Raw genomic sequence first — 72,089 nt, 5'->3', positions numbered from 1 at the left:
AAAAAAAAAAAATCACTATTTCTGCCCTGGGCTTTCTGTTTATTCTCAGATTTTCAAACATTTGTTAAATGACATTTGAGCCATTGATGACTGATTCCTACCAATCAGAAGGCACCCAGCCTATGCCTTTAAAACAAGCTTTTCCTTAGATAATTGAGAGGAGTGTTAGATAAGCACATTAATGTAAACTGGGTACACTGTGAAAAATGATTTTGAATATTAGCAATGTTTCCTGCTTTGCTTAGAAGTGTATTTCACAATTACAAATATGACACAGTCACTAACATATTTGAAAGCCTTTATCTGCAGGAAAAAAAAAATCTGCCATCTCTATGCATACAAAATACATTAGGGAAAAATTTCTAAGTTTGACTTAGAAAAATGTTTCATAAACACATGGAAACAAAGTTAAAAATAGTAAAATAATGTATTGTTTTGGGAAAATATAGAAATCTGTTGTTGGGGAAATCTACAAAGTTGTTATTTTTAAAAAAGAATAATGCAAAATGAATTAAGAAAAAAGATACATAAAATGCTAAAACATAAAATTCATTTTTTGCAAAATAAAGAAAAAGGAAACAACAATAAGAATTGTTTGCCAACGTTGAGTTTTGAAATAAAAATATGCAATACTAAGCTAAAGAATAACTGTTTCATTTCTAATTAGGGAGTAATATAATAGTAAAATAATAAAAAGTGCATATAAAAATTCAAAGTCTTTAAACAAAGAAACTACCAGAACATTAGTGTCATGAATATTAGAAATGTGTTACTATGATATCTTCTAGTTAAAGATATACATTTCTCTGTATATATAACTTCTTTGATGGATATTTAACTAGTGTTTAATCAAGCCAATAGAGTTCTCAGACACCCTGCTGAAATTCAGTGTATTTTGATTATACTGAAGGTTCTTTGAGATCTTTGTATTTATCTTTGCATTTTAAGGGTACATGGGACCGTACTAGAGAGCAGTTCTATATTTGGAAGTGTACCAATTTCTTGGTGATATTCATCTATAAACAACAAAATGAAAGAACAAAACACATATACACATACAGATATCCCACAGAATTAAAGACCAAAAGTCCACATAGTTCGTGTAAATTCCCAGGTAATTGTTTCCAGAAACAGACTCACACACTAACCTGTATTTGAAGGATGAATACACTTGCACCTTGAACTGCATGATGAACTACTTTTGATGATCTTTGAGGACAAGTTCTGAGAATGCTCTAATACAAGGAGATTGAGTTAAGTACAATATTTCACAGCTACTATTAGTGAAATTTTTGCAATTATTTTTTCCTCATAATTTAGGAAACAAATTACTTATGTCAAGTAGAGGACTAAAAATGTCTTTGATCCATAAGTAAGTTATTTTATTTGTTTTTATAATGTGAAACAAAAGCTTACTTATGGAAATTTAATTTAAAATGGATTAATAATTGTTATCTTTAAGCATGAATTTTATAATTCTAAATAAGCAAATGTCTGAAATGAAATATATATATATATATATATATATATATATATATATATATATATATATATATTAGCTGTAGTTTGACATGATACCTTTATTTTATCTATGTATTTTTATATGGTGCTGAGGATCAAACCCAGGGCCATGCACATGCTAGGTAAGCTCTCTCCACTGAGTCATAACCCCAGCCCCAAATATCTGAAATTTTTAATGAATTAATAGTCATTCTTTTTTCTAAATTTAGGTGTCATTTTTTTCTATATGAAGTTAGTCAGTTTCACACTGCCATTATGCTGTAGAGTGTTCCTCTTAAAAGAGAAACCCTGTTAAATAATTTGATAATTCATCCTTTATCATCAAGGGGACAGCAGCCTTCATTCACCATCTTCAGTTTTCTATGAGTTGTCATAACATATTTGTACTCCATAAAAATTAAAATTATATATATTTATTATGCTCATATGTGTCTAACCAACAATCTATTCTATATAAGACATTTAATAAAGTAAGCTTGGAGACCATTTATCTGTTATGGAATATTTGCAAACCAAAAAATATCTTCAAACAAAATTACCTTGACTCATGTAAAGAGTACAGGAGAAATTCACTTTGGGGCCAGGCAATAGTGAATATTTAGTGACAACCGGTTCTCAATATTCATGATCTTTAATGTGTGTGTCCTACTATCATTTTGCCTGGAAGAGATGCAGCTACCTCAATTTTCTTTCTGTAGAAAACTTTTTCAGTCAATTCTGGACACACGCAATCACACATACACTTTCTTGAAAACTTCTTTCCAGCGATTTTGAAAATTTGAGAAATTAAGATGTACACGTAGTTCTTACCACTAACGTAAAGACCTATAAACTATACTATTTTTAATGTTTATGATTTATTCAACCTTAACAGAAGTATGTGTACTCATCTCAGTCTTTCCACCAAAATTTCAAGTATTTCTTCTGAATATGTGTATTTCATGTGTGTGTGTGTGTGTGTTTCAGTACTGGGGAGTAAACATTTTATTTTGAGACAGAGTCCAGATCAATTGATGAGGGTGACCTTGAACCTGTGGTCATCCTGCCTCAATGCGTCCTGAGTCACTGGGACTACAGTCCTATACAACCATGCTCAGCTCTTCTGAATATTTCATTATGCTCTCTGTAGTGCTATTATTCAATGTCCTGTGTGAATGTGTGTGAGTGTGTGTGTGGTGGTGGTGTTTTCTTTGGTTTTTGTTTTTCCCTTTAAAAAAGACTCAGGAATATTTTCTGTAAGATTTTTGTCTATCAAGTAAGATTCATGTTCAATTTCAGATGTGACCTTAAAGACTGTTTCAAGTATTTCTTATATGCATGTTTACTGTGTTAAATCTGAGCTAAGAATTATATACTTTCATGAATTGTGTGTGGATCTTGTGGGTGGGGGGTTAATGTGTGTGTGCTTTTTTCAAATTCTCTTTTAAGTAAGTTTATAAAATTGCTTAGTTTTTGAGTCAAGTTGTTCTCACATGAAAGGTATCAAGGAGAAGCCTCATTGATAGCTCTAAAAATGAGATTTATATTAAATGAAAAAAATTAAATAGTGATTGTTAGATCTATTTATATTTTTTACTGCTGATTTCACTGAGAGGACTCTTAGGTGAGAAGCCTATTTCAATGAAGCCTTAATAATTTAGCTCAAGTTGAAATAAATTATTTTCTCAATCCCTTTGTTTATTGTTCTTCTCCATCACAATGCTAACCTTAGTGTATCATAGAGCTCAGCCATGAGTCCTTCTTCCTACAGACATGATTTTCTAATCCAGGAATCAGCAAAATATTCACTAATGGGGCAGAGAGAAAATATTTTAGAGTTTATGGATTGTAAGTTCTTTCTTGCAAACACTCAACTCAGCTGTTGTAACAAAGCAGATATAGACAATGTTTAAATTAGCAGGCATGGCCAATAGAAATTGGTGGACAAATTTGGGATTTGCCCTGTGCCGCAGTCTGGCTAGGCACAAAATCACGAGCCACTCACACCTTGTAGATTCAAACAGCAACTCTTTATTCCCGAACTCACACCGGCACTCTACACACGTTCTGGGGAAATCCACGTTCTGGGCAAAATCCACGTATTCCACCAGGCTCCGAATTCCAAAATACTCCCTGAATCCCAGGAGAACTCAATGGGAACTCAAGGCGCCTGAGGCAGCAGGGTATGCCCTATTCCCAGCAGGGTACACCTTAAACCTGGAACCGCCCTAAACCTAAGGAGCGGGATACTCCCTAATCCCAGCAGGATACACCCTAAACCTGGATCCGCCCTGGTCCTTGAGCAAGGTCACCTTACATGCAATGTCACTGCAAATGACCTGAGTCTAAGACAAGCCCATTTCTACAATGGAGAGTCCTTCCTCTAAGCAACATGGGGTAGGCTGACAAGAAAATTTCGATGTGTCATTCCTACTTGGCAATGGCTCTCAGCAGTCCTGTTGCTCTTAGTTTGCTCACCACTATCTTGTATAATGTCTTTCAGTACTATGAATTTTTAAATATTTATTTCACTTATTCTACTATTATTAAAAAACATATCTTGTAAATAATTATGAAATAGATGTTAATACTAAGATTTTGAGGGTCTGGATTTTGCCAGCTTCCTCTTAAAGGTGATAAAATTTGTTTAGTAAAAAATCTATTATTCTACTAAACAGATTTATCATTTTAAAAATTTTATTGGCTTTAATGGGTATGTTCAGGGACATGCATCATGAATAGCCACAGGCTAATGTCTTTTATCACTCGGCAATTTTGGAATTATCTTTCATTTTTCAGACTCCAAATACCTTATCTGACATGATTTATAGTCTTTCTGGGTGCCTATATACTATTTTTTAAGTATATATTTTAGTTGTCAATGGACCTTAATAGTATTTTTAATTGAGTGACATTTCAAGAATAAATCTGAATATTTCTGATTCCACATCTTCGTGAAGCTCTGTGCTTGTATTTATATTGCCCACAAAATTTCAATTTACTTAATAGGTCATTCTTCAATCTCTCTTCCTTTTGTTCGCCAAGATAATGCACTGTATTTCATCTCTACTTCCTAGGATTTATTTTGGAGGATGCTCAAAGGCAAAAATTAAATGGAATGTGTACTATACCAAATTTGTTCAGTTCTAAGGGATAAGAATCTATGCTCTCTGTAGTACATCTGAAAATCAGTTATCCACTATACTTTGTCTACTTATGTATTTGTTAAAGTCAGATAGCTGTAAATATTGTAAGTGGAGTTAGAAGTTGGTTGTTGTTTTTTAAGAGAAACAATTTTATAAAAATATATAGAAATTGGGTCTGGAAATACTAATAAAGGAATAAAGCAGTGGAATAATGTATATCACAAGAGGAAAGACAGGTAGATGAAGAATATTTTTTACATTATAAGACATTGCAGAAAATGCCATCTTTCTTTAAAAAGGAAAGAAATCTCAGAGCACAGATACTAAAAATCTGATTAAAATTAAATTGCAATGAAAAAGGTCAAGGCGAATTAGCAGGAGTTTGAGAATAATTGAATATAAAAAATTATTATAAGTGCAAAACACATGTGGGAAGATTAAAAAAAGATTAAACATACCTAGAAGCAAAATATAAGAAACAAAATATAAGAAACAAAATGATGGCAAAATACAAGATGTACTTTATCATGTTTACTTGATGTTCTTCCAAATGAGGTCAAAACCAAAGGAATTCCTGACAGCAGAAAAAAAAAAAAAAGAAAAGGAAATATAATTTAACAAAATATTTTCTAATATAAAATTTGCATGTGGAAATTCCAAAGCAAATACTTAGTAGTAAGAATTAAAAGAAACGATACCAAGGTGTATAATGGATAACATCAATGATAAATCAATTAATTAGCATAAAGGTATCCAGAAAAGAGTAATATTTATGAAGATCTGATGTAAAAGTAAATTAATGTGACACCTTAAGTTAATCTTAATTTTCCTTTATAATGGCATACTTAGTGTGAATTTATATTGAAACCTAAGAACTAAAAGCATAGATGAGTGCATTTCAGGTAAATTTTTACATGACAAAGTTCATCTCACAAATCAAGAACTCCATAGTGCAGAAGTATTCATAAAATCAGAAGTGTTGAGCATAGAACCTATTTTACACAATGAAGGCAAAACATTTGAAATTTTGACTGCACAATAGACTAGATATACTATGCATTGGAAGCAATAAATGTAAAAACTTTTATATGAATATAAAAAGTACAACTTTTATGAAACATTTGAAGTCAATGGGGTTAAAATTAGACCTAGATTAATTAGACTACTCTTCAAGATTTGAATACTATGCAAATTAATATTTATTGATGTTGAACAATGACTATAACATGCTGAAAAAAAAAACAATTTATAATACAGCAAAAATAATTCAATTCCTTGGAAAGCCGGGAATGGAACCACCATTTGACCCAACTATTCCCCTTCTTGGACTATACCCAAAAGACCTAAAAAGAGCATACTACAGGGACACAGCCACATCAATGTTTATAGCAGCACAATTCACAATAGCTAGAATGTGGAACCAACCTAGATGCTCTTCAATAGATGAATGTATTTAAAAAACGTGGCATTTATACACAATGGAATATTATTCAGCACTAAAAAATAATAAGATCATGGCATTTGCAGGCAAATGGATGGCATTAGAGCAGATTATGCTAAGTGCAGTTAGCCAATCCCTAAAAAAAACAAATGCCAAATGTCTTCTCTGATATAAGGGGGGGGGGTGACTGAAAATGGGATAGGGAGGAAAAACATGAGGAGAAGACTACCACTAAATAAGGAAGAGAGGTGGGAGGGAAAAAGAGGGAGAAGAGGAGTTGCATGGAAGATGGAAGGAGAACCTCATTGTTATACAGAATACATATATGATGTTGTGATGAGAAAAAGAAAAAAAAAGAGTGTCACATAAGATTGGATAGAGAGAAAGGATGGAAGAGGAGGGGAGAAGTAGGGAGGATAGGAAGGGCAGCAGAATAGAATAGACAATATGATTGATGTATGCACATTTCCTGTATGTATTATATGTCCAAATACATTCTGCTGTCATGTATGACTAAAAAAAATAAAAATAAATTGTATGGTAAAAAACAATGCTAAAAAAAATAATTCAAGTTCATCTTTTAAAAGCATAATTGTATGTATGCATGATATGAATATACATGTGCTGAACTATGTCCACAAATACATAAAATGAAATATTAACAACATAATCTCTAGCTAATATGATAATACATGCTTTTCTTCCAAATCTTTGTATTGTTTTGTGGTACACATTTTTCAGAAAATTTTGAAATCCTTCCTTGACAATTTTGTGAAGCTGGAAGACAGTACTTCCTTCTGTCAGAGGTATCTGGACTGAGCTGTGGGAGAAGCTCATGCACCTTCAGAAATAGTGGGCAAAACTCATATGGTATTACCACATACTTAACATTTACAAGAGCAACTAGCCGTTAGAATGAAGTAATCTTTTCTCCTCCCATCCCACTTGGGAGACATTAAATGAGACAGTTTTTAAAAATAGTCACTGGGAGCACTGTGAGAAAATGAAGGCTTCATTAATACTAGTGGAAGAAGACAGATTCAAAGAGATACACAAACCAGAGAGAAAATAAAGAAGTTCTTTTTCATCATTTTTTTTTCTTTTTAAATAGAAACTAAGTAATTACATGGAAGATCTATATCAAAAGAGCATAAGGCCATTATAGAAAATACAGGAAACAACAAACTCATGCAAGATTATCAATACCAATTTAGATTTCAATGTTACAAAGCTAATTACATAGGAGGCAAATTTATAAATGATAATGTGCATTCTTTTTTACAAATTTGCATAGCTGCAAAATCACATAGGGATTAAATATATTAACCCTAATATTTTTATGAATAAAAGCTTTCTTAAATATATGGTAACTTACTTTGCTCAACTTAGCTTTGAATCAAGGTAATTTTATCTTTGATTTATGTGCAGCAATAATGAAAAAGCAAATATTCACACTGAATATAATTTTTCCATAGTTTATTCCACAATAAAATTCAATAATGTTTATATCACTGTTATTTTTATTATTTACTAGCTAATGAAAGAATGTTTTAACTAAGATTTGGAATTTTGAAAATGCAAAACAATGATTTTTTATAGCACAAACTATTCTAACTATATAACACAAAGTATCTAAATAGAAATATACTTTTATTTAAATTTACATGCTTTAAAGATGTAAGGTTAACATTGCCCCCTTCTGGCCTCATATTTAAATAAGAACATTTACTAAATGCCAAACAGCAGATTCCATGGCATAAAGCAGCAAGTAGACAACTAAAACACAGTCTATCATATCATATCAAAAAGCAATAGAAGGATGATATATTTCTTCTTTTGGAGGTGCTTTATCAGCATTAGATTGACCTCTATTAGCATTTGGCTCATTCGACACATTATGAAAGCCTACTGATGAATAGGAACACATAATAATAATAATAATAATAATAATAATAATAATAATAATGTTTTTGAACTATTTTTTTTCTTTTTCTCTCTCCCAGACCCTCTCCTTTCCATAAATGTGTTCTTAAGGAATTCAACAAAATAAGTTTAAATGCGTCCACTAGAAAACCCAGCTCTCACAATGCAGGTCAGGAGGCTTTCCAGAAGTAGTCTTCCACTACTGCTTCCCTACACATAGTCACAGTCTCTAGAAAAATCAAGCAAGTATAGTGTAGCAAATTCATGGCATAAATTTATCTCTGGATTACAGAGATTTGATGCTACATCATTACCTTCTATGTGCAATTCAAATAACAATATAAAGAAAAAATGTGCATATACAAATCCTTTTGAGTAAATCTTAACAAAATTCTAACAAACCAAATATTAGTGGTTCAGTGACTGAAAGAGAGGCCCGCCCTAGCCAGTGCAGTGACTGGCCTTGTGCTGGGGTTCCTTATTCACTAAAGCATTGTTCCATAGCCAATGTAAGGGTACATATAGGCTTGAGGCTATCACCATCAAAAAATTGGGACATTGCCATTTCTATCCAGGGATAAAAATAAGACATGTTAAAATATTATCAAGGTCCCTATGGGCCTGTCTACACCAAAGGTATCTCTACTAGGGGTGCTAACAGTTAACCTGTTGCTGAGGTAACAGGGAATCTTGCATAGGGTTGCCTCTCTCTTGTTTCTCCTACTAATAGCTGACTCCTTATGATTACTCTTTCACTAGTCATATAATCTAATACATCTATATTCTCACATCCTACTTCATAAACATCTCAGCCAAACCCCCAAATCCCCCTTCTATCATAAGAAACTGTAAATCATTATGCAAACCTATTGACTATATGATAGAAGGTAACCAAACTCATCATTCATGATTATAGCGACAAAACTGTAAATGTAAAAATAGGAGCTAAGTGATTTATGGCTGCATGTTGGGTAATTGAGTGCTGTAATATTGATCTCCCCTTAAAGTGAGGTATTGGTAACCTACAGGGACACTATAAGAAATAGGGCAGAAGCTGCGATACCTCAGATCTACACTCCTAGAGAGGAAGACACATGGACATCATAAAAAAAAAAAAAAAAAAAAAAAACTAGAGAGGAAACTGCCCCAAATAAACCAAGATACTACAACAATAGAATCCATAGACAGCACAGTAGATTAAATGTAAGAGGAGTTCAGAATATACTAATTAAAATTATCTGGGAATTAAAGAATGACCCAAGTAAGCAGATACAGGCAAAAACAGATCACTCCAACAAAAAAGATAAGAGAACAAATACAGGCAACCATGGGTCATATCAACAAAAAGATAAGAGAATACACACATGTAGAAAGATATTATTTCATGAAAAAGAGATTCTTATATAAAAATTAAAAAAAGAAATTCTTGTAATGAAAGAAACACTAAGCCAAATAAAACACTCCATAGAATGCATCACCAATAGACTAGATCACTTGGAAGACAGGACCTCAGACAATGAAGACACAATATACAATCTTAAAAATAAATTTGACCTCACATTGAAGACCATGAGCAGAACATCTAAGAATTATAGGATAACATCAAAACATCAAATTTAATATTTTAGAGGGATAGAGGAAGTTTCAGAGATACAAAAACTAAAGGAATTCACAATCTCTTCAATGAAATAATATCAGAAAATTTCCCAAGCATGAAGAATGAATTGGAAAATCAAATACAAGAGGCCTATAGGACGTCAAATGTACAAAATTGCAATAGATCAACACCAAGACACATTGTAATAAAAATGCCTGGCATACAGAATAAGGGTAGAATTTTAAAGGCCACAAGAGAGAGAAATCAGATTATATATAAGGGAAGACCAATTTGGATCTAAGCAGATTTTTCAACCCAGGAGATCCTGAAACAACACATACTAAGCTCTGAAAGAAAATGGATGCCAACCAATAATCTTATATCCAGAAAAATTAAGCTTCAAATTTGATGATGAAATAAAAACTTTCCATGATGAACAAAAGCTAAAAGAATTTACAGCAAGAAAGCCTGCACTACAGAACAATCTTGGCAAAATATTTCATGAGGAGGAAATTAAAAACGATAATGAGAATCTGCAAAGGGAAACCACAATAAAGGAAAAGCTAACCAAAGGATAAGTTAAATACCAAAAATAAACAAAAATGACTGGAAATACAAAGCATGTCTCAATGATTCTGAATGTCAATGGCCTAAACTCACCAATGAAAAGACATAGACTGGTAGATTTGATTTTATAAAAAAAAATCCAACATTATGCTGTCTTTAAGGGACTCATCTCATAGGAAAAGACATCCACAGACTGGGGGTGAAAGGTTGGGATAAAATATACCACTCACAGGGATTTCTTTCCTCGTATCAAATAAAGTAGACTTCAAGCTAAAGTTAATCAAAAGGGATAAAGATGGACATTTCATACTGTTTAAGGGAATCATACATCAATAAGACATAACAGTTTTAAATATATATACCCTCAAAAATGGAGCATCTATATTCATCAATCAAACTCTTCTCAAGTTCAAGAGTCAAATAGGCCACAACATCTCTTTTACCACTGGATACATCTTCCAAACGAAAGCTAAACAGAGAAACTATAGAACTCAATAACATAATCAATAACTTAGACTTAACTTAGACTTATTCATTATGAGTGAATACACTTTCTTCTCAGCAGAACATGGATACTTCTCTAAAATACACCATATATTATGCCACAAAGCAAATCTTAGCAAATATATAAAGGTAGAGATACTACCTTGCAATCTATCAGGCCATAATGAAATGAAATTAGAAATCAATGATAAAATAAAAAAAAATAAAAGCTACTCCAACACCTGGAGACTACATAATATGCAATTGAATGAATTACAGGTTGCAAAAGATATCAAGGAGGAGATTAAAAAATTCTTAGAAGTAAATGTGAACACTGATACAACATATCAAAATCTATCAAACACTATGAAGGCAGTTCTAAGAGGAAATTTTATTTCATGGAGTTAATTCCTTCAAAGAAAAAGTCAACAAATAAATGACCTAAAATTACATCTCAAAGCCCTATAAAAAGAAGAACAAATCAACCCCCAAAGCTATAGAAGAAAGGAAATAAGTAAAATCAGAGCTGAAATCAATGAAATTGAAACAAAAGAAATAATTGAAAAAATTGACAAAACAAAAACTTGGTTCTTTGAAAAAAAATAAATAAAATTGTTAAACCATTAAGCCATGCTAACAAAGAGGAGAGAGAAAAATCAAATTACTAACATCGATTATGAAAAAGAAAATATCAAAATGGACACTACAGATATATAGAAGAAAATTAGATATTATTTTGAAAATTTGTACTCTAATAAAATAGAAAATATTGAAGTCTTTGACAAACTTTTAGAGGCATATGATATGCCCAAAGTAAATCAGGATGATATACACAATTTAAATAGATCAATTTCAAGTGATGAAATAGAGGATGCCATCAGAAGCCTACCAACCAAGGAAAGCTCAGAACTGGATGGATATACAGCTGAGTTCTACAAGACTTTTAAAGAAGAACTAATACCAATAATCCTCAAACTATTTCATAAAATAGAAATAGAGGGAGAACTTCCAAACACATTCTATGAAGCCAATATCATCCTGATTCCAAAACCAGACAAACACACTTAAAAAAAAAACTTCATACCAATATCTCTAATAAATTTACATGCAATAATTCTCAATAAAATTCAGACAAATTGAATACAAAAACCTATCAAAAATATAGTGCACCACAATAAAGTAGGGTTCATCCCAGGGATGCAAGGTTATTTCAATATGTGGAAATCAATAAATGTAATTCATCACATCAATTGACTCAAAGACAAAAATTATATGACCATCTCAATAGATGCAGAAAAAGCATTGGACAAAATACAACACCCTTTTATGTTCAAAACATTAGAAAATCTAGGGATAGTAGTAACATATCTCAACATTGTGAAAGCTATCTGTGCTAAGCCCAAGGGAAACCTCATTCTAAATGGAGAAAAATTGAAAGCATTCCCTTTGGATCAAGACAGGGATGCTGTCTTTCAACACTTCTATTTAACATAAATCTTGAAACTCTAGCCAGAGCAATTAGAAAGACAAAAGAAATTAAAGGAATACAGATAGGAAAAGAAGAACTCAAATTCTCATGATTTGGTGATGATATAATTCTATACCTGGAAGACCCAAAACATTCCACCAAAAAAATCTTCTAGAACTAAGAAATGAATTCAGCATAGTAGCAGGATATAAAATCAATACCCACACATCAAAGGCATTACTGTATATCAGTGACAAATCCTCAGAAAGGGAAACTAGGAAAAATACCCCCATTTACAAAAGACTCTCTCTCTCTCTCTCTCTCTCTCTCTCTCTCTCTCTATATATATATATATATATATATATATATATATATATATAATAGTTGGGAATTAAAAAAAAGAGGTGAGAGGCCTCTAAAATGAAAATTACAACTGTTAAAGAAAGAAATTAAAGAAGACCTTAGAAGATGGAAAGATCTGCCTTGTTCTTAGATAGACAGAATTAATATTGTCATAATGACCATAGTACCAAAAGTATTATACAGATTCAATGCATCCCAATCAAAACCTCAATGGTATTCCTTATAGAAATAGAAAAAGCACTCATGAAATTCATCTGAAAAAATAAGAGGCCCAAAATAGCCAAAGAGCAATCCTTAGCAAGAAGAGTGAAGCTGGTGGCATTATTTTCCAGACCTTAAACTATACTACAGAGCAAGAGTAAAAAAAAAAAAGAAAAAAAAACAGCATGGTATTGGCACCAAAATAGACCTGTAGACCAATGGTACAGAGTAGAGGATACAGAGTATAACCCACATAACTACACTTATCTTAAACTGGACAAAGGTGCCATAAACATACATTGGAGTAAAGATGGCCTCTTCAACAAATGGTGCTGGAAAAACTGGAAATCCACATGTAACAAAATGAAATTAAACCTCCATCTCTCACCATGTACAAGATTCAACTCAAGTAGATCAATGTCGTAGGAAATAAAGCAGAGACTTTGTGCCTAATGGAAGAAAAAGTAGGTCCAAATCTCCATCATGTCAGATTAGGCCCCAATTTCCTTAAAAGATTCCTATTGCACAAGAATTAAAAACAACACTTAATAAATGGGATGTATTCAAACTCGAAAGCTTCTTCTCAGCAAAAGAAACAATCAATGAGGTGAATAGAAAACCTACAGAATGGGAGAAAATCTTTACCACAGCACATTAAAGCACTAATCTCCGGGATATATTAAGAACTCAAAAACCTTAACACACACACGCACAAAAAAAAACCCCAAATAACCCAGTCAATAAATGGTTCAAGGAACTGAACAGACACTTCTCAAAAGAGGATATACAATCAATCAACAAATATATGAAAAAATGCTAATCATCTCTAGCAATTAGAGAAATTAAAATCAAAACTACTCTAAGATTTCATCTCATTTCATTCAGAATGGCAGCTATCAAGAATACAAACAAAAAGAAGTGTTGGCAAGGATGTGGGGGGAAAGGTACACTCATGCATTGCTAGTGGCACTGCAAATTGGTGCAGCCAATCTGGAAAGCAGTATGGAGATTCCTTGGAAAACTTGGAATGGAACCACTATTTGACCCAGCTATCCCATGCCTCTGTTTATACCTAAAGGACTTAAAAACAGCATACAGGGAGAAAGCCACATCAATGTTTTTAACAGCACAATTCACAATAGATGAATTGTGGAACCTAGATTCCTTCAGTAGATGAATAGATAGGGACACTTTGGTATATATACACAAGGGAATATTACTTAGCATTAAAACAGAATAAAGTCATGGCATTTGCAAGTAATTGAAGGATTTGGAGAATATAATGCTAAGTAAAGCAAGCCAATACCAAAAATCAAAGGCAGAATGTTTCCTTTGATATAAGGATGTTGATTCATAATGGTGATGGGGGCAGAGCATGGGAGGAATGGAGTAACTTTAGATAGGGCAAAGGGGACATAGGAAAAGGAAGGGGGTATGGAGGTAGGATAGCTGGTGGAATGAGTTAGGCCTCATTACCCTAAGTACATGTGAAAAGACACAAATGGTGTGAAAATACTTTGTGTACAACCAGAGACTTGAAAAATTGAGTACTATATGTGTAATATAAAATGAATTACATTCTGTCATCATATATAACAACTTAGAATAAATGATTTAGTTAGAAAAAAAAGAAGAAAAAACTTCCATCAAACCTTTTGACATACTGATACTGTTTCTTTTTAATTCATTTAAAAGGAGATCAGAATGCTCTTTTCATTATTAAGTTTCCAAATAAAGCAAATAGGAACACTAATTGTGGTTTCATTTTTAAATTCTATTTCTGAAACTAGATCTATCAGGGTTGATGTATGACAACTGATATAAATATGTGTGTACCCTTTGAAATACATAGGATCAATTTGAACACTTTCATATGTGTGTTTTAATTATTGATACTTCAACATCTTGCAACAGCTATGTTTTTCCACTGGAGAATCTCTGTCCACCTTAAGAGAGACAAGTTGACTACAGAATTATGCTCAGGGTTATGCTCGGTAACAACCATGTCATCTTATGAAGATGGCTCCCATCCTAAAATATCATGTGTGAACCTTTCTTTTAGGGTCATGAGAATATCACATCCCGTACAATGTGAGCTTGTTTCCCATGTATAGTTCTCAAAATAATCATCAGTGAGATATTTAGAAATTAGAGAAAGTATTTCTCTCCCTCATTACCACTTTTATGGTGAAGGAAAGAAGGAGGAAGGGAGAGTAGGAGGGAAGAAAAGAAGGAAAGGGAAAGAAAAGGAAAGGAAAAAAATCTTTGGACCCACTACTTATTCCCAGAAAATGAAGACAAATTATTCAATTTCAGTGCATTTTTTGTGGCAATCCAAAATTGATGTGTTAAAACAGAAATTTATACCAAAAAATGAATTAAATTACAGTATGATACAGTATTAGAAGTTGCTTCTCTACTCCCATCTCTGATAAATTCACATAATAAAAAGCATTGTGTATACACTCAAATAATAAATAATGTTATACTATATCATGTATTCTACCTAAAAGTCTACATGCATTTAACTCATAATTGGTAAGGTTCTTTAAAGCCCTAGATAATGCATGGCCAGTGGATATAAGTAGCTCCTGACAGATATAATTTTTTTGTGTTTTGCAGTTATAAAGAGCAATGCTTCCTGTGATTTCAAGGAGTGTGATTCACTAAATGCTCAGCATAAGAGTTCCTGAAATTAATAGGGCATATTTGGAATCCGCTAATGAAGCAGGTATAGGCAGTGCTTAATCTGACATACTTAAGGATAAGGAGAAAAACAAAAAAACATTTACAACGTATTCTCAACTCTGAAAAACAAACTTATCTTCCCTAACATTGTATAGATTTTGCATCACGGTATGTTCATGGTGGAAAGCTCAGGATCATATCATTTAGTAGTATGGATGCTGCCCAATGGTTCTATCACAAACCACTTAATGTGCAAATGCAAAATGTACTGATAAGGTGTTTATTCTGAAAAGCAGTAAACTGAGCCTGTAGGTAGAATGACAGACAACAACAGTGAATTTTAAGAAACTCTAGACGGTTTGCTGAATAAGGAATTATTTGGAATCTTGTCAACCTCTGTCTACACAACTTCCACATCCGAAAGTATCAGAAGCAAAACAACAGTATGGCCTGCTTCACAATCTTGGAATAAGAGATTGGCTTTAGGGAAGACCGAACTGCAGAATGTTATCAATCACAATCACTCTCGAAACAGAAAAGGTCTGTGAATTAAATAAAATGGAGTATTAGGCTTTCTGTTACTAAGAAAATAGATAAGAAATAGATTCAAAAACTACAAATCCTGTATATATTTTCCCCCTGCAGAGAGATATCACAATACCCAATTTCAGTGTAACAAATATCTATAGGAGAGACTCAACTCTTTATATTTATTTTGTCTGCCATAAAGCAATCAAGAATATCGTGTGTCTTCTGTGATGAGCCATGAAATTTATAATATCATTGACTTTTTCCAAAAAATATAATTTAGTAAATAGAACATAGGTGGGAAAATGTGCTGATTTTGATGCTTGCTTAACATGATTTGTGCTAAAATATTAATAAAGAAAGCTAGTTCCTAAAATGTCATTTTCTGTAGTAGCCCCAACAAAAATATAGAAGGAAGATATTAAATGACTATTAGAAATCTTTAAGGGCTGGGTCTGTAGCTCAGTGGCAGAGTGTTTGCCTAGCATGTCTGAGGCAATGTTCAGTCCTTAGGACCACATAAAATAAGCAAATAAAGGCATTCTGTCCATCTATAACTACAAAAAATTTTAAAAAGAAGTCTTTAAAAACCTGAATACAGATTATATGTGTGTGTATGTGTGTGTATACATATAAATAAAATAGGATGGTATAAATCAATTTAATTTTTTACAAAAAATGGTCTAAGAACAAATATTATCAACTATCTTGGATATTCTGGAGAGTCAAATGTATCATTTTCTGGTGATAAAATCAACCTGGATCTTTTAAACCTTAAAGTGTCTGAGAATTCCAGGATGTCCAAATGAAGAGAGTAGGATCAGGTACATTATTTTATACACACTCTGGTTTTTGAAAAGTTGTATTTCATTCTCACCCATTTTATCTATTAGTTTAATTGTTTAAATCTGTACAATTTAAAGTTTGACAAAACATGGAAAACTATGCACATTAAAAGAGACAATCAAGGAATACGCCTAAACATAAGTTCCTTTATTACAGTATCATCACAATGAGAGCATTGTATGAGATAAATAGAACTGGCACCTAATCAGAACAAATGGATTTCTTTTTATTAACTCTAATGTGACAGTGAATGGTCTAGGCCAAATATTTCAATATGAATTTTATCACTTAGTGGTATTGACCATTCATTTATGGTTGTTGGTTATCCATATTTTCTTCTTTGATGAAATGAATCATCTCTGTTTGAAGAAACTATGCCTCTCCTTTCTCATTTAATATGGTCTTGGAAGGAGCAGTGCTGATTTGTTCCAATCTTCAACACATTCTCCACCTAGGAGAAGACAAAAAAGTCTGCCTTGACCAGTCTAGTCAAGTCTACACAAATCAGCCTAGTAAGTTGATCTCAAGAACTATACTAACTCGATTCATTATAAATCACTTTATGTAGGTTGTTAGAAATTAAATGAAAATTAAAACAATATCTTTGATGTCAATAATAGATATCACATGGAGTAAGCCAATGAAAATAGGAGACAAACACGTTAAGCTGATTTTGTTTGTAGATTTTTTATGTCTGACCTTGCAATAAATCATCTTATCTAAATACTCTATTCCATTCACTAAACATTAGCATACAACCAAGATTTTTGATATCTGTTTTCCAGATAACTAGAATAAACATTTTTTGTTCAGTATAAACTATTTTTGAAAGACTATAAAATAAACAATAAAATAATAGGTCATAAAATTGAAATATGTCAGACAGGCAGAACCAAAACCTTAACTATATAATCTTTTTTCTTTAAGATGTTAAAATGAGAATGAATGAGGTTTTGTATCTTGTAATCAGATATGTCAAACACATAAACCCAAGTGATGAAATAATAAGGCAGCATAATCAACTCCATAGTCACTATTCTTGCTTATTAGTTCCAATAATCACATAGCAAACCTATTGAGATGCTTGTCTGTCCTCACAAAAAGCACAGGGCTATTTCAAGAGAGGCTTTATCTGGGAGGGAATTCCAGATTGCATTTTAACAAAATGGTATAGAGTTTTATCAGTGGATATTACAAGCCATACATATAAAAGATACACTGCATTTGACATAAAAATACCTATAACACTCTTTGATATGTTATTCATCATTCAGTGTTACTTAAATGAGGCCCCTCATAGAAATTAGTGTAAAGAAAACAAATCTACACAAAACTGCTTGTATATTCTTTCACTCTGATAACATAGAAGTCTCTTTTAAAATATTTATTTATTTATTTATTATTTATTTATTTTAGTTTTCAGTGGACACAACATCTTTGTTTGTATGTGGTGCTGAGGATCGAACCTGGGCTGCACGCATGCCAGGCAAGCCCGCTTGAGCCACATCCCCAGCCCCTAGAAGTCTCTTTTATAAAGGATTCAACTAAAAGAAATTGTGGGCTTTTTATGTTTTGTATGTTTGATCTCTTTACTTTTTTATGGCCTTGATTTACTACATCTATGTATATTTTAATAACTTCCATTTAAATAGAATATTTGTTATAAAGAAATATGAATATATTTTAGATACACATGAGATCTTAATAAGGGGATACTATTTGATTATACCAAATTATATCAGCTAGATAAACATTCACAGGAACTTTTCTCCCTAGGCAACACAAAAATATCTATCAACAGACACCACTCTGCCTTTGCATTTTCCTCTTTCCTTTCTATTGTGTATTAAGGGTAGCATTTCCATATTTACTTTGATTTAAGTTTTGAATTGCATCACAGAGGATATGGATAAAGCCATTGTTTTAGTCAGCTTTATTGCTACTGTGACTAAACGATGAGAGTTGTATAATTTTAAGAGGAAAAGTTTAGTTAAGGGCTCATGGTTTCAGGTCTTAGTCCATAGAAGGCTGTCTTCATTCCTCAGGGTTCCAGGTGAGGCAGAATAGCATTTCGGAAAAATCGGAAAAGAGTGGCAGAGGGATGTGGCTCAGATGATAATAAGGAAGGAGAGAAAGAGAGAAAGAAAGAGAGAGAGAGAGAGAGAGAGAGAGAGAGAGAGAGAGAGAGAGACACTCCACTTGCCAGATACAAAATATATACCCATAACCACACCCCCAATTAACCACTTCCTCCAGCCATGCCTGACCAGCCTTAGTTACTATTTATTTAATCCCACCAGGGATTAATCTACTGATTAGGTTAAGGCTATAACTCAATCATTTCTTTTCCAAACCTTCTTAAATTGTCTTTTGGGGACACCACATCTAAAACAGAAACCTATTTCTAGGCAAAGGAATGACCAAAATACTGTGAATTGATATACTTGTTAAAAGATTAAATAATACGCTGTGATTAATTTTCCATGTTTTAATATTGTATTTTGTCATCACCAAAATGTTAATATTAACAACAAATCAATATGTTCTTTGGGTTTTGGTATATTGCTATTTTGATTAATCCTCAAATATGTATTAATTATTCACTGTGCACTGGGCATATTGCTAGAGTAAAATAATGTCCCATCTAATTTTACAAATATTTATGAAATCATCTATTTTTCAGTTCAATGGTTAGAAGAAAATTGAACTAGGAATCAGGGAGACAAAATTCTCACCCAATAACTGTAATCAATCACATATTTAATTATGAAACTTCTAACTTATTGTTTGTACTATAGTTTCCACAACAAATATGAATTCGAAAAATTTCCTTTTACCTTAAATACTTTACATCAATATATTTAAAATGAAATTTCAAAAGGTCTCCAAATAAGTCAAGTTTTAGACAAATTACTTATCATAATAGAAAAACATAGACAGAAAATTATCAGGTTCTTACTATCTGCTATTAAATAAATTCACAAACAATAATTTTAGTTATAAATAAAATATATATATTTATTGTGATAATTTTATAATTTAAAGTCATTGTTAATCTGGATTCTGAGCTGTCATAATTGAATTTGCTTTGATATTTTCTAAACTTTAGCTTTTTACTGTTACAAGTAAATGTTGTTTAGAAGGTAGTGCTTTTAACTCCCAAGTTACCCAGTCATCTCAAATAATTACAGCATCTGTTCCTAAGAAACTTTGTGAATAAAGAACAATAGAATTGTCTTCATCTTGCTTTATTTTTAATTAAATACTTGTAGATATTAAACCACCCCTTTATAAAAAATAAAGCTCTACATTTAAAAATAAATTATCCTTTAGATGAAAGACTATTTTGAATATAGTTTAAATGGAAACATTTAAAATCATGTGACATTAGTTTTTTGTCTTTGCAACATAACAAGTACATATACCATAATCAGTGCTACCAGTAGTAGGAAGTTGCTTCTGATGAACTGACATAAAGCAAGAAACAAGGTGAAATTTGCAGCCATATGTCTACTTTCATGATGTTATATTTATCATTAAGTTGGATGCTCAGATTGAGACTAGTTCCATTTTAATGTTTGTAGTAAAGGAAGATTAGTGTTTGTCCCAGATGTTTGCCTGCCACTCTTTCTCTCTCCCTCCCTTCCTCCCTCTTATCCTCCCTCCTCTCTCTCTCTCTCTCTCTCTCTCTCTCTCTCTCTCTCTCTCTCACACACACACACACACACACACACACACACACACACACACACACACATGAAGATTTGAAACATTAACTTTGACTACTCTGAATTATAAAATGAATATGGTTCCTCCTCTCCCAAAGGAAAATTAAAGTTCTATAACTATTCTTTCACCAGATAAATGGTATGAAAAGAGTTTGAAGAGGAAGTACTGAGAACATTTTCAAATAGAATGTTACTGAAAATTGAGTACCACTGCCTTCAAAATTTATGTGGAGAAGTACACACCATATTTTTCAAACTCAGCCTTAAGATACATTGTCCCACAGCAGTGGCTTTGTAAATTAAAATTATCCAAGTAGAAGAATGTTATTGTTGTGTTTGTGCTTTCTAACATCAAAAAGAACTGGACCATTTGCTACAACTCTTGTTTCCACAAAACAAGGTTCACAATTAACTTCAGCCTACAAAAAGAAAAATCTGCAGCTATTGTTTGTTTAAATCAGTGTTGTTGTTTTGTTCCAGTACTCAAATAAATTCCTTGGGAAATTTAGAAATAAATCTATTAAAATTTGGACAGGATATTTTCTATTTTCTCAGGAAGTTTGTCTGAGGTTCCAGAGTTCAACAAAAGGATTATTTCCATATATTTTAAGAATATGCATTCAAGGTTCAATAAAAAGTATCAAAAATACCTCAGAGATAATTATTCAAATTAAAGAAGATAAAAGAAGACCAGAGATTCATTGAGGAGAGAAAATAACTGTTTAAAGGAATTAGTGACAATACAAAGAACTGGTGCATGCCACTTCCTTTCAAGTATAATAGGAGAAAGTAAATTACTTGGAAAGACTATGGTGGAGTGGGGTTGATCTCCAGAAGGGCAACCAGAATTTTCTTTCTATGGATATTTGCTATTTATTAAAAGTACTTTTTATCTTGGTATGACACAATCAGTAGCATAAAGATAGAATATTTGGAAAACTTATCATAGTTCTCTGAAGTTTTGTCAGGATATAAAATTTGGGCTTGAATCTCCTAGAAAATTCTCAAATGCAGCTATTTACTATAGTTGCTTACAGAAGAGAAGAGGGAAAGGAGTGATTGATGAGTGTGCCCTTGCTTCTAGGCTTGTTTGGGGATGTGCTATAAGAATTTCAGCAGCTTTGTGCTCTCTGGAAAGTTAATTTGTTTTATGGAGATTTTACCAATCATTTATGCTTCCTAGCTTTGGGTATTCTACATAAAAGGCTGGAGCATACTGCCGAAGGACAGAGGCTTGGGAGGATATATAAGGATATATAAGAAGTATATGTAATCATCCACAAAGGAAGGGTCTCAAAAAACACAAGAGAGCTTCATGCAAGATATAAACAGGAGTTGGGCATGGCCATATATTGTCAGATTACATTAGCATCAGGCAAGAGGAATTTTGTCTTCTTTCTCTCTAATTTACCTCTATTACCCTCTGCACTTCATACTTTTTGGGTTAAGACAGAAGAAGCTGTGAGAAGTAATAATAATATGAAGAGCAAAATAAACAAACCCTGCCTTTCACTCCTATTATGGGACTGAAAATTCTAAGGATGGGTTGTGTGAAAAAGTGTGTTAAGTTTGAATTGAATGAGAGGTGATCATTTTACTTTAAATTTATTAAGACATTTTAAGGACTGAAAATAACCATTCTAGTAGTCTAATAGATGAAAATAAGTAGAAAGTTTAGGAAATATACTTGAGAGGTCAGCAAAATATTGGGAGGAGAAATTTAGGGGAAAATCTTTAATTGTAGAGAAGAACTAAGATAAAGCTATTTTCACATTATATTCTATTGAGAATAGCATAATAAGTACTTCATAATCACTCCAATTAAAATATAATTTGTGACCACTCATCTAGGTCTATACACATCCCACAACTAATCACTTATAGCATTTTTATTTGTATATCAGAATATGACAAAATGCATCAAGTTTATTCAGCTTAATTTATTCAACTTAAATGATAATCTTTACTGTATCATTATGTACTTCTTACTTCATATTTTAAATATTTATGTTAAAATATGAGAAGGGGTAATGGAAGTATTGTTTAAAATTTTATTATATTTTTTTCTTGGAAAAACTTAAAGGTTGTCAACCTGACTAGTTCAAACTATTTCCAAGAATTTTTATACCCCATTGGTCTGGAACACATTCTTTAATCTTAAATTATCTAGATAATTTTTTCTATGCTAACTTCACGGACTAAAAAATAACTACAAAAATTTAGGTTTCATAAATTTTGTAAAGAAATATATATATATATATATATATATATATATATATATATATATTTAGAGAATTATATAGTAAGATAAATGAGCTACTTAATGTCTAACAGATGAACTGGAGGTTATCATCTCCCCTATGTTTAAGTGTTCTTCAGTGAATTAATCATTTTTTCCATTAGACTGTCTAATGTAAGCCATTCTACCTCTGTAGAAACATAAGTTGGGGAATGCACTTTATATAGAGTGGTTGTTCCAGAAAAAAAAAAAAAAGTTGTATTAAGGAAAAGTTCTTTTGAAAATGTCCATATCTTTGTCATATTGTCCATTTTATTTTCCATTATTTTCCAGATATTAAGACATCTTTACTCTTTATGTGTGCAAGACTGTCCAAGCCATGCAGCTACTCATTTTGGACTGACAAAAACAAAATCATACAGAGTTGAATGAGTCATTTCAAAGAATAAGCTCCAAATAGCTACTCTCCTCCTCTTTGTTTCCACCAGCAATTTATTTCACAACAGGGTGATTTCTGCCAAAGTATTTTGTTGAATTACTCCATGAAGAGAGTGAAGTAACTCAAAAAAGCAATTGTGAATGGAAGTGAATTTTACCAATGTATATTCCTCATTCCATTGCTGTCTCATGAGTTCATTATGTTCTCTGCTGTGTTTAAGGTACTTTCTAAAATGGAATTCCCTTTCTTCACCATCCCCTCTACCTTGAACAAAATAACCAGATGTTTATTTTTCAGTGGCCAGCTCAAAATATTCATCAAAATTTTTCATTAATAAGTCTAGGGTTCACTGTCCTCCTTCCCTACAATTCCAAAGCAGTCTATAACATAAATATTCTTGCCTAATTACTAACTGATGTGTATTCTGAGATTATCACTCCAAGGGATCTAATATTTACATTCTTCTTAATCTCCTTAAGGTAGTATAGGATATGGATTAGGACGTGGATTTTAGAATCAGTCAGTCAATCTCAATTTGAATTCTACCCCATCAGATCATTGGTGTGTGACTTTGGACAAGTTACTTAAAATTTATTTTCTTTTCTATTTTTTCTAATTAGTTATCCATGGCAGTAGAATTCACTTTGACACATCATTATACATGGAGTATAATTTCTCATTCTTCTGATTGTACAGGATGTGGAGTCACTCTGGTCACTTAATCAAATATTACATATCATAATAATGCCTGATTCATTCTATTATCCTTCCAACCCACATGCCTCCTTCCCTCCCTTCATTCCTCTCTGCCTAACACAAAGTACCTCTATTCTTCCCTAGATTGCCCCCTTATTGTGAATTAGCATCCACATACAGCCTTTAGTTTGGGGGATTGGCTTACTTCACTTAGCATATTCTCCAGCTCCATCCATTTACCTGCAAATGCCATAATCTCAATCTTCTTTAAGGCTGAATAACATTCCATTGTGTATGTATACCACATTTCTTTATCCATTCATCTTTTTAAGGGCATCTAGGTTGTTTCCATAATTTAACTATTGTAAATTGTGCTGCTATAGACATTGATGTGGCTATGTCACTGTAGTATGCTGAATAAAGTCTTTCAAACCCAAGAATGGGATAGCTGTTTAAATGGTGGTTCCATTCCAAGTTTTCTGAGGAATCTCCATACTGCTTTCCATAATGTGCACCAATTTGCAGTCCTTCCAGCAATGTAAGACTGTGCCCTTTTCCCCACATCCTCACCAACACTTATTATTGCTTGTATTTTTAATAATTGCCATGCTGACTGGTGTGAGATGGAATCTCAGTGTAGTTTTTATTAGCATTTCTGTAATAGCTAGAGATGTTGAATATTTTTTCATATATTTGTTGATCCATTATATTTCTTCTTCTGTGAGGTGTCTGTTCATTTCCTTAGCTCAATTATTGATTGGGTTGCTTTTAAGTTTTTTGAGTTCTTTTATGTCCTGGAGATTATTGCTCTATATGACATGTATGTGGTAAAGATTTCCTCCCATTCTGTAGGCTCTCTCTTCAGGTTATTGATTGTTTCCTGTGCTGAGAAGCAGCTTTTTTTTTTTTTAATCTGAATCCATCCCATTTATGGATTCTTGATTTTACTTCTTGCCCTTTAGGAGTCCTGTTAAGGAAGTCAGTTCCTAAGCTGACATGGTAAAAGTTTGGGCCTACTCTTTCTCCTATTAGGCACAAAGTCTCTTCTCTAGTCATAAGATTTTGATATAATTTGAGTTGAGTTTTGTGTGGGATGAGAGATAGGGGTTTAATTTCATTTTGCTGCATGTGGCTTTCCATTTTTCCTAGCACCATTTGTTGAAGAGGCTATCTTTTCTCCAATGAATGTTTTTGGCACTTTTGTCTAGAATGAGATAACTGTATTCATGTGAGTTTGTCTCTGCATCTTCTGTACCATTGGTCTATATGTCTCTTTTGGTGCCAATACCATGCAATTTTTTTTAACTATGGCTCTGTAGTAAGGTCTGGTATTGTGATGCCTCCTGCATCATTTTTCTGGCTAAGAATTGCTTTTTCTATTTTGGGAAATTATTTAAACTTTCATTGTTTCATTTTTCTCATTTTTCTAAATATTAAAATAAGATAAGCCTGGTACTATTTAATATATTAATGGTAGATTTAAATGTAGCATTCCATATTTAACTGACCTTGTCCAACAGAAAGCTCAACATAAATGCTTCTTGTCTCTGTTACTATTGTTAAATAGTTTCCATATAGTTGAACTATACATTGGTCATTTGCTAAAAGCTTAAAGGACAACTGTTACTTCTCTGAGAATTCTAAGGATTCCTTAATTCCCTCAATATTTCTATGCCCCTGAAAGCACTACCAACATTTTTACATTTCACTGATAGTCATCATTAATCTATTCCTGCTAAAATTTAGAGTTTTGTGGACTTTCTCAGCTCCTTCCCTTTAAATCTTCTTATAAAACTTGAGACCAATATGTTTATTTTTAAACAATGTGACCTCCTTAAAGACAATATTAAAAGATCATTTTGAGCTCAATATTGTGCTACACATCTGTAATCCCAATAACTCAGGAAACTGAGGCAAGAGGATTGCAAGTTTGAGGTCATCCTCCCATCCTCAGCAACTTATTTAGGACCTCAGCAACTTAGTGGGACATTATCTCAAAATAAAAAATAAAAAGGACTTGGCATGTGGATCAAGGATTAAGACCCCCTGGGTTCAAACTCCACTAGTAAATAATAATAATAATAATAAAGTGATAGTTAAAATATAATTAAATTCAAACACTTTTCAAACTATTGTTTCAGAATGAAAGCATATATCTCATTTCGTTCTTTTCTATCATAACTCATTTATTTTTTAATGGTAAAATTAACTTTTTAAAATAGCAATTTTTTAAAAATATCTTCAACTTAAAACATGCTAAATTTTATAAATTCTGAACAAGATATAGCGAAAGCAACTACAATTCAACTGAGAATTAGGCATTAAATCTCAAGAGCAAAACAGTCTTTTCAAGTATCTATAGTCACAGAGATGGAAAAAAACAAAACAAAAATACAAAAAAATCAGGTCTCAGTTTGTCAGCAAGGTAACCTCTCTACCTCGTGATCAGAATATCTCTTTTATCTCTTTTATCTGGCTTCATTGTAAGTCTTTTTTTTTTGTACAATTTATTTGAACACTCTTTCAAAGAGATTTCTCATACTGGTGGGGATATATAACTATCTCTTCTTAAGCTCACACCCATGTTCTGAAATAAAAATGAAGGAAAACAGTGCATGCACATATATCCCTTCATCCTTTTGTTCATCTGGTTGAAGAGAAAAAAAGGCTTATACTAGAAGATGATTTTCCCCCTATTTTTATGCATCATTTGCCACATGAGCTCTGCTAGCTTGTTTGCAGGCTGCGTGTGGAAATCACTGGTCTTGACACAATGCAGTCATCCTTTTGCAGCAGACTCCCCCTATATTCTAGGAAACTGACAAGCATCTGCCATCAAGGGCAGATGCACCTCAGGTTAGCAAACATAAGGCCGAAGTACAAAGGGGTTAGTTCTATTTTTGGAGAAAATACATTTTACTCCCAGAAGCACAGAGAATCCAATAAGCATAGTTAACTATGAAGTTATAAATATGAGGGAACAAATATTCCTGTTTTTTAAACATTAAATTGCCCATTTATTTCATTTTAACACCTGTATATTTTTCCTGTGGTTATTTTGGTTTATATACAATTTTATGTTGACATATATATGACTTTTGAAGTTCAACAGAGATTGCTGCTGCCACATATTTCTTAAGGTAGAGCACATACTCCAAGTTGGCAATAACAATAGTGAAATATCTTCTTGTGTAATAAATCTGTTCACATGTTATCAATTATGAACTTCAATTCCTTTGATTATTAGTGGACATGGAAAACTTCACTTTACAACACTTTAGTAGTTTAATAACTCACAAAAAAGAAGAAAAAATTGAAAAAAAATAAAAATATTAAGTCCTTCTAGCTTTACTCTTAGGTAAAAGCATTCAGTGAAGTAACAATATACAACAACATGAAATTACATTAAAAAATGTCATAATGAGTATGTAATTCCCATTCCCAGAGCAAAAGCTTCATTTAGAAAATTCAGACATTTCTTTCTTGTTCCCTGGCTTTGTTGGTTCTTAAAACATGAAATAAATTTTGAAGGCATTGATTAAACCAAAATTTCTGTGAATCAGTTATGTACTTTAAAACTTGAATTTTATCTTAAAGTTACATTGAAAGTAGAATTTCATTTTTTAACAATAATAAAACAACTCTTATGTACATCCAACTTCACAGTACAAGGAAATTGTCCTAAATTCTATAAGCTACTTTTACAGATCCTATACAAGATTTACAGTAATAGGTTAATTAAAGTGTACTTTACAAATTTCCTACTTTATAGAATCTCAAAATACAAGTGGTATTATACAAGCTCAAAATACAAGTAGTACTTAGATTTGAAGAACACCCCTATTTTTAATAAGGTAATATTTTGCTAGAAAACATGAAAATAAATTTGAACAGAAACATCATAACCATCAGTTCAGTGATATAAGTGTACGTTATCTAATTTCAGTGTGCTCAGAATATTATTTCCCCTCTTTCTGGTGTCTTGAAAGAAAATCTCTTATTGTGTATTCATTTAACAACTTTTCTGGAATATTACTTATCTTCTATGGATCCTGTTCATAAAACTCAGGTTTTAATTCAGGTTGCTTATTAGCTGAATTCAAAGTAAATGTGAATCTCAAAAATGTAGTAACTGTGAATGGGCCAGTCTTCGTGTAGAGTATAAAAGATTCTGACCACAGATCTAAAAGCTGTACTAACAACAATTATTATTAACCAAACAGTTATAATGAACATAGTTCAGATCAAATTGCTAGTCTACCTACTCATGACACAAAAGTTAATGCACTATTCTTTATTCTCAAAGAAATTCAGAGGTAACAGGCATGTAAAGAGGTCATTGCAATAGATCAAGATAATGTTTCCATAGAGGGTGTATATTTGCAAAATTGGTTCACAGCTCACCTGCTAAGAAGATAAACTGGACTTGAATAAATAATTGAAATATCAAAGTTAAGAAAATTAAAGTTAAATAGGAACAGGGATGAAACAATTTAGAAGATTGGGCACATTCAAAGATGTTGGGGAACTGCCAGAAATTCAGTATTTCTGGGGTGTTGTCACTGAAGTGTGAATATGGAGGCAGTGTGGTTTGGAAAAAGATAAGCAGGTAAAGTCTAGTATATGGAGATTATGAGATAAACAAGAAACAAGAAAGAACTATGCTTTATCCATAAACACAACCAAAAGGAGAGAGAAGTGAATGCAGAGGAATTACATAATAAAGAAATCTTGAAGATACTTTGAAAGATATTTCAGAAAAATTCCAGTAGACTGGAGAAGACAAAGAAGTTATTTAAGAAATGCATTAGTGGAACTTAAAGTGTCATTCTTTGCATAGATATTTTAATAAATAAGAGCCAAGGTACTATAAACATCTAACCAATGCATTACATAAGAAATCCCTGTTGGATGTTAATTTGAACAATTACCTCATATTTTTTAAATATGTCACCTTTGAAATGTTGATATATTGGTATTTTTTCTAAGGAGCTGAGATGTCTTACTTCTATAGACATTGTAAATGTTTTATTGTTAAATTAAAGCCTCTGCATTTTGAATTTTCAAATAATTAAGATGCTTCTACTGCTAACATACCAACCCATTATGTTTCTCTTAGCATTCTTTTGATATTTTAATTTTTTCCAGATATCTTTATTTTACTTACACTTTTTAAATTTTTGTGTATTTTAGTTCTACATAACAGTGGGCTTCATTTTGACATATTTATAAACACATATAATAAAGTTTTCTCCATTTCATTTCTCAATATTATGCCTCCCCAGCTTCCCTCTCCCTGATCTCCCTCCATTACTCTCTTGGTCTATTTCCTATATATTATTTTCTAGTTGGTGTATTATGTTATATGTAATATTGGAATTCCTTGTAATATATTTGTATGTGCATTTGGCACAACATTATCAACTTTATTCCCCAGTTCCTCCACTTTGCTTCCCCTTCTTCCTCACCCTTGTTCCCCCACATCTACCCTACTGCTCTCCCTTTTATTTTCATAAGATCCCCTTTTTATTTATTTTCCCCTCTAGCTTCCATATATGAAAGAAAACAATTGTCCTTAACTTTCTGAGTCTGGCTTATTTTTCTTCAGCTCTCAAGTTCCTTCTACTTAACAGCAAATAACAATTTCATTTTTATGGCTGAGTAGCACTCAATTGTGTATATATACCACATATTTTTATCTATTTTCTAATTGATGAACAGCTAAGCTGGTTACAAAACTTGGCTACTATGGATTTTGCTGCTATAAATATTGATATGTATGTATCCCTACACTATGATAATTTTAGTTGTTTTGGATAAATACCAAGAGGGGGGCTAGTTAGATTATAAGGTAGTTCCATTGCTAATTTTTTGAAAATCTCCACACTTCTTTCTAACTTGATTGTATTAATTTGCAGTCCCACCAATAATACATAAGTGTCACTTTTCCCCTGCATCCTCTGTAGCAATTATCAGTATTTGTATTCGTAATGATCGCCATTCTGACTGGAGTGGGATGAAATCTAAGAGTTGTTTTCATATGCATCTCCATTATTGCTAAGAATGTGAATTTTTTTTCACAATTTGTTGACCATTTGCATTTCCTCTTTGGATGAATGTCTCAGACATTTTGCCCATTTATTGAATGGTTTATTAGGTTTTTTTTAATATTAAGGTTTTTCTTTAGTTTTTATATGTTCTGGTTATTAATTCCCCATTGAAAGAGTAGCTGGCAAAAAAAATTTCCTCCATGCTACAGGTTCTCCTTCATGCATTTCTTTGTTTCCTACCTATGCAGAAAATTTTTAAGTTTTTAATAAGTTTAATGCTATTCCAATTATTGCTTCTTGATTTTATTTCATGAACTGTAGGAATCTTATGAAGAAAGTCAGTGCCTGTGCCAATGTGTTGGAGTGTTGCTCCTATGTTTTCTTTTTTTTTTTTTTTTGAACATACATGTATTTTTTTAATTGGTTGTTCACAACATTACAAAGCTCTTGACATATCATATTTCATACATTAGATTGAAGTGGGTTATGAACCCCCAATTTTACCCCAAATGCAGATTGCAGAATCACATCGGTTACACATCCACAATTTTACATAATGCCCTATTAGTAATTGTTGTATTCTGCTACCTTTCCTATCCCCTACTATCCCCCCTCCCCTCCCCTCCCATCTTCTCTCTCTACCCCATCTACTGTAATTCTTATCAGTATCACTGTTTATGGTTTAACTTCTAGACCTTTGATTCACTTTGAGTTCATTTTGGTGCAGGGTGAAATGTGGCAATCTAGTTTTATTCTTCCATAGGTTTATTGCTATATAGTGCCCTAGCATCTTCCTGTTACTTAGCACCATTTGTTAAAGAGGTGATCTTTTCTCCAAGTTATCCTTTTGATACCATTGCCAAGGATAAGATGGCTGCATTTATGTTGATTTGTTTCTCCATGTCTTCTAGTCTATTTCATTGGTACCCATATCTGTTGTCACGTCTGTGTGAGACTGTTTCGTGACTAGCACTCTGAGATCAGATATTGTGATGCCTCCAGTTTGTTCTTGTTTAGGATTGCTTTGGCTATTCTGAGTCTTACATTCCTCCATATAAATTTTACGACTTTCTTTCCCCCCTAGTTCTGTGTTTCTCTCTGATTCAGTATAATATTGACTATGGGTTTGTCATATGTAGCCTTTATGGTATTTAGGAATGTTCCTTCTATACCTAGTTTTTTCAGTGTTTTTAACATGAATGGATACTGAATTCAGCCAAACCCCTTTTCTGCATCTTTTGAAATGATCATGTTATTCTTGTCTTTAATTATATTTATGTAATGAATTGCATCTATTGACTTACTTATATTAAACCAATATTAAATCCCTGGTATGAAACCAACTTGGTGTATGATCTTCTTCATTTGATTTTGGATGTGGTTGGGTATTATTTTATTAATAAATTTTGCATTTATATGCATCAGGGATATCAGACTATAGATTTCTTTCTTTGATGTGTCTTTATCTGGATTGGTATCTGGGTGGTACTGGCTTCATAGAATGAGTTAGCAACTTTTCTCTCCCTTTCTATTTCATGGATTAATTAGAGAAAGATTGATGTTAGTTCTTCTTTAAAGGTGTGCTAGTAATAGGCTGAGAATACAATTGGTCCTGAGCTTTAATTTATTGAAGGCATTTTATTGCTGCTTCAATCTCATTGCTTGACATTGGTATGTTTAGATTTTCCATATTCTGTTTTTTCAATTTGCAAAGATCATTATGTGTCTAGAAATTTTTAAGTATCATCTGGCATATTCTAATTTATTGGAATATAGTCTTTCAAAAATTGCCCCTTATATTCTTATAGATTTCAACAATGTCTTGGTGAGAACTTTTGTATCACTAACTTTGCTTATTTGGGTCTTCCCTTTTTCTTGGTTAGTGTGCTAGGGTTTTATCAGTCTTCTTTTTTTTTTTTTTTTTGAAGAATCAATTCTTCATTGCATTGTATCCTTTGTATTTTTTATTCTCATATTTTTAAGAATTTGTTTCTGATCTTAATTGTTTATGATCTTTTACTGGTTTTCAATTTAATTTGTTCCTTCTTTTCTAGGTTCTTGATATACAACATTCAATTTTATTTTTTTGGTATTTTTTAATTGAGTAGTTAATGCTATAAGTTTTCCTGTTAGAACTGCCTTCATGTCCCAGAGATTTTGGTATATTGTATCACCATTCACGTTAGATTCAAGGAACATTAAGACTTTTCAAAAATTATACTATAATCTATTACTGATTTAAAAGTAGAGTATATTTGTTCAATCTCTATATGTTTATGAAATTTCTATAATTTTTCTAGCTATTAATTTCTAATTTTATTTCATTGTAATCTGATAAGATACACAAAATTATATCTTTTTTTGTATTCCTTAAGAACCAAATTGTGACTTAGAATATGACTTATTTTAGAAAAGATTCCATGAGCTGCTGAGAAGAAAGTTACTTCAGCTGTTTTTCAGTGAAATATTCTCTAAATATGTTAGGTCCATTTGATTTGTAGTCTTATTTAGGTAAAAAAAAAAAAAAACCCACTTATTTATTTTATGCCTGGATGACCTGTCTACTGATGAGAGGTTTGTTGAAATCACCCAGAGTTCTTGTACTGCAGTACATCTTGTACATATTGTCAAAAATTGTATGTTTTATGTAATTAGGTGTGCCAACATTTGAAGCATAAATAATTGCTCTTGTTATATCTTCTTGTTGGATTATTCCCTTTACCAGTGACCTTCTTTGTATCTTCTAATTAATTTTGCTTAAATCAGCTATGTCAGATATAGGAAGAGCTACTCCTGCTTGTAATAGGACTCCATTTGCATAGAATGTCTTTTTCATCATTTTACTTTCAGCCTTGGGTAGATTTGCCTATTAGATAAGTCTCTTGCAAATAGCATCTCATTGGATTGTGATTTTAAATCAATTCTGTCAATCTATATCCTTTAATTGGAGAGTTGTGACCATTGACATTGTTATAATTAATAGATACTTGCTATTTCCTTCCATTTTGGTTTGTTTTCCATATTTCATTGTCTTGATTTTCATTTGGTTAATTGATGTGCTAGGCAGTTTCATTCATTTGGCAGCTTTGGGGTTTGTTTTTGCATTATTCTCTGGATAGAAAATATGTGTGTGTGTGTGTGTGTGTGTGTGTGTGTGTGTGTGTGTATATATATATATATATATATATATATATATATAATTGATTTACTCCTAAATGAGATCTGATGCTTTTCTCGAAGATTTTAACATCATTTCCTTATATTTTATGTTATACATTTTAATTATGATATATCTTGGAGAGGTTGTTTTTTGGTCTTGTCTATTTTGGGTTGTTTATATGCATCCTGTATGTGGTTGTCCTCATTTCTAAATTAATTTTTTTTCTATTATTTCACTGAAAAGATTCTTAATGCTATAAACCTGTGTCTCCATGATTTCTTCTATTGCAATAATTCTAAAATTTAGTGCCTTAATGTCATCCAGAGTTCCTTTATATTCTAATTATGTTCTTTCTCCCCTTTATTACATAATGAGTGTTCAAATTCATATGCCCTGTCTTTGAGGTCTGAAGTTATATATTCATGGTTGGAAACTCTATTTTCTATGTAATCTAATCTTTTGGTGATACATTCAATTGAATATTTCTTTTTTACTTCTTTATTTGTATGTTTTATTTGAGTTTCAATTAGTTTCTTTCCAGTAATTCTATTTTTTTATTAAAACAGTCCTTCACCTCTTATATTTTCTCTCTTAATTCATTTTTTAGATCTTCTTTATAGTCATTTAATATTTCAGTAATCAATTTTTATAGTTGTTCTATGGAATTTCATATACTTTCACATGCATTGGTTCCTTTGTAGGGGCATGGAAAATTTCAGAGAATTGTTTGCCTGTATTCTCATGTTTTCAGAGACCTTAGACTTGTGTATCTGTTTACATGAACTCCACTTACTCTTTTATGTGTGTGTTTTTTGATATGTAGTTGTCTTTTATGAAGTAAATCCTGTGTTGTTGGTATCTTTTACCATCATCACATAAACTCAGGTTAATCCAAGTATTAATTTCAATCTCCGGTTTTGCTCAGTTTCATGCTGTAGAACTTCTGATTTAATTCAGTTTTGAAAAGCTGTTGAAATATTAAGAGTTCCTCCAAGCCAATGTTTTATAACTTCTTTTGTGTTTGCTGTATGAGTAGATGTACAGGAGTGGGATCTGAGCTGTTCCTATTTTGGACCTGATCATTTGTTTGGGTTTTTCCCTCATGATCTGTGTGTTAAACTACTGTTGAAACTTGAATAGGCCTACTTCATACATGGAGTGAAGTTTACTGTCTCTTGGCTGAGTTCTAAATGTAGCTCAGCAGCAGAGTCTCTACCCAGTGAACTTTCAGTGTCCCGATCACTTACCAGCCCCGTTTTTTAAAAAGGGGAGCAATAATAGCAATACTGGTAGCCACCAATATACAGTCTTAAATGTCCAGTGCTTATTTTGACACCTATAACACTAATTGCCACACAAAGAGGAATGCTGGGCTAACGTTTAACATCAGCAACTACAACAAAAGTAGCTGTGAACTCAATCTATAACTGAACAGTAGGTATCAACTATACCCTCCACCATATAACTGCCACCACCTGAATGGTAGGGGGTAGAAATTACATAAAATAACTCTGATATATAGTCGATATTCCTTAAGTAAAAAGAAAATTAGATAGGAAGCCAAGGAAAGTTTGAAATATTTAAAAAGTGAACTGAGGGGAAGTTGGAGGGAGGTAGCAAGCGATAAATATAAAGAAAGAGCAGTAAAAATTTTCTCAAAGTAATCAAATACATGGATAGAAGAAGAGGGAACAAGACAAATGTGTTATTAGATGGGGAAAGAAAGGGATAGACTAGGGATAAGAGGATAAAAAACAAAGGTAATAACCAAAAATTAAATAAATAAATAAATAAAACACAGAAAACTTTAACCCTCCAAAATCAAACATGACTAAATAGCAAAAGAGTGAAGAAAAAATGATTAAAATGAAAGAAAAAAAATATATATATATATTTAAAAAAACTATCAGGAAAGTTAACAGAAAACACACACACACACTCATGCAAAATGGGAAAATAATTCTTAATGATGATCCTCAGGGTTATACATAATTACATATAAGAGGAAAGGAGGGGTAAGAGAAAAATAATACAAGTCGAAGAAATGATTTACAGTAGAGGGGGTAGAGAGAGAAAAGGGGAGGGGAGGGGAGGGGAGGGGAAGGGGGATAGTAGAGAATAGGATAGACAGCAGAATACATCAGTCACTAGAAAGGCAATACGTAAATCAATGGAAGTGTAACTGATGTGATACAGCAATCGGTATACGGGATAAAAATGGGAGTTCATAACTCACTTGAATCAAACTGTGAAATATGATATATTAAGAACTATGTAATGTTTTGAACGACCAACAATAAAAAAAAAAGAATGAAAGCCTTGTATCACCTAAGTTGTTTCAAATTACTAACAAGCATAGAAGTTTACTGCCTATGCTGTTATACCTTTCTTTGCATTTATTTTTGGGCTATGTACCCCTTGCATTAAGGGCTGAAGGGTGGTTAAATCCAACCTCTCTATGCTTCTCTTCAAGCTGCCAGTTGCTGTGGCCTGAACTGAAGCTGGTTGCTGTATCTCTCAGCTTCCTGCCTCACACTATAAGGTGAGACAGACTAGGGAATACTAACAGTTGGAGCTTTGTCTGGACAGATTAGGTCAATGCACTCCCCGAGTGGGGCTGATGCAGAATTCTAAATGAAAGGTTCCAAAGACTGGGGTTGAGTTCTGACTGTCCTTTGGACCTTCATCAGGTGGTATTTACTCTAGAGAGATTAGATTCCCATCTGCTGTTGCTGGGCAGATATCAGTCTCTTTATAGGACTTCTGTGTGTCAAGGACCTCCTGAAGTACAGCTCCTAGAGTAGGGGGAAATAACTTTCCACAGGTCTCACATATTTCACCCGTCTGAGTGTGGACTTCCCAGGATAAGAATTGAAGATATACCTGTCTGAACAGTTTCTGGATTCTCCCTAGCTGGCCATATAAGCTGCCAGAAATAAAAGGAATACAAGCTTCACTCCTCAGTATATCCAGCCTCGATTTCCCTGAGCATAGTCCTTTCTGTGCCTGTTTCAGTTACCCTGGACCAATCACATTCTGGGCTCCACAACATGCACAGGCTGTAAAAAATCTCTTTATGAACTCCTAGGCTGCTGCCACTGAAAGCTGCCACAGGGCCACTTGCAAATGGCTCCTGCTATGCCTCTCTACTTGCCAGTCAAGAGATTCAGAGCACTTTTCAATCATAATCTTGCTGTGCTTGCTGTCTCTGGGTAAGTTAAGATCAGCATCCATCTCTTTTCCACAGGTTCTTCTGTGGCAAATTTATTCATAATGCTTTTCTCTCTTTCTGCCTGTTACTTTTGTCCTCTATGGTGACCAATGGTGCTGTTGGTACCTACAGAAAAGTTGCGCAACTCTAATATACCATTTCTTATTTTATGTTCAAATATCTTCAATTTCTGTGTCTCTATGATTATTTTAATGTCCAACGTTGAATTTCAGTGAATTCCTTCAGTCTCACTAAGTGAGTCTCACTAAAAGTACAAGAAATCTACTGAATTCCCTTTTAAGTGCAACCCCGTAAAGTCCTATTATTAACTCTGTGAATGAAATTGGCGTGTAAGAGAGCAACTCAAAGATTAGACAGGGCATATTATACATTTGTTAACAAATAAAATATTTTATTTGGAAATCACATAAATTTAGTCTTAAAAGAGATATATTTGTTATTTTCTAGCAGAATGTCAAGACTTACTTATGTCTGTACATAGTTAATCTGTTAATCTGCCCTGTCATCCAAGGTCTAACAGTAACCTTTCAGTCCTCACACAACTAACTGTAAGGAAATGCCAATTTTCAGGTTTTTCTACTATGGAAAATGACTGAAGAAATTCATCCCTTTTTGGTCAAGGCAGAAATGTGGGAACACGAGATAAAATGTGTACTTGGTAATTTAAGATTATCTATCCCAAATCACTGAAAAGCATTTTCATTTAATGTGGAGATCCTGTGAAATGAGAAAAATTTTAACCATATATATCTGTTTATTCGTCATAAAGACTAACTATAAGACTTGCAATAAAATACGTATGTTATGTGTAAGTTCATTGGGCTTACTCTGGAAAATATTAATATATTTTAATTGAATATTTCTTTCCTCTAAGAAAAAGGGAAATAATTTGATTCATTTGTATTTTCAGGATGTAAGGAAGGACAAAGAAAAAGATGAGTAGGAACTATAAAAGGAATTAGATAATTAGTGATTATAATCACATTGTGGCAGTAGTTATATGCTACAATGCTCAAAAAGTATGAATTCTGGGTTTTTCTCATGGCCTTTTCATAACCTCATACTTCTTTCAAGGAGACACATGCATTGATTAAAGTTTCAATTTTTCATTATATGTACTTTTAATATATTAGGTTGCTTCACAATTTAATACAGAACTTTGCAAACATGAAGGATGGTAGAATCAAAATGGGTGAAGATCAAGATACAAAGTGGCAATATGAAGAGACTCTACTAAACCTGGATTATCTGTCATGGAAAATTAAGTAAGCAAAATACATTGATATCATGTTATACCCTTTAATTCATAAGATAACTTTTGGAAATTAGCATACTTGGACAAAAGCACTTTACTCTTATACAAACATATACAGTCATATGCCAGTGACAGGAATTAGTTATAAGAATTGTGTCATTGAGGCCGGGCATGGTGATGTATACCTATAATCCCAGGGGCTCAAGAGGCTGAGGCAGGAGGATCACAATTTCAAAGCTGCTTCAGAAATATCATAATGCACTAAGTAACTCAGCAAGACCCTGTCTCTAAGTAAAATATTTAAAAAGAGCTGTGGATGTGGCTCAGTGATTAAGTGCCCCTGGATTCAATCCTTGGTACCAAAAAATAATAAACAAATACTGTATCATCAAATAACTTCATGATTGTGTGAATATTTTAAATTGTATTTAAAGGTAGCTATATTAATTTTTTAATATAATTTTGTGGGATACCCCATTGTATATGTGGTCCATGATTGACCAAAGCTTCATTTTATGGCACTTGATCAAAGTGAATGTTCCAATTAATAGCAACTAGAGGGCTTCCAGTTCATCAAATTAATTTCTATTTTGCCTAATATTCTCACACACACACACACACACACACACACACACACACACACATACACACACATAGAGACTTGTATTTCTTAAATCACAAAACTAAGGACTCTAGAAAATAAAATCCAAAAACAAATATCTTCTGCCATTTTAATCAACCCATTGTCATAGTGAGGTGAAATGAAGGATTTCAAAAACCTTAGATATTAGGTGACTGTATTTTTTTGTTTTAATGCATGATGATTTCAATAGCAACTGGATAGTTTGAATGAATACAGTTTTACCTTTGCCTGTTGATTTATTTTTTGTCTGTTAATTTTAAATTGCCTTTTTAGAATAATTTTGTTGTGGGGCAGGTTGTTCAGAAAACACACCAAATCCCAGTTTTGTCCAAATTGAAGAGGCTTTATTTCGACCGATGTGGACTGCTTTCTACAGGACCAAGTTGTCTCTTCAGAAAACAGCCTCAAGCCTCAATATTTTAGGGTATTTATAGGCAAAAATCACATGAGGGTTGATGTAGCTGCAAGCAAGCAGAAGGGAAGTGGGTCGAAATGACCCTAGTTAAGTACAAGTTAGAGAATGGTAACTAATGTCTAGGCAATCAATCTCTGACAGCGGACATTGCCCAAGAAAAATGGGAACCAAAGAGAACAATTTTACATTGTATAAGTATTGCCCTTTTGTATTGCCAAGTATGCTATGAGAGGCAACTATTAATGAGTACAGAGGCAGGGCTTTTCCATGGGACAAGTATTTCTTTTTTTTTTTTTTTTTAAAGAGAGAGTGAGGGGGGGGAGAGAGAGAGAGAGAGAGAGAGAGAGAGAGAGAGAGAGAGAGAGAATTTTTTTTAATATTTATTTTCTAGTTCTCGGCAGACACAACATCCTTGTTGGTATGTGGTGCTGAGGATCTAACCCGGGTCTCACGCACGCCAGGCGAGCGCGCTACCGCTTGAGCCACATCCCCAGCCACAAGTATTTCTTACATGATATGTAATCTCAGGGTAATGGAGTCTGTTTAGTCATTGCCCATATAGCCTGCCCCTAACAATTAGAAGGGAGAAGAGTTTAAATATCAAAATTGTATTCAAAACAAGAATATAACCTGCCTTCCAAAATGAGGAAATTAAAATACACCACTTTTGCATTGAAGAACAAATTCTTCATGATACATGGACAGACATGATGCATTCTTGAACATTTGTCTTTATTTTTATATTGACTTTCTAATCAGGGAAATTTGATTTAAAAGCTTAAAATCTATGTTTAATTTGATAAAACCAAGTTGTTGTATTTCATCTTTATAAAATCCATATTGCAGCACAAGTTGAACCAGAGTTTAAGAGAATCTGTTTAAAAGCTTTGCTCCATGATTTAGAAATGAGGTTACAAGTATTTTCTGTTTGGGTTTGTGAGACTGTTCACTGCCCTTGGCTTTATTCATTCCTGGTTACTACTCATCTATCATGAGTTTCTTGGAAAAGGAAATAGTTATTCCCTGTGAGCAATTACAAGTCACATCTGAGAAAAGAAATTTGAGAAATTAAACTCATTGGTAACATATTTCTAACTTAGCATTAATTTAGATTTGTTTATACAAATTACCCATCAATTATGTTGTTTTCTACCAAATTAGAATAAATCTTTTGAAACATCAAATATGTACACAGAAAAAGAAAATAGGAAATAAAAACTTAAAGGGATACAATTTATTTTCAAAAAAAATCATTGACTAAACCACAAGAAAGGTTCATGTCCATTATTTGTATGTAATATTTTGATCCTCGATGTCTATGTAAGGAAATCTTATTATAGTAAAATCATATTTTTTCAAATTTTAGAAAATGTGTTTTACTAAAAATCTTTTTTGTTCAGTTTTTTAAAAATTACTTTAGCTCTTTTACAATGAAAAAGCAGTTATGAGAGGGAGAAATTTAGCCAACACAACCACCAACAAGGGATTTGTACTACAGACATCAGGAACAAATTTACTTATATTATAACAAGCTATCAAAAAAGAGAATAAGGGCACTTAGAATCTGAGTGCAGTATGGCAGGTTAAGGGAAGTGTAAATGGTTGGAAATGGGTAACCTGGCAAGGGCAAGGCACACTAGGTGAGACTCAAATAATGTGCAATCTTATGCTTGCCCCAGCTGCAGCACTACTAGGTTATGTCACTGTTCACCAGGAGAATAGTGGCATTATTTGTACATTATGCCAACCACTGCATATGCTCATACAACTTTTTGCTAAATATATGATATACCAATGTAGTTGACCTGTCCCCCAGAGAGCACAGTTTCTAATTTTCAGAAAGGGAGCATGATTGTATGCAGAGAAAGTGAGATCAGTCAAATAACACTGGGACCACTGTAGTTCGAGAGTTTGCGTATGTACAAGGTAAGTATGATGGGTTGTATAGCAACAGTTTGAAGAGCATTGATATGTGTTGCCAGATATGACTTTTAGCTTCATAATACTAAAACTAAAGTTTCCTAACACTCCTTTCACCAATCTGGACCTCCCAGTGTGAAACCTAGAGATGTTGCCTTTTTAACCTGGCCTGGAGAAAATTTGGCACATGTGGTGTGATAATTGCTAAGTAAGATTGAAGTTCCAGAGACAATTGTGACTGATACTAGATCAGCTTTGATTGGTATTACCACAGAAGAGGAGATAGCTGTGGATTTGGAAGGATAAGAGTAGACTTTCCTTGGCAATTCCATATTTATTCCAAGAGAAAAGAGAGAGAGAGGTAGATACACAAGCCAGAGCTTTTGCCTCACACGTCTTTCTGTAACAGGTATAGGCTAAGTGAGAAGGTGGTATTACTTTTAATACTTTTAAAAATAATGCATTATAATTATACATAATAGTTGGATTCACTGTGATGTATTTGTGCATGCACATAACATCATTTGTTCTAAAACATGGCATCCATGCACTTAATCCCCATATTCAAAATCAAAAGGAAGACAGAGAGAATAGTAGACAGTAATTTAAACCATATGTGAGATTTAGTCAACTGGAAATTATAGAGCATGCCTTCTCTACTGTATCTATAAATCATTTGATAATCTTAGAATATAAACATTTTATTGCATAATTCTCATTTAAAGTAGGTATTCTGTAAATATGCCCACAACAGACTGCAACTACCATCAGTTCAACAATGAAATTACTTTTTAAATTGTTCAAATAACCCTTCTGATTAAGATATAGAAGTAGGACCAAGGTTAGCCATAACATGTTTTTATCCAGTGGCTGCCAATCTAAGAACTTTGAAACAACACCACTGGAATTTTAATTAGGGAAATACAAATTCTGTTACATGGGAGAAGTTCCAAAAAGTACTGTGGTAAGAAAAATAAACTTACTGTGAATATAATGCTAAAGGACTGTGAACTATACCATTATTCAACAAGAGTAACACCAATCATATGTCAGTATTGCATTATTTCAACCCTGAATTAATCAAGAATATATAGTCACTCACCATTTTCCATTGTTTGTCCTAACAAATTAAATGCCTAAAGGTCATAGAAGCAGAAGAACTCAGAATGGGGCTCAATCACAGATTTATAGTGACTCTTCTAACCTTTGAGTCAGTGTTTTATTATTAAAGCTAAAAACTCTGTAGGTTGTGCTTATAGAATATGCAAAAAGCATTCAGGATCTTTTTATGAAAAAATACAAAAAAAGAAAAGAAAAGCATGCATATTGTCAAGGCATAAACAATATTCGAGCAACACAATTTTAAATGAGAACATGTCCATGCATAACATAGCTACAGTAGCACATCATAAAAACAATTTATGTGACAACAAGTTATTTTATGTTCTAATTTTCCCCATTTAAATGTTGATTGTATCTCTAAATCACAGCTTTTAGCACCAAGTCTAGAAACCACTGTAAGCATATTTACTACCATTATATCTTACAAAAAAATGGAAATACCTAGAGGTTTAGAAGATTTTTTTTAAGAACTAAATAGAATTTGGTAATAAAACTAGTAAATAAATCACTCAAGTATGACAATGTTCCTGAGATTGTTTATCCTTTTATTACACAATCCATTTTACTACCTAGTAGAATTCTATATATTCCTTTCCCCAGAGGTCTGAGTTTCTAAATCCTTCATGGATTAACCAAATAATAGATAAGTAAATTCTAAGCACCAAACCTTGGTAGTGTGCCAATTTTCTTGAGGTCCTAGGTCATATAATCTAAATTCTTACAAAGTCCTTTTGGAGATTACAGGCAATTTTCTTGAATCTTCCACACAATGGGTCAATATTATTTTTTAATCATGATTTTGATGTTGTTTTTGTGTTCAGTGTCTCCACATCACTGTTTCAACCATCAAGATTATTTGTAATTTCAAAAAATATTCTGCATTTAGGTTCATGATAACAATGACATATAAAAACATAGTTTATATCTGCCACTCTACTGAATAAAGACATCATAATTTCAATTTCTATAAAGCACATAAGAGTAGTATTTACGGGCTGGGGATGTGGCTCAAGCGGTAGCGCGCTCGCCTGGCATGCGTGCGGCCCGGGTTCGATCCTCAGCACCACATACAAACAATGATGTTGTGTCCGCCAAAAACTGAAAAATAAATATTAAAATTCTCTCTCTTCTCTCTCTCTCTCTCTCTCTCTCTCTCTCTCTCTCTCTCTCTCTCTTTCTCTCTCTCTCTCTAAAAAAAAAAAAAGAGTAGTATTTACACAAGATGCTTATTTCAATTCAGGCTCCATTAGTTCCACAAAGTGTATCTGTATAAAAACAAACATCAACAGCCAAACCTGAAATAATATGCTATAGTTTTGTTGTAGTTCCTGTTTGTTTTTTAAATTTTCATTTAGTGTGAGTTTCCTTTATTTTTTAAGGAAAAATAAATAAAAATGTGATTTTTATTGTCTACAAGATGGCAGGATAAAGCTATCACAGAAATTCCAATCTACATAAATGAACCTATGAATTTCAGACAAACTAACCAACAACTGATTCTCTCAACTTCCTGATATAACTCAAAGATTAACAGTCAAGTAAAGGAATCAAGAGCATATGCATGAATAGGTATCTATGAAATGAACTTGTCTCCCATGAACTGGCCTTGAAGAAGCCAAATAAGTGTTGGTTATTCTTTAGTATCTCTATATATTTATTTTATAATTAAAGGCATATATTCTCTTATTTAGTATACACAGTGTGCTTTAGAGTAGTATATGGATACATGATGAAATTAAACAGAATTATAACAGAAAATTTGGATACAGAATTTTTAAACATTATATAACAATTTCCAAATTATAAAGGTGATATAAATTTAAACTTAAGCACTAATATATGTAAACAGTAGCTAGAATACATTTTATCATTCCCACAACTCCTTAGAATCATGGGGAAAATGTCTCGTAAAATATGTTAAAAAAATACCAAAACATGCACACAGTGAATTAGGGAAATTTTCATTTTTATGTCTATTTTGCTACTATTGATAGAGTTGTGTTCATTAGATATTTTAAATTAGGTACATTGTAGAAATTTCAAAACTTTGCATTATCAATTAATTCACAGAGTGCTTTTTGTACAAAAAGTATTTGCTTCTATTTTAATGAAGACTTGAATTGAATCTGAGCAGGTGAAGCCTCAGTATATAGTAAATTCCCAGAAAGGATTTCCTATCTATAAACAAAACAAATGAGTCTTTCACATCTTCATATTTACTGACCAAAAATATTTACCAAAAGGAAAGGCATAAAAATAATTTTTGCTTTATTGCAAAATGCTAATACTTTCAATAGAGTATCGTATAAAGTATTTATATGACATTCCAGCAAACTGCTGTACACTTTAAATCATGATACACTTCAGCACAAGATTTTCAAAAATAAGCTCCATGATTTTAGAAACACGTATACTAGACTACATTTAGCTTTTTAGGCTTAGGATTTGTCACTTTGTGTACATATGTTCAGGTGGAAATACCAACCAAAGATCATTTGAGCCATATTAAACTTCCTCCAATTGTCTCATTTAAATTCTACTCAAGTATTTTACAAATAATAAAATTTCTACAATAACATTATGCAGAGCTAAGAAAACTGGGCTCAATATGGAGAAAGTCTTCTCATGATATTCCCTGTATATATCTCCATGAAATTTTAAATTATTTGTACTATCCCTCCTTCATGAGGAATTAAAGCATGTGTAGAAATGTTTTTGACATGTTGTTGGAATGGGTTAAAGTTGGAAAAAATATGAAAGAAAGCGTTAAAGAATAAGAAAACAAGTGAGTGCAAAGAATCTAAAGAAAGTGAACTCGTACTTAACTTTTCCCATGGAGAACATGGCAGTTAAATAGAGGCATCTATTTACCTATATATCTAGGCAACTGGGGACTGAATCCAGAGGCCCTTTGTCACTAAGCTATATACCCAGTCCTCTTTATTTTGAGACAATTTCCCATTAGATTGCTAAGGCTATCCTCAAATTTATGCTCCCCTTGTCTCAGTCATTGAGATTACAGGTATGCGCCACTACACCTGGCAAATACAAGTATTTGTATAATAAGTAAAAAATATATAAAATAAAAAAATTCATGTCTATGTGAAGATCTAATGAAGGAACCCTTTGCCAAGTAGTGTCGGAGTTAAAATTTACATAGTTCCTAAGCAGGTAGGCTTGTTAGATGAGTACATGAATGAGTGAATCAAATAATTTAACTTTCTGCACACGGTGAAGATGTCATATCCTTTATCTCAATTCACTGGATTAGGAACCCTGCTATAAAATACTGCAGAATTTGTTGATGTTTTCTTTTTTTTAAGTATGTGAGCCTTTTGATATAGGGAGTTTACACTAATAGAAATGTGTTTTGCAATTAATATAGGACTATTTTTGTATTTCATACATAAACTGATAGCTGCTTATTTTATCATTCGTGTAAAACTAAAAAGAACAAATAAAAATAAAATAATAGTTTGAAGTTAGGAAAAAAGAATTTAACTGGGCACAGTGGATCATGTTTACAATCCTAGTAGTCACTTGGGAGGCTGTGACAGAAGGATCGCCAATTCAAAACCAGCCTTAGAAAAAAGTAAGGCACTAAGCAACTCAATAAGACCCTGTCTCTAAATAAATACAACACAGGAATGGGAGTGTGGCTCAGTCATTAAGTGTTGTGAATTCAATCCCTGATACACCCCAAAAAAGTATTTAAGTGGAATCATTTGTATTTTATGAGCTTTGAAATATAACTTATTGCTCACATATGTATAAAACAATGCTGAAAAATGAAAAATTTGCAACAATAAATATCCACAGTACTTAAATCTGGTGCAGTGCATTAACACAATCTGGAAAATGATGTTCAAAAAATTATTTATTGCTGCTTATATAAAATAGACTTGAGTTTTTACAAGGTTATGGTTCAGAAAATAGTCTCAAAACTGGTCTTCAGGAAATCATATCCCACTTTTTGACTGTTTTCTTCTGTAATGTACAAAGATAGTATTTGTATCATTTGTGTGCTGTAAAGAGTGTATCAATAATTTATTTGATGTAGGTAGTTAAACTGATATTGGACACAATTATTTCAGAGTATCTTTTTTATAAAATAATTTTATGTTTGATTAACAAATAACAATTGATGCTCTTATATTATCCTACTCAACTTAAGGAAAGTGATGGTGCTTTCATACACATTGATGGAATAAAAAAAAAATTTCTTCCAGTCTTTGCTTTTTAATTTCTACTTCTTAAGATTTATGACACTGGACACATAAGAAAAACAAATATATATTTCATACTTGTTGCTAAACACATTCATGAAAACATTTAAACAGAGAGTTATCATGGAGTCTGAAAAGTAATGTGCTTTTGAAAAAAAGAATAAATAATTACTTAACAAATGTAGAACTGAAGGTTGCTATAAGATAGAAACCATTCTAGAAGATGAGTAATGCGTGAAAAGAACAGAAAATGGGTAAAAAGATTTACATAAGTAAATTATAAAAATTACTACAAAGTTCTTGATATATGTAATATATTTTAGCATGATAACCTATAATATTAAAATTAAGGTCAGAAGTAAGTACTCTCAAGTGTATTCAAATCCAATTCCACAGCAATGAGTTAAATTGAACCTAATGTATTAATGCAATAAATACTATATGCCTTTTTAAAAATGAATACTGTGTCACTCAATTTCATGTGCAAAATTAGGTACCACTATTGAAAAATAGCTTGATAAGATACAATGAAATCATGAGTTAATTGCTGGTAGATATGATGGTGAAACATTTATACTTATTGAAATCTGAATTAAATCTGGGTATTAGTAAAAAATACTTCAGTTTTTTTTTAATATAGCATGATGAAAAAAATAAATGTGTGCCAAAACTACAGACATTTCAACATAGAATTTTATACTTTATTGCATTGTTGGACATTGAGAGGTTTGTGGTTCTAATAGTTTCTACCAAAACAGAAAAGAATATAGGAAAATTTTCAGTGTAGTACATTTTAAATTTTAAGTTTAATTTTCTTTTGATAAATATTCTAAAGACAATATTTATTAAGTAGATTGAGGCATTATGGCAAATAATTTATTTACATACCCCACTGATTAATGCAAGGTTATATTGTTTGAAACCAGAGTTATAAAGGAAAATTCAGACAAAGAAACATCTGTATGCATATATCACTAGGAAATAAAATATAATTGTATTGTAAATAAATATGCAGTGTCAGAAGGGGTAATTCTCATAAAATTTCAATATATAAAAACATGTTTAGATTATAAATCTGCATGAGATTTAATAATTTTTTTACTCAAAATAGCTATAAAATAATATACCTTCTAAATGCATTTTTAACTAAATGTGTTTAACTTTTATTCAGTTAAGTAGATACCATATTTTGTTTCTCTACACTTTTGAGCACAAATATTTTAGTGGATATTAGATTATTTTGTTAGAAAAAACAATGATGTTTCTTTATTTCAAACTTCAGTTATTCTGAGTTTGAGTGTGGCATATAAAGATAGATAGATAGACATAGATATATGCTATATATTTATTTCTAGATGTCTAAATGTTTGGTAAAATGAGATTACAATTCTTGGCAGTATTTAATAAGAGTAATGTATAACAAATTGTTTTGCAATAAGAGTGAATAACAATTTATTTTAAAATATTTTGTAAGTTAAAACAAAGACTCTATATTACTTCTTTCCCATTCTGTCAAATGCAGTCGTATCTTGAATGAAATGTCACTGCCTAAGATATGTCATAAAAATAAATTCCACTCAACTTTAAAAAATCAATAAGCAAATCTTTTGATAGTTAATATATATACAACTATAATCACCCACACTGTCCTGGTTCATTTCCAATTTCCCAAGGCATTGAAGGTCAGAATGGATCATTGTATGCCAAATAGTTCCTTGAAGAAGACATCGATCACACTTTTCACCATTTTCTTTAAATTCCAAGTGTCCTCATGGAGACATCTATTTTCTCAAATATTATATAATGCCATTTCATTAATTGGAATATCTATTTGATGTGCCTTGTGATGATTCATTCAGTGACAGATTTAAATAGCAGCTATTTATATGCTAATTAATAAAGTGACATGCAAAGCCCTGTGATTAGACCATGCACATAGTCTATGAGCGTGTTGCTATTTTTTATTTTTCTTCCATATGAAGCTGAAAAGCTGCCCTCTCTAGCCTCATTTTAGTATGATTCATGCAAATAAATTCTCTCTCTATAATCTTATTAATGAGGGACATCTTCATCATTAAGAATGACTCTTAAGGGAGAATAGCAACTGCTTATATATCACCATATTGTTTTATTTTGTTAGTATTTTGACAAGCTTTACAAGAAGCTTCCCTTAATTACAAAACTCCCCTTAGAACTGAATGATAGGAAAGAGAGAGATTGAATAATTTGAAATTAATAGGGGGACAACATAAAGAACCAAGTCTAAACATTTTTCTAAAGCATGAAATAAAACAATTTGGTACTGAAAACACTATCAAATCAAGTACTAGAGGTCAAAAACAATTCCTCTTTATTTACTATATATTGAGAACCAACTATAGGTAGTCTTTGGGCATGTAATAGTAAAAGGGAAATAGATGTAGTATGGATATCTGACTTCTTGCTATAGTTTTACCATGAGTTGTAAATAGCAGCAGATTCAACAGGAATAATTATTTGATGATTAGATTACAAATTACTCCATAATTTAGTGGATTAATACAACAACTATTTGTTTAGATCAAACTTTTGAGCAGATGTCAGTAATTTCATTTGGGCTAATTGAGGCTGTTCTTTTGTTGGTCTTGGTTGGATTCACTCATATTTCCAAATTCTTTCTGTTCCCAAGTTATTTCTCTTGCTGAAGGTTGACTGGTCAACTGAGATGAAAAGCATGACTCAGCCACATATCCCTTTCATTTGATAGGCCATTATCTCCATATATTGGAAATGTAGAGGGTCAGGGAGCATCAAGAAAAAGCAAATCCCCACAGAGCAAGTTGTTATCAGTGCTCTCCCTATACCAAGTAGCTTGTATGTAATAGTATTAACCATGATAAATTATTAAGCTAATATTCAAGTTGTCATGAATATGCAGAACATGAATAAATGAAAAATCATGGCTATCACTTTACTTACCACAGTGTGTCCTGAGGCCCCAATGACTCACTCTCCTCACAATGTAAAGCACATTAATTTCTTCCCAGGATCTTCAGAAATCTCATAAATAATTAAGTCTCTTAGATCAATATCAAAGTCCAAGACTATATAATCTATAGCCATATTTAATGGGAATACTTGTGTATTATTTCTTCTGATCTACAAACCTATGAAATAAAAAATGGAGTCATGCACTCCTCAAACTCAATATGTGATGTTGAAATAGTAACAGGATAATCACAAATAATTCTCTAATGCAAAGAAAAACAGGAGCAGATAAAATCTGTTATGATATAACTTTCCTGAAGTCTACAATGTTTTTTTTTTTTTGTTTTTTGTTTTTTGTTTTTTTGATTTTTGTTTTTTTTTGCTAAGCGCCTTACACAAGGGGCAGGGGATGTTTCTTTATATGGTCTTACTTCTGCTTCCTGGGAATGACTACCCAATCTGTTGTCCATTGCTCTTGGCTTTTCCATCTAAATCTGGAATTTACCCACATATAATTTATTTCTTTTATGTTAAAAATAGTATATACTTGTAGCATAGTAGTTTTCTCAGACCAGATGCCTTTTTCAACTTGAGCAATCACATTCCCTAATTTAATGTGGTCATTTGCTAGCACAAAATACTTAAAAATGGATGGAACTGCTATTCATCAGATTATGGCACATTTTATTTAACAAAATATACACCAACAATTTTTTTTTTTCAGGTAGACATCTCTCTACCCTGAGCACTTTGGGCTTCTGTGTATAACAACATAAAAGCTTTAGAATACCTTGTCTGACTAAGTGGCCCTCAAGTGAGAGTAATTTTGCCCTTCAGGTGATATTTGATAGTGTCTGGAGACACATTTAGTTGTCTCAATTGGAATAGAAACAGTTTTCTGGCATCTAGTGGAAGAAAGCCAATAATATCCCTAAACATATTTCAATGTGAAAGATACCATCCACTACAAGGAATTATCTCATCCCAATATCAGTTGTCCTGAGGCTGAGAAACCCTGGTCAAGTTTAGTGTCACTGAATACTGTATTTAATATTTTAGAAGTTTTAATCTCATTTTATGTTACTTATAGTTATTCCCTTGCCTGGAAATTCTTTGGGGCCTCATTTTGTTTGAAACATTTATAGTCTGGGGATAATGGAATTGAGAACCAGTTTTATTTTCTAACCCCCAAAGTCCTTTGTATTTCTTCTTAATTCAGCTTATATATTAAACTATTCCCTATTGAACTCAACTACCTGTTGTAATATAATTTTATGTAGTTAGGAATAAATAATACTTGTTTTTCACATTCTTTCTAATCAAACCCAAAATGTTTTAGGTACATTTTCAAAATTCTAAAGTATCACAGGTGACAGTTTTGCTGGTTGCTCCAGCCCTAAACAAGTTGTCATTTTTCTGTCTTCCAGTAATAATTTGTTCACTAATTCTTTCAGCCTTAACCAAGTTTTCTTACTGCTTTTACACATTCTGTTATCAATTTCCTTGTTGCTCAAAGCTACAGCCTGATACATGATTCCAAAGCCAATACTACATGTTTTATGTTTTTATTATAGCAGTGTTTTCCTTCCTGCATACTAAACCACACCAACTGTTAGTGACAGAAAACAAACAAACATGCATTTAGCTCACAATTCCATGGGTCATCAGTTTGGCCTGAAGGCAGCTAGGTCATCTTGCTCCTAGTATTGGATGTGTTTTCTCATGCTTCTGCGGTCAACTGCTGCTCATCTGGGCATCTCTGCTTTTCAGGGATGACCACCCATCTGCTTGGGCCATGAGGTTGAGTGGGCCATATGTCCCTCAATATGCAGCAGGCTATTTCTGGAGCAACAACAAAGAAGCTCTTTCAAATCTATGCTCCTTTGCTAGGTTTGATATCATGACCCATTATCCAAAAGCCAAGACAAACTCCATGTCTACATTCAGTTTGTCATAGGAAGGCATGAATAAATTTGGTTCGTTATGTCATAATCAACTACAGAGGTTTTTTGTTTACTTTTTTTAAGTGGGTCTTTATTAGTAACAACAAAGTATATTATATCTTAAATTAATTTCTTTAAAAGTAAAAATAATTCTTTGAATATATTGTGCAAAATAGTTTTACTTAATAAATTCCAATAATAGGAAAATTGCAGGCATTAATTAATGTAAGCATGTATTACATATGATTCCATTGTACAATCAATTTATAATATAAGAGTGCCCAATGAGAACTTCAAGCATGCAATCTCCACATATAATTTGAAAAAAAAACAACAACATTGGTATCAGTATTTACTATGTTAGTCCCGGGATTCCACATCCATTTCTAAACCCCTTACGCATTGTGGTAGTAGTCTTTATGGAGCTGTGGAAGTGAATTTAAAATTCCCTACTATTATGTATCTAAGACAAGAAAAGTCAAAAAACGAAACAGCCCCCTTTCATTTCCCTCTTCAAAAGGTCACTGTCACTGAGCTCCACCCCCATTCCTTCAAATCACACTCTTGATCAAAGAAAGGTGGTCCTAAAAATCCCTTAGGCTACACTTCTAGATATTAAGAATATTATGAAACTCACACACATCATGGGTTTGAATTCCATAGCTTTGGCACATAAATATTAGATATAAAGAGACCTATTTTATTTTAATAACAATCATGAAATTTAGAACACTTTTAGTGTTGGTTTATTTTCTACCTTTTGCTTTTGACTATCTCATGATATTTTTAAAAATAAGGAAAAAAGTCATGTTGTTAGTAATTTTTATTCATTTCTTATTTGACTGATAAACAAATTAAAATTTACAGATTTATTTAATATTGGGAGCTGGGAAGAGACTAATATTATTGTAAATCCTTAAATGTCTCTAAAATCTACAACATTATTTGAGATCTGGACAAATGGGAAAGCAACTGTAATCATTTTCCTTATAATTGAATCAGAAAAGACCAAACATCATCTTCAAAACTGGATTATGTTTCTACATTTCTTTGGCAGAGCTGTAGTATTCAAATGTGATGAATTTGGAGTTTTTATCTCATTAATATAAATGCTAAATTTGCAACTAAATTTACAGTGATGCCTGTAGAAGAAATTAAAAATCAATTAAGAATCACTAAATGAATATTTGAGGTAAGAGTTCTAATCTCCAGATAATGCAACAAGTACTTGCAGAATACATAAATTATAGCATTCATAATGATAGCATGATAGCAGAATGTTTGCATAATTAAGTAAGAAGAGAAGCAAATACATTAAACGCTTTTAAAAATATATATCGGCAATCCTAGGATTAATTGAGGTACCATTATAGTAAATGCATTACTTTGACCATCTCTTTATGAAACAAATCCACTGGATAGCAAACATGCCAAATATGTCAGGTAAAATTTTCTTAATGATTCCTAGAATTCATGATATTGTGTGGCACAACCAAGGTGACTAGTTAATCTCAAACTGATGATTTGCAAAACACTATCTAAAAATAAGTAAGGTTCTCTAAAAGACAGTCATGATACAAATATAGGTCAATACAGTGAAATATGTTCACACATTGCTTTGTTATGTTCTATCCCATTAGCAAGCAATTATTGAAAGTGTCTATTTTACCTTGGGGACATTACTAGGTAATTGAATTATATATATATATATATATATATATATATATATATATATATATATATTCATCTTTAAATTTATTTGCCTCTTTAATTTTGGTTTTCCTTTTAAAATTGACACTAACAGAGCTATGCATTTACCCAGATTCACTCTGCCATAGATACTTTAGCAGAGTTTTATACCTTATTTGTTTTATTTATTCAGTTGAGAATACATGGGTAATTTTATACATTATTTATTAATACCTTCCTCAGCTGCCTTGTATTTAGCTTTCTTTGCTCAGAAGAGAAATCCTCATTAAAAAAGGATTGTCATTTATCACCATGGAGGCTCTTAGAACACATACCGAAGTTCTTCAGATTTAATTGGTTTAACATAGTCAAACTGGCAAATGAACCAAGATAAGCATGGATAATACATTAGAGGTATCTTAGCATTCTTTAGGAGGAACTACAGATGATATCATTATATTTAATTTGATACATGTCTTTTTAACATTTTAATATTTTTCATGAGTGTTGTAACTACCTGAGCATTATTTACAAGTTAATGAAAGCTAATAAAAAATGTACACAATTATTTGAAGAACCAAAAGCATAGGAATTCAATGAAGCCCATCATGCTTATTTTTACATCTTGTGCTTCTATCCTATGTGTGATTTTCTTTTTCTTGTTTTTTTTTTAAATTTTCTGTCATTGTAGATGAACAGAATGCCTTTATTTTGTGTGTTTATGTTATTTTTTATATGGTTCTAAGGATTGCACCCAATGCCTCACATATGCAAGGCAATTATTCTGCTACTGAGTTATAGCTCCAGTCCAATCCTGTATCTGTTTATGAGTATATGAATATGAGTACTAATGGTAGTAATTTTTATGAAGTATGAAAATAACTTAGTTTTACTTATCAGTATCCAAATAATTATTTGTGGCCCTGTTGATATTCAATCAATGTGTTTGTTATACATGCTTTCATGCCATTGTGTATAGACCCTATTGACTTCCAGAACATGTCATCCAAACAAACTTGTCAGTCCTGAATTAACGTTCAATTAACAATTTGCTAATTCCTCAAAAGGAAACACCTTCAGAGGAGAATCAGAGAGCAAGAGGCAAACAAGACACCAGTATGAATCCATTGCCAAGCACCAAGTTACTTCAATCCACTTAAGGCTGCAGTATTTAGCAAGCATGTTATGGAACAGATACATTCCATGTTATGGAACAGTTGCATCTTAAAAGTTATTTAATTAGAAAGGAAATGAGTAATGAGCAGTGGTACAATGACTGTCCCCCAGGGAATAATAAATAGAACACCACCATCACTATATCCAAATAGGCATTGGTCATATCTTGTTATATGAGATAAAAATTCATTCCAGCTCCAGATTCACTGCAGTTTTATGGAAATTTAAATCTTTCCAATGGTAGAATGTCTCTGACAATAAATATGAAAATACAAACATATTTTTATTATTGAAAAATGATGAAGAACCAAGAATGTTACCCAGGATGCTGAAGAACTGCACAAATGATCATTAGACCCTTTTAATGATATTGGTTCCATAAAATCTCATTAAAGCTACTGTATTTATCCTGTGAAGTATTCATTTATGCATCTATCTCAAATAATATGTTTTTCTGGATCTAAGACGGGCAATTTTACCTCATTATTAAATTCTGGTCAGGTAACATCCTTAGAAGTTTTATCAGTAATACATTTTTAGTCACAACTCAATTCCTAAACAGAATAAAAAGGAGGAATTTTATCATCACTAGCTACTTTCAACTCTCTCTTCATAACATATTAAGCTCACAGAGCTTCTCAACTGAGGATTATGGGAGTCAAGCTGATGATAAATTCTGGTAGCAATTCTTAAGAAATAGCATCAGAAATAACATCACAAGGTGCACTTTAACAACTTCAGAAACCATCCTCCAAATTATATGGGTGCCCATTTGGAGCACACACCAACAGAATCCCTGACAATAGCATCACAACAATACTTTCAGATGATGGAGGTCATGAAAATCTTTAGCATCTATAGAAATAATAATTGCTAAAACCAACAAGATCTATAAAGAATGAAACCTGCCTTGTGGTGCAGAGACTTAGATAACTATCTACCATGGTGCTTGAATAGTGATTTTAAATTTTGTTTTATCACAGGAATATACCAATATTTCTGCCAATGCTTTTAAAGTCATACCATCTTTATTATATATATTTTTAGAAAACAAAAAAATGAGGTGAATTTAAAATAAAATGCTAAATAAATCAGTGTTTTTAACTTTTAAGCATTGTTATGTTAAAAGATACTTGTGAAAAATGGAAAAACTTTGCTCTATTACCCGAAAGTGTTGTTGGTCATTGGTATGGTTTAGATATGAGTTGTCCCCCAAAACCTCATGTAAGACAAAATACTAAGACATTCAGAGGTGAAATGATTGAGTTATCACAGCAATGGTGTGGCTTGAGGAGGCATGCCTTTGGAGTTTATATTTTGTTATTGATGAGTGAGAGTGTGATATCTCTTTCCCTCTCCCACCGCACCCCCTCTCTTTCTTTCTTTCCTGGTAACCACATCTTGAGAGGCTTTTCTTCTACCACACACTTCTGCCATGATGTTCTGCCTCACTTTGGCCCTAGAGCAATCAATCAACTATCTATAGATGGAGACATCTGAAACCATGAGTGCCAAATAAACTTCAACTCCTCTAAAATTGTTCTCAGCAGGATTTTTTTGTTGTTGTTGAAGAGGGTATAGTGGGTGGGGCAGGGGGGAAAATAAAATAGTGATTCTATCAGAAGGGATGTCTGGTATGACAGTGTTAGTCAGCTTTTCAGTGTGACCAAAATACTTGACAAGCAGAACTTAGAGAAGGAAAGATTTATTTTGACTCATGGTTTCAGTGGATTCTGACCATGGTCAGCTGGCTCCAAGAAAGAAACATCATGGAAGAAGAACATGGCAGAAGACAGCTGCCCAGTACATAGGAGCAGGGAAACAGAGAGAGGGAAAGAGAGAGAAAAAATGGGGGTGGTAGAGCCAGAGAAAATATACTGTCCCTACTTCTTCCAGCCATGCCCCACTTACCTACAATTATTACCCAACAATCCATGCAAATTATTAATCCAACAGATGAATCAATCCACTGATGAGGTTACAATCCTCATAATCTAATTATTTTCTAAAAGTCCCATCTATGAACCTTGCAGCTTTGGAGACCATGCTTCAAACACATGAGATTTTAGGGGGACATCCAGATCCAAACCACAACAGAGAGCTTCATCTCCCACTGCTATCCTTGCTCATACACCCATTATCAGTCCATCCTACCCTCCAACCAGTCTGTGTTTCCTAAACACTTTTTATTGTATCTTATAAATTTGCATTGATCTTTTTTTATGTATTCAGAACATATTAAAGACTCACTTGGGCTAGGCAAAGTGCTAAGTATTCAGGTAGAATGAAAAAATCAGATACGAGTTCAACCTCATTGAACTTAAAACCTAATTGAAATGTTTTGATATATTTGCACATCAGTTTCCACTCCCCCCCCCCAGCCTATGTCCTTTGTTTCTTCCATTTTTTTTCTACCTAACAAATTCATCATGAGACCTAGGTCAAGAACATCTTCTCTTTGAAGTATTCTTGTATTATTCTCTAAGAACAATAAGAATTTCTTACATATTCTTTTTTCCTTGCATATTCACATTAATTCTAGCACATGCCTCTCTTGGACACTTTCCTACCATTATAGAAAAAAAATGTTTATTTACATTCAGCTTCTACCTTGGCCCAACTACAAACTCTCAAAGACAGGAACTGTTGGCTTATTCTTCAGGTAACTTGCTCATAATTGATATTAAAGACATCAATAATTTTTATTGGATAAATCAGTGAATGAAATAATAAATTAAAATATGTATACTTCTGCAAAATTATATAACTTCTTTGATAATAGATGCTAAATATGTGTTCTGATCTAAGTATAGGGGAAATAGTTCTACAAAATTAAAACACCAGGAAAATCACATAAAAGTAGATTTGACAACAGAGAAACTGTATTAGTCATCTTTTGTAGTTTAACAATCATCACTAACTTTGCAGATCAACAGGAAATTTATTTATTATCCCAGTTTTCATGGTTTAAGAGTTGAGACCTAAGCAATACTTCTGCTAAGGATTTCACAAGGCTACAAATCAATTTGTCCTACTGGCTACTCTCTAGAGCTCAGTTCCTCTTTGAAGACCATGCAGTTCCTGGAAGAATTCAATTTCATTTGGTTTGTGGTATAATTCTCCATTTTCTTACAGCCAGGATCCACTCTCAGCTCTCAGATACAATTAGCAATACTTCCCCAAGGGGCCTACTATTAGAAGCCCCCTGACAAGGTGGCTGTTCACTTCTTCCAGGCCACAAGAAAGCGCCCATGAAGGGAAGTTTTATATAATGCAATACAGTCCCACTAATGTTTTCATATTCTGTTATGAGGGTACTATAAGATGCCATGCATGCACCATTGAAGGTCATTTTACAAAGGATGTATGCCACAAACTTTAAAAAATAAATTTGAAAGATGTCACAAATAAAATAAAAGCATATAACGATTGAAAAAAATTCAAACACAACAAATATTAAAAATATTCAACTTTCAATTCACCACCAATAAATTAATAAAAGACTTTCAACTAAATAAATCATTTTATTTTTGAATCAGTAATTTTCCTTGAATTTTCATTCTATCACAGTGCTCAGTGCTTCTGAGAGGAGATGAGCAACAGGAGTGCTTCCATATTTTCATTGTGTACTGCCTTCTTTATGGGAAGTAGAGGTTAAAATAAATACATGAGACTCATTATCTGTCTTTTTCACTTCCCTGACAGAGCAATCACTGCAATGAATCCAGAGTAGGAAATTCTTTATGATTATAAAGCAGCTTTATTCCGTTAAGCTGTTTGAACAATCAGCAAGGCTATTATGAGTAATAATTATCAAAGGGGAACTTTCTGTCTCCAAGAAATGGAAAGTTAATGTTTTCTTGACATTGTAAATATAACAGAATCTGACCTCCATTCTTGCAAGCTATAATAAACTGGAGGGAAATAAATTATACAAAATATATCAAAGATGCAGGGACTTGGGACATAGAAGTCACCTTGGATAAGGACCTGATGGCTATTGACCCGAGTAAAATAGGATTGAAAAATTGATCAACTCTGGCAGGAACCGAGTCAAAACATCCAATACCCTCACTCAATAATCACAAAATCTTGAGAAGTCTGTTAGTTATTTATTTCTAAAATGCTCCCATTACTTCTTGCACACTAACAGACTCTCATCACCTCAGTCCTGGATTACTACAGCTGCCCACCATTAGATTTTTCTGTCTGCAGTTTTAGTCACCTCCAGAACTCCAGCAGAGGAACATTTGGCATTCTTAACTGATATCTGCACAAAATCTGGAAATTTCATGTGCTTATAATAATCTAGTCCTGTGAATAATTCTTCATAATAATTCCTCCCCCATTATCCTCTGACCCATCTTCATTCCTGTCTGCTAACTTATGGAATCATCTTTTGTTCTTGAAGTGGAAAACGCCTTTTCCTGCTAAGCCTCTTAACATATACCGCCATCTACATGATTTTGTTCTCTCTCTGCCTAGATATCTCTTGCTTTTCCTTCTCATCTAGCTTTGACCTGCCTTTCTCTTTATTCCCAAGAAGAACCCTCTCCTAACCACTGGCACAGATATCAGAGTATATGTCTATCACAATTGTGATATTCTATCTCTGTCTCTTTAGGCTATCCTGAGAGTTCTATGTGGGACAACATTGCTGCCTTTTAATTTGTATCTCCAAGCCAGTGTTTAGCACTTAGCATATTTTTAATAAATACATGATAAAGTAATGAAGGACCTCAGTATTCATATGCTGTCATGTTTTAGCAGTTTAAGGACCAGTCTAAAATTGTGCATAAAATAATAAATGATTCCAGCCTTAGAGAACAGAGTTGGTGCCTCCTCCGAAGCAGCTGACTGGATACTTAGGTTGACAGATTTAGAGTAGGCACTAAAACTTCTAGAGCAGCCACAGCCAGAGAGCAGGGAAGGAGAAGGAAAACCTGGGGCACAGCTCAGCTCAGATTTTACAGCTCATTCTGTCATAGATATCTGGAGAAAGCATACCCCTATGAGACCCTGCTTATAGTTCTTTCCATCCATAAAATCATCATCCTACCTTTATGGCTGTCTCCCCAGGGGAGGCCTTATGAGGGTTCATGTGTTCATTTGTGCAAAGTATGTATTGGTATTACTTGAATGAAGACTCTCTATGAATACAAAGCATGCTTTGTCATTAGACCAGATGCCCTACCATAGTCCAATCTATTTGAGTCTGTGCTACCAAACAGCTGCCGGCACCCACCAAGAGCATCTGGTTCCATATCCTGTTGGCAAGGGCCGCATTAGCAATAAAACAGCTAATGCCTTTTAGATGGCCTCATGATTATAGTTTTTATTGGTACCCCAGGTAATTGAGTTAATAAATTTAATTGCCAGTGCTGACACCTCCTCCCACCCGCCTCTACTCCTTAATTTCTTTCCCACCTCCTCTCCGTCTTCTCTCAAAAAGGAAAAAAAAAGGAAAAAATGCAGAAAAACCATTAATAAAAATATGCATCTAATGGGACAGGTGACCTCACAAAACACTTCTGAATGACTTCAAAATGTCACTGAGCCCACCCTAGTTTGTTTATAGCAGCATGTGGTGCCATGACTCACATTTACTACCCTTTTCCTTTCAAGCTAATTTATAGAACTGTCCACACTACATCGAGCAAAACCCAGAGTATATAGTGTATTGCCACAAAGAATTCCAAAGCAATATTTATAGTTGCATAGGAGAATATGGGCACAGATTTCTAGATTTCTCAACTAATAATTCATAGACTACATTGTAAATCATAGTGGAATATTACATATTACACAATAAAACAACAACAGAGAAGAGACAATTGAAAACTGAAACCTTCTCATGGGAGACATTTTTAAGGTCTTGCTGAAAGAAAAACAGATCCTGGATTGCAATATGTATTTCTCTCAGGATGACAGCCTCCTGGATCGCTCTGGGCCTATTGTTATTTTTGTTACTCTGAGAAACTTCCCAGCATTATCGTTGACTAGTATCACAGACCCACATCATCCTTTGTCTCCCAAAATTAAATATTTGATGGAAATATTGAAAAAGGAAAAGAATTATCCTCATCTCTGCCTAATTAAGAGGCATTGGTAGAGACTCAGTGCTCTGTGTCACACTATAATATATGCTGGTAAGTATGCATTATCCAGATTACTTTCCTGCCTGACTCCAGCTCAATGACCTCTTAAATCCCTCCCAATGGTCACCAGGCCCCTGGGTTCTGTCTCATATCTTTGAGCAGTTCAATGTCAGCATCCAAAATATAAATATAAATTCAAATCAGATTTGGATATGATATCACAGAGGGCAACAGTTAATCAGTTAATGAGTTGTTTTCACATTAAATGCTTCACAAATATTATATTTAATCCCCATATCCTCTAAGGCAGTGGCTGTCAACTGTGGGCGATTGTGCTCTCTGGGATACTTTTGGCAATGTCTGGAGGCATGTGTTGTTATTGTTGCTGTTGTTTCTGTTACAACTAAAGAGGTACTACTGGCATCTAGTGGGGAGAGATGAGGGATCCTGCTGAACATCTTATAAGCAGAAGACAGCCTCCACCACAAAGAATTATCCACACTCAAAAGTCATTATTTAAGAAACCCTACTGTAAGATAGTATTCTCATTTTAGAGGAAATGAAACAAAAGCTCAGAAGGGAAAAAGAGCTGCCCAGGTTATTCCTCAGAGTGTAGAAGGTAGAGCATGAATTCAAACTTGTGTTTATCTAATTCCAAAATCCTGACTCTTCTCAGAGCAGTGTAATTACCAGGAGCTTCTGGAAACAAGGTAGGTATACCAAAGAGTTCAAGAACAAAGTGCTTTAAGTGTTAAGCACCCAAATCCACATAAGGTCAACATTTTTACAAGTTTCTTAATGTGAATTTTAGTGATGAGGAATTTTGTACGTACTTATTATCAGAGCTTCCCATTAAGTTAAAATTTTATTAATTTTACTATTTCTTAGTACAATTTGCCATTCATAGAAAAAAGATTGTGCATTACCAAATGTAGAAAGTGGAAGTTAATAGATTGACTTTGTTTAAATTCAAATATCCATTTTATAAAATGTGCTTTCTTTTTTCTCTTCAGTTAAACCTAAATATTTTCAATCAATGCCAATTTCTGTGCTTTTTAAACTGATTTTTATAAATTATTTACATTAAATAATAAAGATTTTCTAAAAATCCATATACTTTTTTTTCTAGAGTTTATAGGCTATAATTAATGCGCCTAATTTCTTTTTAAAAATCCTATATGGCTCTCTTTTAGAATCAAGATATCTCAACTCTGGAATTTGCTCTGATAGGAAAGGTCTTAGTAGGAATCTTTGGGGATTGGATGGTCAAGGCTAAACCCATATAGAGAGGGGTCTGGCTCAGGAGAACAGGAAGAGAGAGAGCAAAGCAAACCATACCCAAATCAAAGGTTAAGGATGAGTCAGAGTTTTATGTCACAAGGTGAGGATCAGGAAACCCATCAGAGGACAACATTAAATCAGAGATGGAGATTTAGAACCAAATCCACAAAAAGATCTATGCAGTCAAAGACAGAGAAATGTTCAGAAGAAAGACAGTTGTGGACCAATGGTGCCAAGGACTGGGAGAATTATAAAACACTTATGCTAGGAAAACAACAACAACAAATAAACAAACAAACAACAACACAAACACCTGTCTTTGTTCTAAATGAAAACACTGAGGCTCAGTATCATCCCATGTTGCACCACTAATGAGTGGTAGAGGTATAGTGTGAACCTAGGTCTCCTTCAATGTCTCAGACAGAAAATGAAAGAAATTCTGAATAATACAGGCTTTTTAAATTTACTATGTTGAGACCTGGGCTGCTTTCTTACATGCTGGCATTGGCTAGGGTAGTGTGTAACTCAACCCTCCATTCTTTACCTGTGGATATGCAATTAAATTGAGGTTCAATTGAGGCTCTTCGGTGAAATTTTAACTCACTACCAGCTCTTCAGTCTAATGCTAAAACCTTGGATTCACAGTTCAGGGATTGTTCTATCCCTTCTCTGAAGTTCCAGTTCCCTTTGGTAAAGGCCAGCCTCTGCTGGTAAATATGTGCTCTGCTGTCATCCAGAGGCAAAAATTAGTACTTACTCAGGTGCTCCAGGATTACTAATGAATGTGTTTATGAAATCTTTATTTACAACCAATTTTTCATTACCTTTAAAGCAAAATAGGTACATAGACTTTTATTAAAACTATTTTCAGTCATTAATGGTTGTCCTTTTCCTCCATAAAGTCTTCAGTAACAAAAACAAAACAATGCCTGGGATTTCTGTCCTATTACCAGGTATTTTCAAAACCATGAGTTCTGATAGACTTTCATATGGTATGCACTCAAAATAACTTCAATGGACTGGAGATGTACCTCAATAGTAGAGTGCTTGCTTAGCATGCATGGGGCTGTGGGCTCAATTTCCAGTACTACTAATGAAAAATCAATAAAATAAAAGCTTCACTTGCTTTGTGCTAATAACCAGAATTAAAGTGAAACTGAAAGAAAATGAAAATTCATTCCATTTCTATGCTCAGAATTTAGTGGAAAAGTAGCATTTCCACAGAACTTGACTATAAACTATCTTAACTGTCTGTTCTGTACCTACAAAGATTGTATTTTAAAAATATGATAAAGAGAAGAAATGTCATCAGATTTAACCAGGCTACCTTTTTATTAAGCCCCAAAATTACTTTGGAAGCAATAAAAGCAGCCTAAGTTTGGGGATAGGCAAAGGTAAACTCATCTCTCTCTCTCTCTCCCTCTCTCTACACTTTAAATATATGGGTATATATGATGATATATTTAAATTATAGCATGGATGATTGTGTTGTGGGAGGAAATAATTCTGTTGGTTTAATATATATATTTACACACACACACACACAAACAAACATACAAACAAACATATTCATATCTACCTCTCTTCTTTGAAATATGGTAGAGGCAAGAAATAGAAAATTTATTGTGCGATTGTGAGATTTTTACACTATTTTAATAATACGATTATTTTTAAAACATATAACCTCTCTGAAATTTAAACACATGAGTCAGAGAAAGGCTTATTGTGTACCTTCTTCCCTGTCCAGACCTCTGAGGACTTTTCTGGAGGTGTGTGAATCTCAAAAGTTCAAAGGGAGACCACTGGTATTATGTGAAGCCCAGACTCTTAAGTGAAACAAACCTGGGAATGAGTCCAAGTTATTAGCTATTGGCCTTAAGGAGGCTCTTTCCCTTTGAAACTCATCTGTGAAAGCAGCTAGAACTGTTATTGTACACACTACACTAAAATCTCCCTGAGAAAGATTTCTTTCCCAATGCCTACGTTGTCTCACTCCTATGACTTTACAATATTCTACACCAAGCAGTCATAAAGAGTTTTGTATGGATGACCACCTGCCTGGACTCATCCCCTGTCTTGGAGGGATTAGGACTATGTCCAGTAGCCAGTGGATTTAAGCAGTTGTTTGTAATCCAGCCTCAGCCATGGACCTGAGTACAGCCCCTGAGCTTTTACTTCTTTTGCCATTTCTATTCCCTTGCAGGGTTCTTCACAACCCAAGAATTTCACACATCCTTGACTGAAAGCTCTTTTTACTTCCTGTTGATGATAGTTGTATTTCAGTATTAACCAGCATAGAATCTGTCAAACAGATGACAAGAGGAAAAAGGGTAAGTATCCTAAATAAACCAGACAGTCTTTCTAGCAAGGACTTTAGACTGTAATTTCCACAAGCACAATACCAGTATGAAAACTTCTTAGTTAAGATGGAAAGAAAAGATACATGTATGTGTAAATAATTCCTCATAGATGGTCCTTTGAATTTCTGATAGTGCATCATAAAATTAAGTTCTATTCTTGTCTTTAGAGTTTTTTTACAATACAATTTAGTTTTGATATGAGAACTTATCTGTGTTCTCTCAAAGCAAAACAAGCTACAAAATAATGTGTAGGAGACATATCTCAGCTACATTCTTTTAATCTCTGACTTCTTGGCCAGCTCCTCATTTAATTAGTGGATGAAGAAATTTGTATTGTTACTTAGAGAAAAATAAATTCTTCTTTGGTAAGAGTATAAGTTATTCTCTTTGGAGGAGTCCAAAAAAATCAATCTCACCAACTAGATTATTGTAAGGTACAGCAATTCTTCAGTGAAAGCTATAACGTGGATGATATTAGGACTTCTCTCCACATTTTCACTCTTGATTGGAATCTATAGTATTTGACAGACTAAAAGGCAAAATTGTACTGACTTTATAAAAGACTCTAGTATATGATTGGTCATGCATTAAAGTGCAGAGCATTCGGTTGCTTATAAGACAAATCAGTTCTAATAAGTGTGATACTGAGGGTTAATGTTTATGCTTCTTCTATTACTACTAATTATAGTTCATTCAAATGTGCCCATGTACGTATAACTCTTCAGCACTTACCTCTGTAACCTGTAGACAGTTTCTGTCATTATTACAACACTTAACCGTTCCATCCTATGCCCAAACAGATTATTTTTCCACATACAAAACACAGGAAACACAATTTCACTTGAGAAGTCCAAATATTCTTTAAGACCTCAAGTACAACCTTAGTATTGGCATGTGTAACTAATCCACCTGACAATGTAAAATATGTCAGAGAGTTAGAGTGGATCATCCCTTTGATGTATTTTGCCCTTTAGATATAAAACTATCAAGATTTAGTTGATATAAAGTCCAGTGGTTACCAAAAGTTACACATATATTCTCCAACACTTAAAAAAATGAACTAACACAATATATATTATAAAGTAAGTGAAAGCTAAAGCATAGAGTATCATTCCAGGTTGAACCAGCCAGTTAAACAGAGCTGGGAGGACTTCCTGGAAGTTATAAAATGTTTTAGTGAAAAAGCATGGTGGTCTAAATGGTATACAAACAAATAAACTTGGCCCTTCAAGGTCATAATGCTGGTAAATGACAGCACTAGACAAAAACTGAGAAATCTGACCCTGGCCCTTTGTGTTTCCCTGTAATTAATTACTTTTGCCCATAGGACTTCTATCTTTGTTACATAGAATTATGAAATTAATGATTATGAAATTATAAATACTTTTCCCTTGCTTTTTTTTCACTGAAAAAAATATAAATACATTATTTTAGAATTACCATTGGTCAAGAGTTCAGGTATAGGCAAGGTAGGTCCTCTATTCAGTCATATCAAGTTGAAATCAAAGTGTGGGTGGGACAACAACTCTCAGGAATACTGGGGTCCATTTCAAAGTCATCCAGCCTGTTGGTATCAATTATTTTCTTTCTGGTTGTTTTTTTTTTTTTTTTCCCTTGCTGCTTGCCTGATCGTTCTTAGCATCTGGAGGCTACCTGCTACTGCCAGTTATTTCCATAGGCACATCATAACGGATTACTGGCTTTCTTCCTACCAGCAGAAGTATATACTGCTGATTTCTTAATCTTCATTCAAGAAACCACAGAACAGAATCATTTTTTATGAATTCAAAGTCATATGATTAGCAACCTAAACACTCCCCAAATATTCTCAATTCTGTCTATATTTAAGGGGTAGGAGAATTTGCAGGGCAAGATCCAGCCAGGTATGCTTGGGGGCCCAGAGAGAATCTTAGATTTCTGTGTCCCTGTCCATGAGTCTAATCCTTGCTTGCTTGTCTACTTCTGAATGACAACTACTCTCTAACCCTCTTACATTTTCACTCTAGAATTGCAATACTATGTATATATTTATCATGAGAATGTTGCTGTGGAATAATTATTATTAAAGATCTATCATTATTGAGAACAAAACCAAACATTTCCAAAGTCATGTTGGCCCCAGGTAACTTAAGTATGTCTTATCACCTTTTCTGTTTATGCACCTCTTGGTGCAGTCTTGCCTCTGTATGTAACAAATGCCAACATTTAGCTAAAAAGATTTCAGAAAACTTATGCATCAATGACTCATATGACAGACATGTTCGTAACTATTGCTCATTCAGTCAGAAGGGGTCAAATCTTTTTAGGAGTTTGGATGCACCCACAGCTAGGACTGCCTGATTTATATTATATGAGCATCTTTTCCTCTCTTCCTTGATGGTAGGTTGTAAGACATTTTAGACACCAACTGCTGTTAATATTATTGATACTTACAACTAAGAATTAGAAGGATCAGAATTTTAAATTATATATGCCATATTCATGAATAGATTTAAAATATGACTACTAAGACAGTATAAATGGAAAAACACTAGCAAAATAATTCATTTCTTCCATACAGTTTGGCATCAAAAAAAATATTCTAATAATAACAAAAGGAAAAACAAAACTAAACTATTATTGGTTATGCCCCAGAGACTGTTTTGGGGTGTCAAAGTTACTTCTAAAGTACTAAGCAGACTTGTATGTGCTCTGTAAGTTTCTTCCTACAAATTCACCTACCATTATAAAAAATAATACAGTATAGACAATAATCACTACAAGTAAAATAATATTTTACTTGTAGTGATTATTATAGCTTTGAATATGATCCTTGTATTTTTAAGAAGCATACATTTCACCCAAGATATTATAGTTTCTGTGTGTGTAAATATAAATCAACACAAGCAATACATGCACATTTTCAAAAATAATCAAGTGCCCTATAGGGTGATGACCAGCATCTTACTTGGGGGTGTGTTACAAGCCATTTGAGAAATTAAAGTCTAGAAAAATTATTAAAAACAAAAGACAAAGAGTCAGAATTACATTTTCAAAAGCAGAGCCCATGATTAATCCAGTCCACATGGGAGCTAGAACTAGACAAGACAAAATGGCTCCAGTGGTTTATTTAAGGGTGTACATCAAAGGCAGGGATAAGGTTCAGGGTCACAGTCTTGCTTCCTGATGTCTTGCAGTCATCCAGTTGATTGGCATCTTGGCAGGTCACACCTATCTCAGGTGCTGTGTGGGACATGGCAGAGCAAAATAGGAATTCACAATGTCTGTGGACAATCTTACACAGAATAAATGTCTGATGGTAGTTCTCAGATACCACATGTTCCTATTCAGTAGGCTTCCATGCGCGTTGGCCCACACATGGCCCATGGATCACTTGCAACTTTCCACAAAAGAGCACATTTTTTAAAGTAAGACTCCTCCATCTTAGATATCTCAGAGGTCTGTACTTAAAAAATTGTTCTTGTGTCCTTATAGCAATTTACCATATCAATACGCAATTTCATATATATACGTATGTATATATAATATATACATCCTTTCAATTAATAAATGAGAGCATAATTCATAAATTATCTTTTACCTTATCATTTTTCACTGAACAATGGGATGCAAAGACTTCCTTTCTTGACTCTTGTAGTAGCATGTTTAGTTGACATTTTCATTAAGACAATTGAAAATTCACCTACCATTATAGAAAATAATACAGAGGTATCACTTGTTCATTTTTCTCAGTTTACCCAAATTGTAACAATCTGCAAAATGTATAGTTTTGCAACCAGGATACCTCTATTGGTACAATCCACTTACTATACTTTCCCAAGTTTTACTGATAATCATTTGTGAGTGAGTGGGTGGGGGGGGCTGTACACATATTATAAAGTTAGTTTTATACATATAATGGTTTTTTTTCTACTGGGCAGATTTCTGTGCCCACCAAAAGTCAAAAGACTAAACAATTCTAACACAGAGATACTTCCTATTGTCCCTTTATAACCACAAACACCCAGCACCAAATGTATGTTAAAAGACAGGAGAATTCTTTTCATTAAACATGTTCAGAGCATCTTGGACCTAATCTTCATATAGCTTATCATATTATCCATGTAAATTGACTTTATAAAGGCAAATTTAAACTCTTTCTAAATTATATTTAATTTACTGTCCTTAATATTCTATTTAATTAGTGGTATTTTTTTCAGAATTAGAAAATTAATTTCATGAAGACAATAACAATATTAAATTCTTGGCACACTGGTTTTTCTATGCATAGCATAGGGTTTTCTACCTAATAGAATTTTGATTAAAACCTGGTAAGAAGGATGAAATGGGACAAGAAAAGGCAAGGAAGAAAGAAGACAGAAATGTAAATAATAAGAAAAAAAATGAGAAAGCAGGAAGAAGAACCATGATGACAGTGGTTTTAAAGATATTCTTTCACTTCATAGGCCAAACTATGTAAGCAGGAAATTAGCCCAAATGGTCAAGGCTGTGCTGACATCTGCCAAAAACAGGCTAGTATGTCTCTTGCTTTGTGTCCAACTCCATCTGAGTGAGATCACTCATGTTTGCTTACATAGTGTGTTTGGAGTAAGATTATATGTAGATATGACTAAGATGTCTTTGATGGAGTTGATTATGACTCCATTTTTTTTTTCTGGAGATTCTTTGGAGACCCTCACACTATCATTGTATCAGCCCACTGATATTAGAACTTGTTTGACCAAAGAGAAAAGCAAAACCAATAATTCTTTCTCTTTTCCTTCTAAATGGCATTCATGAAATCAAGAGGTGAAATTTCATGACTTTCTCTTTGAATTGGTCTGGCCATAGTTACTTTTTTTTATTAAATATGACAGAAGTGACTTCATAGATTTTCTAGAGGTAAGTTATAAGAAGCTTTGCAGATTCTGCCTGGGTCTCCTGGGACATTTTGTTTTGTAAAATGTATTCCATGGTGAGTCAGCCACCAAGAAGTCTGATTTCGCCTAATATGCCATATTGTGGGGAAATACAAACTACTTACTGCATGAAGAACTAGAGCCCGCATGAAGAGTTAGATGTTCAATCATCTTCCAGTTGTTGTAGCCAATCCTGCTGAGCTACCAAATATGGAAATGAAGATGTCATCTCAGGCCTTCAGCCTAACTGAGCCGTCAAATGATTCCTGCTCTAGTGACCATGCAACTGGAAATGAATAACAGACCCCAAATAGGAATTGCTCAGTAGAAGCTAGTCAACCCACAATACTATAAAAGACAAGTTATAATAAGAGTCCCAGAACAAAGCATATTTAGAAATGAATCTATTCTATTGGCTATTCCTAGTTCCAGGTACTTTACAAACAGAAAAAAAAAACACACCAAATTAAAGGCTCTGAGGATAGCACCTTGCCATTCCAGAAATGCAAAAATATTAATCAAAGTAGTAAAAACCACTAGTCCTATATCATTCTGGATAATCAGTACAAAATGAAAATCATTTTTTTTAATTTAAAAAGAAAAATAAATTATTTTCCACAACATTTTTCAGCCTTTTTCAATTCTCATTTAAGAAAGAGATGACAGTTTTCTTTAAAGTTTATTGCAAGAACTTGGAAGTTTATTATTGTGCTGATCTTTTGCACTCAAATAATTTTCAGTATTTGTCTAAACAGAAACATCGCCTTCACATGATCCTTCCTATTTGACAGCACGATTCTTCTCACTACAACAATCAAGCTGGAGCTTGATTTCACCACTTAAGTGAAAATTGGCTTTCTGATGGAAAAATGCATCATAATTGTGTCAATAAAATTTCTAAGCAAAGCAACTTAACAGTAAGAAATTCAGTACCCACTCTTCATTTTGTAAAATACCTATGCAAATTGCTGCTTAGGAAACCAACTGTTCCATGTATTTCTTTTTTTCTTGTAGTAGTTTTTTATATTACTAAAGTTTAATAAACCAGAGATTTATTTCAACGCTAGCAAAGGTTTACTTTTAATATCAAAACCAAGAATGCCACTAACTTATTTTTAATCTTTATTTTGTAAGTACTAGTATTTTTCCCTCTAATTAAAAAAAAAAATACTTCTAGCTAAGCCACAAATGTGAGAACTGAATGCCAAGGTCATTGGTATTTCCAAAGATTACTTGATGAAACCATTTTTCTGTCTCTTTCTCTTTTAAACCTTAAGGCCTTCGTTAGTATTCGTATTTCAGTTGACAACTTGAACAGAGAATAAAAAAAATCACATTATCAATATATTTAATTATATATTCTTCTAATCTCAAACCATATTACCCTTCAGTAATAACCCTTCAGTCTCAATTGCCACTAGAAATATTGAAGATAAAAAATATCTCATTAATCAACCAGATTTATGTATTACCAAGAAATTGCAGAATAAGTTAAATTCTTTTCAAAAACAACAATGAATCTAGATCAGAATTACAATAGAAATATAATATGAGCCACAAATAGGTGCCTCATGTAAAATTTCAAACTGTCCAGTGACCACTCTTAAAATTTGAGAAGAAACACTGAAATTGACATTGATTATGTGTTTTCTAATGAATCCAAATTATTAGTATTGCAATGCATTAACTATGTAAAACTTATTCATATAGCATTTGACGTTCTTTTTCAAATTAGGTTTTCAAAGTTTGGCATGTCTTTTACATTCATAGTATATTTCAGCTTGAAAATGAGCACATTTCAAGCACTTCATGACCTCATGTGGCTACATATTGTGCTGTGAGCTCTCAAGGGTATGGAGTATAGAAGACCTGTCTTAACAGAAAGTAATTTCTCATGGGCTACTTAGAGATCAGAAATTCTTAATGAAATTCCATAAGGCTCAATAATTTCTAAAAGCTTAAGCAATTAAAGAAAATTATATTTTTCTTCTTAGGGAAATTCCATGAGCCATTAGAGATGATTCAACCTAATGAGGGACATGAAAAGTTCATAGTATGCCCCTCCATCCCTGTACACTTCACCCTAAGTTTGGAAGTAGGTTAAAATAACACATATTGAAAGAATTGTTTAAATGTTTTTAGAGTTTACATATAAATAAAATTATAAAATATTTCTCATTTTGTGACTAATTTGTTTTACTTAGCATAATATCCTTTAGGTTTCCACCATGTTGTTAACAAATGTCATTATTTTATTTTTTAAATGAATAATATCCCAATATATAAATTTTATTACATACAGCATTTTATTATACTTTTAAATGAAATTAAAATGAATTGATAGAATTCTAAAACCTGATAAGCTATTTTATTTATTTTTTTCATATCCTTTTATTTTCAATTGGTGAATTATGATTATATATAATAGTGGGATCTATTGTGACATATTCCCATGCACAAAACATAATTTGACCAATTTCATTCCTTAGTGTCTCCTTTTACCCTCCCTCTTCTCTTTCCCTGATCCTCTTTCTCTATTTTATTGCTATTCCTTCTGTTTTCCTGAGGTCTAATTTTTTTTTTTTTTACTTTGAGAGAACAATACATGAATCTTAAGTTTTTGAATCTGGCTTATTTCATTTAATATGAGGTTCTCTAATTTCTTTCATTTTCCTGCAAATGACATATATTTTTCTTTTTTATGACTAAGTAACTCTCATTTTGTACATACAGCCATTATTTCTTTATTCATTCATCTGTTAACAGGCACCTCGCCTGACTCCATAAGTTAGCTTTGAGAATTGTGCTGCCATAAACATGGGTTTGCTCATATGCTGTATTATGGTAGCTTTAATTCCTTTGGATAAATACTGAAAATGACAGAGCTAGATCAGAGAATGTTTCCATTCCTAGTCTTTTGAGGAATCTCTACACTTATTTCCATAGTAGTTGTAGTATTTTGCAATCCCACTCACAGTGTGTATAAGTGGTCCTTCCCCATGCCACATCCTTTCCAACATGCACTATTACTTGTATTCTTAATAATTACCATTGTAAATGGAGGGAGAGGAAACAGTATAGTTTTGATTTATATTTCCTGATCACTGAAGATCTTGAACATATATTTTCATATATTTTGTAACCATTTGAATTTCTTTGAGAAATGTCTATTTAATTCATTTGTGCACTTATTGATTTGATTACTCGTTTTCAGTGTTAAGATTTTCAAGCTTTTTATATATTCTGGATATCAGTCCTCTGTTGGAAGAATAGCTTGAAAAGATCTCCCATTCTGAATTAAGGCTCTCTCTTAATTCACACTCTTGTTTCTTTTCTGTGCAGAAACTTTGAAACGTGATATCTTCTCATTTATTAATTCATGGTATTATTTTCTGACCTTCAGGAGTTCTAATGAAAATCTCATTGACTGTGCATATGTGTTGGAATGTTAACATTTCATCATTTAGAAGTCACAAAATATCTAGTCTAATTACTAGTTCTTTGATCCACTTTTGTGGAGAGTCAAAGATAGGGGGATATATATATATATATATATATATATATATATATATATATATATATGTGTGTGTGTGTGTGTGTATAAAATATACTTCTATGTATGGCTTTCTGATTTTTCCAGTGCCATTTGTTACAGAGGCTGTCTTTTCTTAAAGTGTATGTTTTGGGCACCTTTATCAAAGATCAGATGACTGAGTTTGTGTGGATTTGCCTCTGTCTTCTATTTACTCCATTGGTCTATGTGTGGATTTATACCAGCATTCTGCTCCTTTTCTTGCTATA

Source organism: Spermophilus citellus (assembly GCF_964194105.1).
Source record: "Spermophilus citellus genome assembly, chromosome: 1".
Lineage (NCBI taxonomy): Eukaryota > Metazoa > Chordata > Mammalia > Rodentia > Sciuridae > Spermophilus > Spermophilus citellus.
Note: the sequence above shows the minus strand (reverse complement) of the source record.